This window comes from Micropterus salmoides, unplaced genomic scaffold, assembly GCF_014851395.1.
Source record: "Micropterus salmoides isolate LMB-PRFRI ecotype aquatic unplaced genomic scaffold, ASM1485139v1 Ms_hic_scaffold_7, whole genome shotgun sequence".
Lineage (NCBI taxonomy): Eukaryota > Metazoa > Chordata > Actinopteri > Centrarchiformes > Centrarchidae > Micropterus > Micropterus salmoides.
This window is the reverse complement of record NW_024044459.1, coordinates 14933342-15005430: the sequence shown is the minus strand read 5'-3', so window position 1 is coordinate 15005430 and position 72089 is coordinate 14933342. Positions and strand designations below refer to the sequence as shown.

General features: G+C 39.8%; 4 protein-coding genes across 5 annotated transcripts in view; 3 read left to right on the top strand and 1 right to left on the bottom strand.

The window, feature by feature from the left end:
- The window catches only part of ptgs1 (prostaglandin-endoperoxide synthase 1), a 14088-nt gene extending 10768 nt beyond the window's left edge, over nucleotides 1–3320 (top strand). Inside the window, exons 9-11 of the mRNA XM_038704082.1 lie at nucleotides 166–452; nucleotides 1536–1683; nucleotides 2634–3320. Coding sequence (XP_038560010.1) covers nucleotides 166–452; nucleotides 1536–1683; nucleotides 2634–2998 — 800 coding nt within the window. The 3' untranslated portion in view covers nucleotides 2999–3320. The remainder of the gene's footprint in view (nucleotides 1–165; nucleotides 453–1535; nucleotides 1684–2633) is intronic.
- Nucleotides 3321–31719: 28399 nt separating this feature from the next.
- pmpca (peptidase, mitochondrial processing subunit alpha) lies at nucleotides 31720–40996 on the top strand. Its single transcript, XM_038702413.1, has 13 exons — nucleotides 31720–31766; nucleotides 32998–33200; nucleotides 33299–33378; nucleotides 33465–33547; nucleotides 33676–33770; nucleotides 35280–35380; nucleotides 36597–36860; nucleotides 37314–37406; nucleotides 37615–37733; nucleotides 37994–38084; nucleotides 39231–39293; nucleotides 39399–39543; nucleotides 39719–40996. Exons 1-13 carry the CDS (start codon nucleotides 31720–31722, stop codon nucleotides 39886–39888), a joined length of 1554 nt encoding a protein of 517 aa, XP_038558341.1. The 3' UTR covers nucleotides 39889–40996.
- Nucleotides 40997–41962: 966 nt separating this feature from the next.
- inpp5e (inositol polyphosphate-5-phosphatase E) lies at nucleotides 41963–60889 on the bottom strand. 2 transcript variants are annotated; one of them, XM_038702412.1, is made up of 11 exons: nucleotides 60235–60889; nucleotides 49482–50356; nucleotides 48586–48709; nucleotides 48368–48465; nucleotides 48124–48248; nucleotides 46006–46125; nucleotides 44808–44915; nucleotides 44516–44677; nucleotides 44290–44405; nucleotides 43968–44104; nucleotides 41963–43094 (listed from the first exon to the last, which is right to left on the bottom strand). In XM_038702412.1, the coding sequence occupies exons 2-11, from the start codon at nucleotides 50288–50290 to the stop codon at nucleotides 42962–42964; spliced, it is 1932 nt and encodes a 643-aa protein (XP_038558340.1). In that variant the 5' UTR covers nucleotides 50291–50356; nucleotides 60235–60889; the 3' UTR covers nucleotides 41963–42961. The 2 variants fall into 2 exon arrangements, with proteins under 2 accessions (XP_038558340.1, XP_038558339.1); XM_038702411.1 differs by lacking the exon at nucleotides 60235–60889 and adding an exon at nucleotides 50970–51061.
- Nucleotides 53721–60236, top strand: LOC119891707 (gamma-crystallin M2-like; the record flags this gene model as incomplete). Its single annotated transcript, XM_038703529.1, has 2 exons — nucleotides 53721–54014; nucleotides 54131–60236. Coding segments are annotated over 2 exons (573 nt in total), but the record flags the coding sequence as incomplete, so codon positions are not given.
- Nucleotides 60890–72089: the final 11200 nt, after the last annotated feature.

The window sequence follows — 72089 nt, the reverse complement described above, 5'->3', positions numbered from 1 at the left end:
AACTATATAATGTTTGGCAATTTTGCTTGAAAAGTTCAAATCAGTTCATCGTCTAATAGTTGCAATTCTAATTGTTTTAACAAATTAACAGTTTAAATTTCCATCTTCAAGCTTATATAAATGTTTTTTATTTTGATAATGTTTGACATCAAGCGATTTTTTCAGGGGAGATCATCAACATTATAATCGAAGAGTACGTCCAGCAATTGAGTGGTTACCTGCTGAAGCTGAAGTTCGATCCCTCCCTCCTCTTCAATGAGCGCTTCCAGTACAGCAACCGCATCGCTCTGGAGTTCTGCCACCTCTACCACTGGCATCCGCTGATGCCTGACAGCTTTCTCATTGATGGAGATGAAATCCCATACTCCCAGTTTATTTACAACACTTCCCTCCTCATGCATTACGGGGTGGAGAAACTGGTGGATTCCTTCTCTCGACAGCCTGCAGGGCAGGTAGATAAGTACCATACAGTGACTGTGTACAAGAATCCAATGTTAGTGGTTATTGACTCGCTACTTTTCAGATTAAGCTTTCACATAAACACACATGTTATAACCTTATAAAATGCATTGTTCAATATTTAATCACTGGTTTCCAAAAATTTTCACTTGTGGCCTCATACAAAGGAGGCAGTTGGGGCCCCTCAAACAAAAAAAAGGTAACAGAAAAGTCTCAAAAAAAATCCAGCATTGTGTAGCAGAACTTTCCTGCCCCATTAATCATCTTCCAGCCCCTCAGATTTTTCTTGTGACCCCAGAGTTTGGGACCACTGGACTAAACTGCCTAACTGTATATAAAGTAGTTAAAACTAGTTCCACCTTGACCAGCAACAAGAGTAAAGAACTATTTCTGCATTGATTCATCAGTTAGAATGTAATTCAACAATGACAACTGTAAAATGAATATTTAACACGTATTTGTAGATGAATCATATCTGTACCATAAGTTCAAAGCGACTAAAAAGGTTTTCTGACTCATCAGACAGACATTTATCACAGATACATAAGCTATGACAGGAAACGCTGTCAAGGAAGTAGAGCTTGTGCTTTTAACCTATCTTTGACTTTTGTCTGAAAAAAATCTAGTATCTGTAGCTGTAGCAGGACTGTAAAAAGCATGGCCAAGCATTTCATTAGGGAAATAGGTTTTGAGGGAGGCCTGAAGGGAGGGGGTGGGATTTTTTTCAGTTGGATACTTTCAAAATCTAGCGGTTGCTAAAGTTGCCTAACCCAGCTTTAACTTGTCCTAAAGATAACAGTTAATCTGCTCAGGGTTGTATGAAACATCAGACTACTGTGGGATGATGTCTCTGCGTACCACAAGTATTGTGAAACATATTTATAACCATAAACGCAACCACTTCTTTAAGATAAGATTCTCAGGTATCTTTCAGCAGCGTGTGCATACAAAGTGTTATCTCTGCTTGCTGAAAATCAACATGCACAGTCCTGGTGGGTTATCTGGGCGTTATCTGGTATTACTGAATAGTTTATTAAAATAACTTTCAACTGTAGTAACATTTTTGTATGTTTCAGATAGGTGGAGGTCGCAACTCTCATGAAGTAGTGCTCAAAGTGGCAGAAATGGTCATCAGAGAGTCTAGAGCAGCGCGTGTGCAGCCCTTTAATGAATACAGAAAGAGGTTTAACCTCAAGCCATACACCTCTTTTTATGAATTTACTGGTAAGCAGGAATAATATTATAACTATAACTTCCTTCTGAAACTTTCTTGGATTCTCCCCCATTTCCTTTCTTTCACATGTGTATATCGTAAAATGGTATTTGCACTTTTGACTTTGAGCTTATTTTAACTGGTATATACACATTTATAGGCTACCATAACTGGTATTTTCTGGGTCCTGCATCAACAAAATATTTTGTCAATATTTTTTTCCTTAACCGCAGATGAACACATTCAAGTCAATGTATTATTTTTTTTCTGTGGTAACTCTTGTTAATTCTGTCAGTATATGGGTATACAGAAGCTCTCACAAACACACTGACAAGTCTGCTTTCTTTGCACTTGCCTGAATTTCTTCACTTGAGTGGAAATTTTTTTTCTCATATTGGTTCATCCTTCCATCAATTTTCTGTCCAGGTCACAGTGGCAGCAGGCTTAAGAAGGTGACATAGTGTGGATGTCCTTTTACTCAGACACTTCCTGATAACTGCAAACCTCTCTGGGGGAACTTACTAAACTGTTAAACTCTATCATATTTTTGCCATTTTGTATATTTAGATTTTGTGGTTTTGGATATCTGATATTTTTACACGTGCACTCCTAATGTTTGTACAACCTCAGGATTAATAAAGTTTAGCAGTTTACAAAATCTCATGACAAAACTGGCTCTCAGATGGCTCTCATTATTAACTTAAAAGAGCCGGCTCTTAGAGACAGACACATTACTATCATGGGGGCGCTACAAGAAAAGTCAGGGGATCACCAAAGTGAGAGGGCTTCATTTTCTGGTCACCATGAATGTCTTTAAACAATGGCAATCTATCCAGCAGTTATTGAGATGAGACATTTAATTTAATGAAAAATCCTTGTGTGACACATTATATGCAACATATTAATATTAAGGGTAACAAGCTTTGAGTTAATTAAAATGTTTTTTTTCTTTCCCAAACAGATGACATAGAAATAGCCAGAGGTTTAGAGGAACTCTATGGTGACATAGATGCTTTGGAGCTCTACCCCGGCGTCATGCTGGAGAAAGCACGTCCTAACGCCATATTTGGTGAGAGTATGGTGGAGATGGGTGCTCCCTTCTCCCTGAAAGGCCTGCTGGGAAACCCCATCTGCTCCCCTGAGTACTGGAAACCCAGCACCTTTGGGGGTGAGACAGGCTTTAATATCATCAAAACTTCTACTTTGAAGAAACTGGTGTGCCTTAATACCAAGTGGTGTCCATACGTGGACTTCCATGTTCCAAGAAAGGAAGAGGAAGCAAAACCACGAAAGGAGGAGGAAGCAAAACCATCTATTGAACTTTAATGAATATTCAATAGATGCTATGTGATTTCATTACTCATAATCAGTGTATTACTATTGCGTCATAAACTCAATCAGATTGGATTTATTGCCCTTGAAAGTGATTTCGATATGCATTTGTTAATTGAATGGATTTAATCCAGCCTGCCGTAAATGACATTTGACTGTTCATTTAAGCCTGTTTACCTTCTGAAAATACCTCTAACAAATCACATAGTTTCTGAAGATCTGGCTAAATCAATTTATTCATTACCATTTAGACCAAGAGAATTCATCTGGATGTTGTAAAAAAAAAAATATTAAATTTGCTAATGGCATAACTCAGTATGACTATTTTGTTTTGTTTTTTGACTCTTCTTTTCAGTGTGGAGGTATTGCATCACTAAGAAACACCTAACATTAATGTACAAATTACCTGTGAATTCACTGAATGTTAAATGGCCAAAAATAATAAGTAAAAAATAAGTGATGAAATACAAATAATAATGATCTGCAGACAGTTATTTCTGTTTCATATTTGTAGAAGCACACCTCATTTTGGTTAAAATCACACAAATCTTAATAATCTGTATGAAAGAAAATGTTGCAATTTGAAAATATAAGTCACTGAGCAGCTCCACTGGGGCAGTTTGGAGGTTAACTTCTTTGCTCAAGTTAGATACAGTTTTGCAACAAGGACTAGATCCCTAACACGCTAAACTAACATGATGAACATTATACTAGCTTAGCATCAGCAAGTTAGCATGTTGACATTAGCATTTAGCTCATAGCAGTTTTGTGCCTATTAGTACAGCTTCCCAGAGCAGCTAGCATGATTGTAGCCTCTTAATCTTCTGCAGTTGTGACACGAGTTTCTGCAAAATTTTAACTGAGAAAAACCTGCAACAACATTGCTAAATGACTAAATGCTAATTCTCGCACTGACCTTCTCACAGGATGCAAAGGGTGGTGTGTATCACTTCTATGAGTCAGAAGTAGTCACACACTACTGTGTTTTTGTTAAGATCAGGGTTACTTCTGTGTATGTACTCTGGGTTGAGCCTGACACCAAACGTGCTATATCTTGTCTTGTCATGGGGGATCACCCATGCTGAACATGCAGTATATTATGTACTTCTGGTACAGCAAGGAACAAAAGATAAGCTAATGTCTTATGGTTGTACTGACCTCTGTAGGTAACATTTTTCAGATTGTTGCATGTCTAACAGTGTGGTTGCCGCACTTCTTCACTTTGTAGGGCTTACTTTTGGGTTGTGAACATTCAGCTGCTAGATTGCAATAAAAACAAGATTTTCAGAATCAGAATCAGCTTTATTTGCCAGGTATGTGTCCACATACGAGGAATCAGGATTGTACATTGCTCACTCATGTGCTTACTCATACTAAAATAAAATCAGACACAGACTTCAGTGTAGACAACACAAATATACACTATGAACAAAAACTATATAGACTTATTGACAAATAGTGCAGTGAGCAAAGGATGCAGGAGTATGTACATGTCAGAGGTGGATGTGATATACAGGTACATATACATTTATACATGTACACATGTACACAGTGCAATGAAGCATAGTGCAAAGGATGCTGGAATAAATAAGTATAACTATTTTGTGCAGGAGTTATGACTTGAGGTAGGTGGATTGGTATACAGCATCTACAATATAACAATACAACAGAACAGCACTGAAATATAGAATGGTGAATAAATAATAAGTGGTAGCCAGTAAACAGGTGACTGATTAGAGACAGAGGGTTATTGCACAAGAATTGTTCCTGACACCGTGAGTCAGAAATCAGCTTTTCATCACAGTGACGCAAGCCATCACTATGATGACCAGCTGATTTCTGACTCACTTGGAAAAGACTGTTCTTGAGTCTGTTTTGGCGTACAGTGGTCTGTAGCGCCTAACAGAGGGGAGAAGCTGGAACAGGTTCTGAATGGAGGGCAGGTTGGCACCGATGATCTTTTCTGCAGTCCTGACTGTCCGTTGTTGTCTGTACTTGTCCTTTTTGGTGGCAGATCCAAAGCAGACAGTGATGGACGTGCAGAAGACAGACTGGATTATAGCTGTGTAAAAGTGGATCTGCAGGTCCTTAGGCAGGTTGAGCTTCCTGAGCTGGCGCAGGAAGTACATCCTCTGCTGGTCAGTGCAGATTTTCAGGCAGGATGGAGACACACCGTCGACGCCAGGAGCCTTGCTGATCTTCTGCCTTTGGAAGAGGTGGCTCACGTCCTCTTCACAGATCTTGAGTGCAGATGAGGGTCAGAGAGGAGGGTGGCAGTGTGTCAGAGGGGGAAGGTGACTGATTGAAGATGGTGTTGGAGTGGTGGAGAGGTGTGACTGTGGGCTTTTCAAACATACAATAAAAGCCATTCAGCTTGTCTGCCACTTGTTGAGGACCAACAGTGTTGGGGGATGGTCTCCTGTAGTTGGTGAGTGTCTGCAGGCCTCTCCACACTGACGCAGGATCGTTGGCTGCAAAGCTGTTATTTAGCTTTTCGGCGTAGCTCCTCTTTGCAGCTTTGATGTCCTTAGTCAGAGTGTTCCTGGCCTGGTTGTACGGGACTCTGTTCCCACTTCTGAAGGCAAAGATTTTTTGTGTTTCTAGGTTTTTTCAAGGAAGACGTTTTAAGAAAATCACAGCTGTAAATAACATGAATGGTGTTCTGAATTCCATTTTTCTGCTTCAGTTTCAGGTTTCTGTTATTGTGCATGCTGGCTCACTGTCACACTGCTATAGCTTACTGGGACACTTGAACAGAACAGAGCCATCATTAATGTTTTCACCTATGCTTTTCCTATGATGACAAGTCAAAATGTCTGCTGTGAAAAATCTATTACTCTTCAGTGAGGGACTCAAAACCATTAACTCTTTGACATACTATAGAGAATCAATGTTCAAAACATTAAACTAGGCAGGCTGGAAGAATTGAGACAGGATTGTCTCTTGATGCTGCATGGTGATAGCAGTCCTCATCATCCATTGTCACAGAACACTGCCAGAACAAGGCCAGAAAATTACACTTTTCATTCTGAATTAAGTATAAATGCAACTTTTTCATTCCATTTATCACATATATCCCAGTACTAACTCTCTCCTCGTTCCAGACCCTGTGATTCCTCCTGTCTTTTCCTCTTGCCACACCTGACCCTCCTTATTCCGTCAACACCGGCTCACCGGCCCTTTTTCGCCAGATGAACTGTTGCGTTCTCTCCTTAACATACCAGACCTTTCCTCAGCCTACCTGCCTGTTTTTGCCTCAGCCTGTACCTGATTTGTGTTTTTTTCCTGCTCACTTTTGGATTTGTTTCCTTCACTGACTCGAACCTGTTTATGTCTACAGATCATACTGCCTTACAACTTACCAGCCTAGTCAACACCAACAAACCAGAACTATTACAGGGGCAGCCTCAGTGCTATAAAAAAAATCAACCAACATAAAAGGCAAAATTTCACCTAGACCCTTAAAATTGAACATGTTGGTTAAGTACGCTGCACTATTTAAATTGGTAATAGGAAGTCACATGTTCATACCGACCAATTTTCTTTATATATATCTAAATATTAGTTTAGACTACACTCTGTAGTGTTTTGTAGTGTTGCGAATTAGACCTTGAACTGACACATTAATGTGTAATACTTAATGTTGTAACTGGTTGAGGTGAAGGTAATTATGCTGTGTGCTCTAATCTAATCTAATAAGTCATATTTTAGAATTAGATATGTTTTGTGTGTAAAAGCTTTAATATTAAAAGTAACTAGTTACTTTAGCTGTCAAATAAATTTAGTGCAGTAATAAAGTACAACATTTTTCTTGATGTGGAGAAGTAGATGTAAAAAGTCACATAAAAAAAACAAAAAAAAATACTTTTTATACTTTCTTTCCACCACTGCCAAACCTACTACCTAGACTGCGTTTAGGGTGAAATTAAGTTTAGGACTGCACTTGTCAAAAGGTGTCAGTACAATTGAACAAGTATGGAAATCTGAACTGGGACCAGGTCTACTACAACCTCACCCCACTCCTACTACACCAGGATTCTCCCTCAGAGGACTGTCCTTTGGCCATTGGAACTAAAGGTAAGACATTTATACCTAATAACTGTACACAGCACTACTGGATGTTCTTGTAAATTTGTAAACTGCACGATTATTGCATTGTATTAAAATGTTTCTTGTGTTTACAAACCAATTAAATTGTTTCAACATTTTGTCATCTGCTTGGTAGCATGTATAAGGCTGCTTTGAGTGTCACTATCAAAACTCCACTATTAAAAGGCATATAAAATTCTGCACCTCCCAATTTTGATGTTATACTGTATAACCAAATGTCATTTGATGTTCATGCTAAATTATTCAGAGCATTAACCTGATCTGAAAAAACAACTCTATATTCTAAACTAGATTTTAAACCACGTGTTTGCTGAGAGCCACAAGAGGTTCTTCTTCTAAGTTTGTTTTTTGTGCACCAATGTGCAGTATTTTATGTTTTTTATACAGGTAGTTATTTGTATTCTGTTATTGTGTCCATCTGCAGGGACATCAATAGGATTGAAAGACAGGGAGGGCTTAGCCGCCAGAGAATGAGTAACCTGCACTTGCAAAATCTTTGCTCTCACATCTTTTGTTACCGTATTAGAACTGACACATTCTCTTCTTCCATTTCTCCTCTGTTGAAAAGGAAACTGGGATCCACTGCTGGCACCAAGCCATGGAAGGGAGCATGTAGGTTAGCAAGTGGCAAGAGAAGGGTCTGGCAGGCCAATTTTCTGTACTGGACTGCTGGAAAAAGGCAGGATGTTGTGAATGGAGCAGTCAGCAGTGGACATTCGTCAGGCCAAACCCACAAATCCAGCCAATCAGAAACATCTATGGGGTGACACACACAGATCTTCATCTACTGAAGATTCTTTCTGTTGAAATAAAGGTTCACAGGCCACATGCTTTACAGGTTACATGTAAAAATATCACTAAGGACTTTGGCTGTTTTGTCTATATGTTTATTCTCCCTTACCCTCCTTTGGTTTCAAAAAAGGTGTTAACAGTCAAGTAGCTTGATGTATGAGAACGAGGAGGTCACCGAAACACACAGCATGTACAGTCATAAAAAATGCAATATTTTGTGACAAAGTAAAGTATCCTTGGCTGTTTCACTGAAGAAGTCAATACTGTACAACACATTTAATGAACTTGAACTATCCATCCATCCATCCATCCATCGTCAACCACTTATCCTACGTACAGGGTCGCGAGGAACTTGAACTAACCCATAACAAATAACACAACATGAATGAACAGTTCAAAATGTGATTCCTATATAAGTAATAATAAAATTAATACTACAACATCTGCATTGTCTCTTTCATGTTTCAGTAGTAAAATAAAGCAATGTAAAAAGTAAAATATGTAGAAAGCAAGACTACTAGTTGTATCAGAAGTAGCCCATACTTAAGTCAAACTGTAACATGACAGTAATAAATGTAATGTAGGTAATAAAGTGCTGTGCTAAAGCTATAAAATACATATTTACAAAGAGAGGTGGATGCTACAGAATGTTAGCCCCTTTTTTAAAGAAATACTTCAGCATTTTGGGAAACATGATTATTTGCCTACTTGCTAAGAATGAGAGGATCAATCCCACTCTCGTGTTCTTACTGGGAGTTTTGCTAGGGTTTAGGGTTAGGTATGTGTTTGAATTTCAGTTGGCCAAAAATGTATTTGCATTTCTGATGAATGTGGTTGAGGGCTACTTAATTAATTTCTCCCTTGTTCTCCTTCTTTTGATCTAACGACATATGGTGTGTATGTGGAGGCTAAAAGTCTTCTACAGCTCCTTATTGCTCTCTATATCCTACGCCACACCCTCCTTCAGAGTGATCCAATCAAACTTGAAGAATTTATTTAAATTCCCCACACCATTTCACTCAGTTTATTTTTACATACACAACATAAATCCCACTCCTCCTGTATCTTTCATAAACAATTCAAATGCACAAACTTCCCAAAACTATCCATTTAACATTTTACCACTTTATGAAGGACAATTTCCTCATCATTGCTAAAGTGGTTTAGTTACAGTAGGAAATGGTTGATCAAAGGAGGATGTCTTGGACTTGATGCCTTAATATGTAGCTACTTATGAAATCTGGCACCCGATTGGTCATTTTCCTGACTGTTAACTAATGGGGAACTGAACAGAGGTGCAGCCACTGAAGTGGAATTAGAGACTGAGTTGATATGAGTGCTAGTGCCTACTGCCAATGAAGCAGTGGCTGCTGGGTAAAAATGGACATCCACTGCAACTGTAGTGAGGCCCAAGGACACATGGTGAGAAAGAAGCAGAGGCGGGTTGCCATGTGAGATGCTAAGACTGTGGTGGATGGGTTGTACACATGCCTCAGCACTTTGCAGGGTTAGTGAGGAGCGCAGGCCCTCCTGAAGTCTGGATGGTGGAGACGGGGAAGGTGAACGGGAGGGTAAGGATGATGGAGGAGGCAAGGCATCCTGACAAGGGCTACGGTTATCTCCTCTGTTACTGGTCCAGTCATCAGCACACTGTAGCTGGATGCTGGGCTGGGACAAACTGCAGCCTTTCTCCTCCTCCAGAGAGGGATCAATCTGAAATAGTAAAGAGTGCACTCCTTAATGATAAAACTTTTTCAATAATCAGATTTCATGCAGCCATCTCTGGGACCACAAAATGCTTTTTACAACTTTTGTCACATGTAGTTATACTTCCCAAAACCTCTAAACAGATATTGATGTGTAAGATCTGTGCTGTTCTCCTTTAATCAAATCAGCAATGCTCATGCTTAACAGTTATATGTAAGCATTTGCCAAGGTTATTTTAAGCATGTTACATGCTTGCTGTAGCATGTTAGCATGCTGTATAAGCATTAAGTGCAGCTGAAGTTGATCAATTTGACTTAGTCGATATCGGTATCTTCAGTGACAAGTGGAAATTTGACCTAGAGTATCACCAAAAGTCACAGAAGATTCATAATCTAAAGACTACAATTAAAGTTGAGATATACTCAGACATTACATTTACCTTGGCATGCAAAAAAACCCTGACACATAAAAACCAACTACAGGTACACATTATGTTCAATTGGTCTCACAGGGGTTTTCCCAAGTTTCTGTGTTATCAAACCTTTGTGTCAAGAATGGGCTCAGGATAAGTCTCTACAGTGACTGAGTGGTTGTCATGAGCATGTTGTGTGTCCTCTTGAAGATCCTCAAACATTGGCTCCATCTGCACCGTGACCAGGCTTGGCCCTGGAGGTCGGGCTCGGGTGTCAGATGTGTTGGGGCTCTGCTCAATCACTGCCACACAGTCGTCATCTTCAAAAGCTCTGTGCAAGAAACACACCTCTCTTGTTTCCTGCATCTTTTACAAAGAGGCAAGAAGATCAATTGCAAGGCTGCCTTGTCTCTGTCCTATATAATAGCATATTTACCTGTTCTCGTATGTACGTCCTGCAGTTCGACGCTCAGCGTGTCTTATGGGGACACCTAGATTCCTCTGAGCTGTCAAGGACATGTAAATTGGCTCTAAAGGAATAGTTTGACATTTTGGTAAATATGCTTTATTCGTTTTCTGGTGGAGAGAAGATTGACACTACTCTCATATTTGTCTATTAAATGTGAAGCTGTCGAAAGCAGCTGGTTAGCATAGTTTAGCAAACAGACTGGAAACAAGGGGGAAACAGGACCTAAATAATCAAGAAATTATGTGTTAATTAGAGAGATTTACAGGTGCTAGTATGCAGATTTTGTATATTTAGCATAGCTTTAATATCACATTGTGGGACTCTCAATGGACAGTTTAAAAAAACTAAATCAATGCAACAGAACCAGAGATATCATCTTTTTTATTCCACACTTTATTCTTCCTTTTCAAAACCTGGCGCCTACATTACCCACAAAACAGCTCAACTGCTGTTTATTTATTATTTTATAATTTATCAGACTTTGGATTAAGACCTGTAATCAGGTGATGTGTAAAATCGGTTCTCTTTTAACAGAGAGACAAGAGAATGGTATTCATTTTCTTACATAACTCTCAACCGTAAAGCAATAAACATATTTCCAAAAATGTCCAACTATTCCTTAAAGAATAACAACTTGTCTGAAGTTTAACATGCTCAGAATGTGAAATAGACGTACTGACATTTGATGTGGCTAAGGATCTCTGACCTGCTCGGCTTGTTGGTACAGGTTCATTCTTCTGGACGACTGAATAGAAGGTGACACTGATGAAGATGAAGGCTAAAGATACACCCACTCCCACCACAATGGGGATGTCATGTTTTTCCAGCATGGGCAGCCATGATGGAGATTTCTGCGTTACTCTGGAGTGTAGAACACAAACTAAAGTGAAATCTTGCTGCTTTGCTGTGCTGCTTTTTTTAAATCAACACACTGACAATATCCATCATCTTATATTTTACCTACCTGGGATCATTGCTGGTCATAGGTGATTGGGAGGTGTTCCTCTTCAGCAACTCTGTAAGCTCTGTGTCATTGGCTGATTTAACTGACTGAACTGGGTCACGTTGCTGGCTAGTATTTAGTTGTACCTGTGTCTGATCAGGAGGATGGATGGCTGAGAGTGAAGGTTGGATTTTAACAGGGTTTCTGTGTTGGTGTGGAAAAGGTTCTGTCTGTGGTAGAGGACCTTGTGAGTGGAGCAGTTGATGTTGTGTTGGAGATGATTGTGGCTGAGGAAGTGTAGATATGGTTGAAGTTGGTTTGGGCAGTGTGGGCAAAGGTTTATCGTGAATATGGGATTGTTGAGGCTTTGTGACTGAAGCTGTTAGAGGTTGTGTGGAGGTCAGATAATGCACAGTAGATATCTCATGATGGAACTTCGGAAAAAGACTTTTGGGTGGAGTTTCAGATTGGTGCAGTTCAGCTTGTGAAGGAGAAGACTGGCTGACTGAACCAGAGTGGCTGGTCTTAGTTTGGGTTACAGGACTCTGTGTTGGAGTCGGCAGATACAAATCCAAGTTAAGTGAGCCAAAGGGCGCTGAGAGTGATTGAGACACAGACGTCTCAGTGAAGGGCTCTATGATTTGACTGGCTAGAGACACAGCACGGATGTTAGAGTCCTGAGAAACAGTCTCTATCAGCAATTTGTCACTGACTTGTTTCTGAAATTGTGTATGCAATGATGTTAATGTCAAATGCGATTGACTTTCAGTGAGTAGATACTCCAGGGTTGTACCCAAAACTTCACTAATGACTACTGATGTCTGGCTGTGCGTTATTGGTGGTTCACTATTTGAAATTAAAAGAGGATCACTAGTCGCTGGCAGTTTGGTGTGTAGATATACTGATTGGAAGTTCGGATGTGGGGGAGGTGGTAACATGGGAGGCTGCATCTGAGTGACTAACAGCTGGGTTGGATTGGTTGTTGGCTGATTCAGACTGTGCTGTAAATGCTGGCCAAGTGACCCTGGTGGCATCTTTAGCTCAGCCACTGCTCCCCTCAAAAATGTGGTAGCTCTGTGTGTTGTAGCATCACAGTGTAATAAGGAGCCTGGAAAGAGTTAAAAAAAAACAGTTAATGTTTAATTTTTTGTTCAGTAAGTGAACACTGTGTTTTGAACAATTTTTCAAAAATTGAAGCTTGTGCAAAAGTGAAACTCCAAAAATGTTCATTCCAGTGCCACTTCCTGCCAGCATTCCCACGCTGGGTTGGCCCCACTCCAGGCCTGAAACCTCCTTCTTCTCTGGTGGTCCAAAGCTCAAAGCTCTATGCAAGGATAGAGGTATAAACACTCAGCCGGTTCTCCGAGCTCCCAGTCTGAGCAGAGTCAGCTAATATCACAACTTGCTGTAAGTAAATTCACTTTAAAATGTCATTAATAAACCCTTGGTGAACATTAAGGCCATGATTGCACACTACTTTGGTAGATATAGTCTGTTAGCTGAACAACCACACTGTCGTAATAGCTCACAAAAGTTTCGTTAGCATATTAGCTTACTTAGCAGTATTTACTGGACTGCCTCCAGCTGTCTCAGTCGGTCACGTGAATCTCTTTGAAGGCCGTAGCAGCTGCTCCAGGCAGTTTGGGTGGCTATTCGCATAACTGCTCAAAATCAATTTGACTAAACGGGCGCTACGTACTGTAACCCGGATCCTATGAGTATAGGTGCAGCCCTCTAAGGCCACGCAATTGGGTTTACCCCTTCCGCACCTGCGCGGCACTGAGAATTTTAGTCTACACCCACCCACAGCATGGGCCACTCCTACGTCCACACCTTGTATATATACAACGTTGAGACCCAGCCATCGGCTCCCAAATGCCTTTTCTTCAGCACTGAGAACCAAGGTCCAGTGAGGCCTTCAACCTAGAGGGCTGCACCTATACTCATAGAATCCATTCTATTTCGTATAGGCTTCGCCCTCTAAGGCTATCGCTATTGGGTTAGAGGCGAGGCAGGATGAGTCAGTGCCTCACTGGCCCATACAGTACCACCAAGCACAACTCACCTGCCCAGAGCCATAATGAGCCACCCAGTCGGGTGGGAAAACAAAGTCCTGTCCCCGAAGCCCTCGTGACAGGATGAAATGGCAGCAGTGTAGGTTTTAACTGTACTGAACACCAGCCCCCCATCCATGAGCAACTGGAGGAATGAAAGCACCGCCGGCAGTGGACAGGTGACCGGGACCGTCCCCTGGTTCAGACACCAGCGTTGGAAAGCCAACCACTTAGAGGAGTAAGAGGACTGATCAGATCTGGCCGCCTGGCTAGACCCAACAACTGCGCCAAGCGCAACCCGCCCTGGCAGTTTATGTAGGCCGCCACGGTCTGTTTGAATACTGCCTGTTCAATAGTTTTGGATAAAAAAGGTAGAAGAGACACTGATCGATAGTTCTCAACTTAAGTTGGGTCAAGTGAGGGCTTTTTGAGCAAGGGTGTAACCCGAGCCCTTTTGAAAGTGGTTGGGAAGGTTCCTGAAGCCAGAGAAGTATTTGTCACGAGTGATTGTTGGGACCATGGTAGAAGATATGGCTTGGAGGAGATTCGTAGGAATCGGGTCCAGTGGGCATGTAGTTGGACGGCTACGGGTCAAGAGCTCTGATACTTTGCTCTCTGTGAGAGGAGTAAACGAGGAGAGTGAACAACCACTGACCTGGAAGGGTAGAGGAAAAGATGTAGTAGGACTGCTACAATGGTTGAGTTTGAGTGTTTCAAAGAATTGGCTAGTTATAGCCTCCACTTTGCCTGTAAAGAAGGCAGCAAAGGTATCAGCAGACAAGTTTGTTGGTGGTGGAGGTGGAGGAGGATTTAGTAGCGCTTTAAAAGTGGAAAATAATTTCCTTGAGTCAGTGGCACTGCTTATTCTGTCATTATAGAACGCAGTTTTGGCAGCATTGATGCTTGTTGAGAAGGAGGATAGGAGCAATTGGTAGCCCTTAAGGTCGGCGGGGTCTTTGGTTTTTCGCCGTTTTCTTTCAGCCGCTCTGAGATCAGTACGGAGCCCACAGATGGTATCAGTTAGCCAAGGGTGGGGCTGGTTTGGGCGAGCAGGCTTGGTGGATAGAGGACACAGGCTATCCAGGCACAAGCTTAGTGTAGAGCACAGAGATTGTGTGGCATCATTGGCCTCAAGTGATGTGTTGAGGGTGGGTAGAGCGGAAGCTACCACTGAGGCAAAGTGAGCGGAGACAGGTTGCGGAGGTTGCGGCAGTGTGAAACCAATGGTGTTGGAAGAACTGAATGAAATAGTGGTCAGACACATGTAGAGGTGTAACTGTTAGGCACTCTGTGGCACAGTTTTGGACAAGAATGAGGTCAAGCACCTTGCCAGCTTTGTGGGTCGGGGGGCTGAGAACCCGTGTTAGATCAAAGGCCTGAATCAGAGACAGGAAGTCTGCTGAGTTTGAATATATACAAGGTGTGGACATAGGAGAGGCCCACGCTGTTGGTTGGGCATAGACTAAAAATCTCAGTGCCGCACAGGCGCGCGGAAGGGGTGAACCCAACAGCCATAGCTTTAGAGGGCGAAGCCTATACGAAATAGAACTGCATGGTTTCACCTGTATGATTTTTGCTGTTGGTGCCCCATTGGACCTATTTTTTCAACGTGATATCATGTGGATTCACATGATTTCAACACATAGGAGGTCGACATGCATAGAATCACTTACTCGACATGCATAGAATCACACACTCCCGTGATGGTTAGGGTAAGCTTAAGGGGCTTCGGGGGGCTGTCAAGTCCTTTAACACTAATCATTAGCTAGCTAGCAAGCTAATGATTTGTGTTAAAGTTAAAGTTAAAGTTAAAGTTAGTAGCTAACGTTATGTAGCTAAGGTAGCTAATGTTAGTAACGTAGCTAACGTTAGTAAAGTTAAAGACATCATGTAACGTACCTAACTTATGGCCTACATAAGTTATGCAACTTACGTAATTTAAATAATCACTTTGTCTTTTTATTTAATTATTTTTATTTAATTTGGGAACCAAACACCAGCCTCTTGGGTCAGTGACCAACTTATTCATCCAACCACCCCACCACCACATTATTGTTGGACTTTCATGGTTATTTATATCACCAGTGTTGCCAACTCCTCAGTAAGTAAAGTAGCAGTTCCTAATGTCCTAAAAGTCACTAAATGACGTCATCTCCCAATTTGCATAAATGACTATGTGCATCTAATTGTGATGGACGCTATAGGAGAGACAAATAAAGTCGTGGGAGAGACAAAAAGTGAGTACACCCTAAATATTTTTAACTACAACCATGTAATTCTAAAAAATTTTGCCCATACACGATTCATTTGCAGTCTCGACAGGGAGGAGTGAACATGTCCTGCTCTGGCATCAGCTGGGATGGACTGCTGCGTGAAGACTGGTCGGCCAGTGAGTGCTTTGGGATGTTGGCAACACTGTCCACAGATGGTGTTTTTCTCTTTGACAGTTGGCGTAAAATGGAACGCTGTTTCTGCACAATATAAGTCAATAGCGGAAAGCAAAAAATGCGTTGGAATACCACTCGAAGTGACTTAATAAATTGGTGTGTTATTCATAAACCTTGTGATGATATCAGGCAGATTTTCAATTTTGTCACATCTGAGCAATTACTTTGACTGTTACAAGTACAAAGTTATCATAACTTAAATAATTGATGGTTGGATGAAAATCAAAGTTTTGCTTTAAGTACATACATGTGGCCTCCTTATGCTCTGCCTTTACATGTGGATGATGTGTTGTCTCAAGGTGTTCAGCCAAAGAGTCACTGGATTGGGAAACTTTGCTAGTGTTGGTGCTCTAGAAAATATCAAAACAAAGACTTAGTTTCAGGATAGACACAAAATCAAAAATGAACCAAGCCACAAAATAACAAAAAAGCAGGTAATAGGCCACAAATTTCAATGTTACAATGTTAAAAATGGAAAGTTACCACATATAAAGTAGCAAAGAGCACATACAATCAAGAATAATCCACAGCTTCTGCACAGAAACCACACATAAAGATTGAATATAGAGTCTGCACACCGATTTGGGAGCAAAACAGTGTCACCACACAAGCCACAGCAGGGATTCTTACAACGTCATTACTCACAGCAGACAAAACCAGTCTTGTCTGCTTGCCTCTATCAGCTGGATGGTGTTCAGCTTAGGACAGAGGACAGCATGAAAGACAATCAGCAAGAAAAAGAAACTTGTGCATATGGTGTCAAGGAAGCATCTTGTGGTATAACTATAGTGTGCACGCGTGTGTGTGGTTGCTTATAGTTCACTGATCATCAGCGCAACACAAGGCCTCACAAGTAGGCTATTTGCAAAACTTAAACCTCTAAATATATGTATATAATAATATAATAAAATGTTATGACTGCACACTACACAAATGCAAACACCAAATCTGAAAATACTATATAAATAAGAAAATATATGTGCATGTATGTTTTTAGTAATATGATATTTGTCACTCTGCCATTGAAGAAGAAATAACAGTGAAATGATTCGTAGATGTCAACATACCTGTGACAGTGACGATGGTACGTCGCTGATGTCGTCCTGCTCTGTTCTCAGCAGTACAGTAATATTCCCCTGCATCAGAAAACTGCACGCTGGAAATATGCAGAGCTCCATCTTCTGCTTGGGCCATGAAATAAAAAGGTCAAAATCAGAAAGAGCTGAAACACACTCGCATCCAGTTTAGATATTGGTAGATAAAAGTTTTAATGTTTGTTTCCACCTTTTACAAGGATGTTATTGAATAAAATGGCTTCCAATGAGAACCTGGTGAAAAACCTGATGAAAATAAATACAAAATGACTCCAATCCCACTTTGGACTCACCACCAATGTGTCTGGCTTTAGTGGGACTGATGGGGGATTGTGTCTCTGCTCTGCCCCTGGTCCAGGTATACGTGATGGGCAGAATCCCTACAGCTCTGCAGGGCAGGACTGCAGAAGCCCCAATTCTGCAATTGACTTGGCCTATGAAGGTCACTATGATGGGACTCACTGGGAAGAAGGAGGAAAATTGAGTCATATTCTGCATTTTATTCAAATATTTTATCCACCACAAGATGAAGAAAATTAAAATGGTGTCATTTTAATATAATTACAATGCCATTATTGTACCAATTTGCAACACTTACATACACTTTTGTGACATGTGTGGCAAGCTTTTGTGCAAGTAAATAAAATTGTGTGCCACTTGACCATTGTTTTGTGCACACAATTCACTTTTTTTTTGTCTTTTTAGGTTTGTGAGGTCCAATATCGTATAATGTGGAGAAATGCAATGTATTTTACTTATTCTGCTTGACCATAGAACAGAAGTGCTCCTCTATCAAAATAAGACTCCTTTACATTTATAACACAAAACCTGTATAATGATTGGCACAATCCCAGTTCTTGTAAGAACTTGTAGTATATGGAGTAGTGACTCTTAAAGTTACAATCTTGGATTGGTGTACAGCCCCTTTCTGCCCCCAGCATCATATCAAATCCATGTGGTCTGAGGCCAGGAAAGCAACGTGTGCACAGTTTGTATTTGAATGCAGACTGTACTGAGCAGCAAATAGCTCTACACATTAATTTTACCTTAAACAGTGACTATTCACAACAATATTAAAACTTACATCAGGTGTATGGCATTTCATACTGATGCTGAGTGCATGTTATGCACACAGTCCTGACCTGACCTGGACTCAGCGTTGATTTGAGAAGTAGTTACTACATTACATTGCAATTAAAAATTACCAGCAACTCTCAGCATTGCTGTGCTGCGGCTTTGGCCCAGTGTGCTGGAGGCCTCACACACATACACTCCCTCGTCATAGCTCCTGGCCGACTGGATGTAGAGAGTGGCATTTCTCAATCTGTACGAGGAAGATTTAAATGGTCATATACTATAAAGCAATTTTCATGGTACTTTATGTGGTTTTGCTTGTGAGCAAGACAAAAAATATTATTAACCATGTTCCCTGCTCAAAAAAATCACAACACATTAACTCACCCCAAAGCAATCTTGCCTCCAGTCTGCTTGGAGTGGCCTCTCTTCACCCAGCTGATGGAGGGTAGAGGGTGACCGGACACCTGACACTCCAGTACCACCCGAGCACCCAGAGGCACCGTCAGCACCTGGGGCCACAGTTTCACTGATGGAGGATCTGCCAGGAAGAGAAAATCCTTATTATACACGTAGATGAAGCAACAGTGCCCAGTGGCACTGTATTGTAGGTGTACTGTAAAGTCATACCCAGTACAGTTAGGGTTGCTCTTCTAGAGGTAAGAAATCTTTGAAGGTGGATATTGGAGGCCCTGCAGAAGTAGCTCCCACTGTCATACTCCTGGACACTGCAGAGAAAAATGTCACACACGCTTGTAACAGTGATGATGACAGAATTTTACTGAGCACTAATGTGATATACAATATTATTAGGGTTTGTATTTAGGTGTATGTAGTATTGTATTACAGTATTAACAAAAGTTTATTATATACTGTAGAGATTAGTTAACAAACACCCTTATTAATAGTGAGTGGTTAATGTATGCTTCTTTCTTTTATTTCTATATAACTACTAATATTACCACTATTAATTTATCAACCCATATCATTATGTGTTACCAGCAATATAAACACACATTAACTCAGAACACATGTGCATCCATATCACATATTGTCATGTTCTCAACTACAGTACTGAAAACAAAACCTACTCACTGGAGAAATTAACTTTTTAAACACTACACACACGGCATATCTATAAACACACAGTATGCATACATTAAAATACACACACCTATGAAAGAAGAGGTCTCCTCCAGGCAGCACAGTTACATGAGCTGTGGGAGTGAGAAGTTGGTTGTTTTTGAACCAGGAGACCTGAGCTGCTGGTCTGCTGTATGGAGGCCTGCAGGTGATTGTAACATTTTCTCCTCTCTTCACTGTCAGGTTTGTGGGCTGCTGGATGAAACTCCAGTCCATCTCTGGAAACAGAGCATGTTGAAAATATTATTTCATATTTAACTGGACAAAAATCCATGAATGGAGGAATTAACAAATGAATACATTAAAGAACAATATTAAGAAATAAAATCAATAAAGTTCAATAGAACATAAACTACATAATAAAAACTAAACATAATGTGTAAATCAATTTGACAATGTAGTTGTGAAATGTATGGCTGAATTTACAAATAATGTTTTCAAGGGGGAATTTGGGTAGAATTATTATTCTTTAATTGTTTCAGTTGTTTCTCTCATTTGTGAGACCGAGGTACAGACCAGTGTGAACTTCAATGCAGGTCTATCAAAAATAAAAATCACACAACCCTTCTCCAAAACACCACACTTTATTCATCAAATGTTTTCAGCTATTTTACCTATATCAGGGTGGTGCTTGATCGGTCATGTGATCGATATATCACCATAGAGACCATGTATACAAAACTATGGTGATATATTGATCATGACAGATGAATGTGTTGTATGTAAGGAACCCGAAACACCCTTAGGCACCACCCTGTAGAAAACATTTGGTGAAAAAAGCATGGTGTACTGAAGAAGAGCTGTTTTAATTTTGATAAAAATGTTACATTAAACAAGTTAGTTTTCTCCAGATGGCACACAGTACCGGCTGGAAGCAGGAAGGCTGGCTGCGACTTGATTGACTCTTTCTGGTTGGATGCTTCACAGTGATAATAGCCCTCGTCCTCTTTGGTTACATTCCTGGGAAACACAGCCAGAAATGATGTTAAATTCTGTCTGGCAGAAGTATAAAATCACTTTGGAGCTTCAGACTGTGTGCTTCACAACTTGTTACAAACTTACAACTATACTATAATTAAATATATTCCTGAACAAATTCTATTTCAAAATGATAATTTTTTATAGTGCATGATTCTACAATTACAATTTGGCAACAAAAAAAAACAATAAGCAATTAATATATTCCTAATATTCCTCATGTCCCATGCAGTGTTGGACCTGAATGTGAGCAGCTGTCCATTGTTCTGGAGGCTGAACGAGACTGAGCAGTTTGTCAGGACACAGCCGTCTTTGAACCAGTGCACCATGGGAACAGGAAAGCCACGGACAGCACACTGCATGGAGACCTCTGTTCCCATAGCAGCAGTCATGTTGTCAGGGCCCTGGATGATCTGGAGCCTCCTAGGGACCCCTGCAACATAGTGCTGACACCTGAACATACTGTATTAACCCCACTGCAAAAAAATACATGTAAATAAGTCATTTAATGTAGCACTAGGATGTGAATAAAGTATAATTAAATCTGTCAAATGTGAATGAATCATCTTTTTTGGTTCCTGCTTCAGTCAACCCCCAGTCAAAACTAATAAATAAATAAATAGATAAATTCCTCCTCCAACAATTTTTGTGTCAACCTACTAGTGAAGTGCCTAATGCTGCCCTGATTCAATACTGGCAAAAACATTGTAACAAGCTGAATTATCAAATGCAAGATGATTGCTTTCACTTCACTTAATAATAATAGAGTCTTGTAATAATAATAATAATAATAATAATAATAGCCATTGGTGTTAGAATGGTAAAGACTCAAAAGACAATTTGTGAGTATGAATTGAAAGTGTGAGAGTAAAAAACATAACTCACCCTGCACAGTTAGTTTAGCTGGTTTGCTATTCTTGCTGATGTTCAGTAAAGGACTGTGCGTGACACAAATGTATATCCCATCATCCTCTAATGTTATGTTGAAAAGATGCAGAGTGCCTGAGGTCTTCTTCTGGTTACCACCTCCATACTCACCCTGAACACAAAAACATAGTTTGAAGCAACAGTATAAAACATAATGGTCAAATGAATCAATAATGTTCCATTTTCATCTTCGCTTTTGGCCTGAATAAAGGATCAGATTGGTTTTGTTAATAGTAAGATTTTAAACTGAGACAAATTCATTGACTGGACCCAACTAGTAGCCAAAAGTCTAAGTTATTAGCTGGACCTCCAAATCCTGGAAAAGCTCACACACATGTTCACACAGGTACCTCTGGGGGACCCTGACTGATGAAGTCAGCAGTAAAGAAAGGCCCTAAAGCGTTTTTGTGATATAAACCAAAAGTCCCAACAAATGATGGAGGTGTCAATAGTCCTGCATTTTATTTCATTCGTAAGTGGTACAGATATTTCAGTTGTTCAAAGATGTATCTGAGTCACATTTGGACTCTCCTTAGGCAGGAGAAGGTGGATCTGCTTGCCTTGAAACAAAAGACTTAAAGCCTTATATTGTGTTCTCTGTCATCCAATGATGAACCACTTGGAGGTGGATCTAGTGGATTAGTTCTTTCAAATGTACCTTGAGACGTTTCATAGCACTGCCTGATCCCATCAATGGTTAGTAAGAGACAGACAGGAGGGGTCATACTGGCACCCCAGGCCATCATCCCCTAGTGCATGAAGATGACTCATGCACAAGTCTTGTAAATTACACTTGTAAGTACACTGAGGTTGACAATTTGGTCAGCGAATGACACCAGTTTTTGAAGAGCTCCTGCTGCATTTTAGCACTATTAACAACAGGGGTGAGTCATCATCAGTCTAAAGCTCTGTCAGTGCTCACCTGAATCTGTCTACCTCTTGTGACCGGTGTCCCATCTTTGAGCCAGGTGATGCTTGCGGGAGGTGAACTTTCCCCTGACACACACTGGAAGAAAACTCCCTCTCCTTCTGTGACTGTCTGGTCCTTGGGACTGAAGAAAACATCCTCCAAACCTGGACCACACAGTGTAAATAGCAAACGGATGTTAGTGACAATAAGATGACATGAAATATTTTGTCATCATTATTTTATAAATATTTAATTGAAATATCTTTATAAAGCACGTTAGCATATAGAAGACTTTGATTGGGTGTTATGTAACTAGAGACACATTTGTTGCAGTGTATCCCTCAACTACCATGAATCATTCATGATGTTTAGGCGCAGTACACATCTAGTGGTTGGACTCACCCAACTGGGATGAGACTGCCAAGCTGGACAGGATGAGTAAGCAGAGGTGGGAAGTCATCTGTGGGAGCGTCCAGATGGTGACACAGACATGCATCCTACTGCAGAGCTCCCTGGGAGGCATGAGGAAACCACCATACAGCTTCATCCATGGTGTCAGCTGAAAAAGTGTGCACACACAATCGACAGCAATCTAACAGCTCTGTAGTGTTTAGTCTTAATCAGGCAATTGACATGCTAAACATTTTACCCTAAAGCACCTGGAGCATGGCATTAACAATGCAGTTAGAGGCACTAGGTAATGAACTACCTACATTTACATTTACTCATTTGGCAGACGCTTTTATCCAAAGCGACTTACATTTGAGGAACAACATACAAGCACCAACAGAGCATCAAATACAGATCTACAACTGACAATACATACTAGTAAGAGCAGCAATAAATACTAGTAAGAGCTCATAGTACATATCACATCAATGGGGTAAATACCTAGGGAAGGAAGTAAGAGTTAACAAAAAGTGCAATCAAAACAAAAAAGTGCAATCAAGACAAGATAATTGTAGGGGATAGAAGAAGAAGAGCACAGGAAGTGTATGTTAGAGGTTAGGAGTTAGAGGTGTTATAAGAGGAAGTGTTCTCGGAAGAGATGAGTTTTCAAGAGCTTCTTGAAGTTAGAGAGGGACGCCCCTGCTCTGATGGCGTGTGGTAGCTCGTTCCACCATCGTGGTGTCACAGATGAGAACAGCCGGGACTGGGATTGCTTTTTGTGAAGGGATGGCAGAGCCAGGCGGCGTTCGTTGGAGGAGCGTAGCGGCCGAGAAGGAACGTAAGTTTGTATTATGGAGTTTAGTTACCTATTATGAACTACCTAGTTCTATGAAACCTAACATATGTTAAGGTTTCGGACAAGGAGGTAAAGAAGCAAAGCATGATGATTGTGTCACTAAAGGGTTTCATCATGTTGAGAAGGACACGTTACATTGTTTTAGTGTGTTAAAGTGGTCATATTATGCATGCTTATGCATATTTTTTTAGGGCTTGTACCACAATAGGTTTACATGGTTTGGCAGAACAGAGTTTTCTGTGGAAGATGCGAACTCCCTTTGGGCTGGACTTTGGGCTTATACATTTTGCAAACCTATTACATGCACGAAAAAGGTATATAACTCAATAAAGGGAAAGGGAAAAAGCCAAAAAGCATAATACCACCTCTTTAATGTTCAGCTGTATAGCACTGCATTTAAAACCACACACCCAGGTAAGCACACATACTCTGTAGTGAAACAATCAAAGAGATTATGATCAGACTAATTTATCACACATTAAAATATATTGGGTTAAAACATTTCCTAGTTGGGTCAATATATCACTGTTGCATACTGGGTTCAGTATAAGCACATTAGTAACAATTATTAACAAATCTTATATTGTATAAACAGTTTGCAACCATGCCATATGTTAGTTTGGGTAAACAGCACAACAGTAATCTAAAAATGAAAAATAAAATAAAAACAGTCCCATGTCATGCATTATGACATCATCAATACTCACAGCGCTGTTACCACATCCTTTACAACTGCTGTCATTTCAACCCAGCAAACAACAGTGAACCTGCCATTTTCATACATTCACTTTTGATCAATTTCTAACAAATGTATTTAGCAGATTAATTCTCTCATTCTCTCCCTCTCTTGCTCTTATTTCCCTCCCCTCTCTTGTCCCTTTGCTTCATTCCTATTTTGGTTGTGAGTCTGTGCAGTGAGCTCAGCTTTGTCCTCTTTAGTCCCTTGAATGGGCCCAGCCACTTTATAGAGCTTGCACTGTGGCTCTCCACTCAATGAAAGTGACATGAAAAGAGGCTGCGGAGCTTTGTACTATAAAGATCAGTTATTGGTCCTCTGCAAGGAAAGCTACCCTTCTGATCACATAGGCTTTCATGATCCTCAATATGTCCATGTAAGGGCTGATCCTTTATTGTTTGAACCTGCCACACATTTTTCTTATCCAATGCTGAATTTGCACAAGTAAATATTAGGGCATGTTGAAGGGAAACATGCCAACGACATAGTTTTGATCTCTCTCAAGAGGCCTATTTTTGATTGAAAGGTTTAAACTGAATGTGTATTGATGAGAGTTAAAGGGTTCAGTGTGCTTTGCAAGCATGTGAACATTGCACAGGGAGAAACATAAAGAGATGTTTTGTATCAAATGTATCATTTTAGCATTTTTGTGGGCAAAAACTGCATCAATAAAAGACATTAGTCAGATTTTCTTCCAAATGTAGTAAATCAGATTCAAATTGATGTGCGTTCCCATTCACTACCATGCACATATTAGTTGTGGTTCTAATTCTCCAGTCTAGTGCCATTAAATTATTGCAGAAGAAGAAGGCGCACGAAGATGGTGTAGTTAAAAGAGAAACCATGTTGAAAATGTGATGTATATATATATGGCTTTTATTTTTGTTTCATGATTTAATTTGAAGCATTTTTCATGCCTATTTTTTGCAATATTACATTTTTCTTTCAGAATTTCTGCTGCTTCTACTTCAGCATTAAAATGCGCACCGAAACAGGTGGGTGGAAACACGCTTACTGTGTAGAAATGTAGTTTTCAAACTATAATAAAGCTTAAATGTTACATTTTTCTTACATGTGTAAATACAGATAGATGTTACAATTCTCTGAACTTAAAATATGTCATTGAAAATATAAATGTATAAATGACAAACAATATGATTTGTACAATATGACAATATCATCTACCCCTAAATTAGTTTGGAAATGTATTATATTACCAAATACCATCGTATTATCAATATTGAGGTTTATAGTCAATAAATGATTGATTTTAAACATTAGTACATTAGTCATTACTAAATGCATAAATTTTGTTCTGCAGAGCTGGTGGCTGGTTAATATTACATGATGCTAAGAGGCTGTGGGTGTGTATTTGTTGACTCACAGGGCGCATAACAGATCATTTACACTGTTTAGCACGTCATTAAGATGTTTTTAGCCCACACACTGACTTTTATGCTCTTTCTCTCTTGTATGAAGTAACACAGTGAATGGTGACACTGAATTTAGACCCACCTTGAACTGCAATCCAGCCAAAACTTAGTGTTTGGCAAATCTTTACATTTCTCCAAATGTTGTTGTAGTCTATAAAAAAGTCAGAAATAATGCCAAATAAAATAAAATGTCACTGCTCAGTCAGATACAGTCTCATGAGTAAGCAAATCTCCATTCAGTTTTTCTTTCGGTGGAGGAAAAAAGTGACATAAAACAATTCATTGAAGGTTGTGCTTTTCATTTTGGCACTGTACTTCTTCTGCCAGTTATTTTGCAGTGGTGGAACCTATAACTAAGTACTGTACTGTACTGTACTGTACTGTAATCAAAAATTAATTATGATGTATTTTTATGGATACAGATACGTCTTTATTGTTCTCTTGATATTTACAAGCTAATTGACAGAATATATACAAAAAATCGCAAGATTAAAGTGATGGTACATTAATGCATCAATAATTATAATCTAATTTTATAATAAACATTATTGTGAAATGTATTATTCTGCATTATGAGTTATTTTACTATTTGTACTTGAAGTATATTTTAATGCTAATTATTTTGTACTATATTGTGCCCTCAGAAACTAGATAAGGGCTGCATTTACATATGAATAAACAAAGCACACTAGACTGAATGATCAGTGGAGTTTAAAGGTTAAAGTGGAATAAAATGCATATCAGACTTGTAAAACTGAATGTTAAACAACATAGATGCTCTTGAACTCAAGATGTTCATGATACAACACATCTATCCATTCCACTACCACTGAAAGACCATTGTAAAGATACTTACTCTGCATGCGTCCAAGGATTGTTTCTGTCTTGGTTTGCAATCAGCCCATTCGTCTTCTCGTTAGTCTGTGCAGAATCTCTGTTTTCCTGATGCATTTGCCGGGCTTCCAGCTGGGAGAGTACAGCAAGCAGAAGCCACACACTCCACCCCTTCACAGACCCCCCCCCCCCCCCCCACACACACACACACACACACACACACACACACACACACAGAGTATTCTCATTCAAAGCCAACAGCTGAAAAAACCTTAATTGTGTACCCATTATTTAGACCGTAAACAGATGCAAAATTGACAACACACTACACTCTCCTCACAAAACAATAAATTAAATTGTGAAGCCAAGTGTCCACTGATTGTAGTGAGTAAAGAACTATGATATTAGTTTGATTCAGTAGTGATGACTGAATGAGTAGTGAAGATACATTATGTGTGTCTTTATATAACTCTGTATATACACTACCTGGCAAAAAGTACACATAAAGATTACACCCATAAGTGACAGTTGAACATTTCTTTCTAAACCTATGGACATTAACCTATTGCTATAACAGCCTCCACATGTTCTGAGAAGGTTTTCCATGAGATTTTGAAACCTGGCTGCTGTGATTTGCTCCCATTTCTTTATGGACCTGGCTTTGTGGACCAGGAAAGAGTTTTTCCCACATGAATGCCACAACTTTGGAAGCACACTATTGTCATTATCAACATCATCACAGCTGATTGATTTACCTTTTTTTTTTGGAGTAAAGGGGTACTGATGAAGCCATGAAAAACAACCCCACAAATGAAGTATGTGGGTGCAATTGATGGACCAGGGCACATTTTGGGGGATAAAAAGTGTACATCTTTCAATCTGATTGGAATAGATCTATTCTTCTTGTGTCCCCTAACACTCCTGTGGCATTACATAATGATTGTTAGTGAATGAAGAAAGGACATGCCAGCACACAGTGATCTACATCTTAGATTGTTAATTGAATGTGTAAGTGCTGGTTGAACCGTTTCCCCTTAAATGTAGGTTAATGGGGGATAATAATGACTGCTGCACCAACACTTCATCAATCTATGTAGAGTATTTGAGGACAAGCATTTAAGATGGTGGCTCTTTATTATCTATCCTAACAGGTCATTAAACTCACATTAAAATGATTGTTTTCTTAAAGTGGGCAAAGAAATCTGCCAGTATGTGAGATAGTTTATTTATATCTAAAAGGCTGATTCCAAACAAAATATGGCTGTCAGCAAGAGCAATTCACCTTGAATATTGACAGTATCACAGTCTTCATCAGCAAATGGGATTGAAATTGAAAAAATTAAACACAAAATTATTAGCAAGTCAAGGGCCTCAAAGAAATGAGTGCTAATAATCAAATGTCTGTTAGTGAACATACCTGCATGTTAGCATTGTCATTGTGAGCACAATAGCATGCTTACGTTAGCTTTTAGCTCAAAGCACCACTGTACTTAAGTACAGTTTCACGGACTCTTAGTCTTTTTCAGCCATAAAGTGACCTCTTTCTTTCTTAAAAGGGGAGAGGGGTACATTAATAAACAGAGGTGTGCATGCAGTGGCTTCTGTCACACTTGTTCACATGCATGGCTGCAGCTAACATACTGTAGTCTTGCCACATGTCTACTAGGTCCAGATGAAGTCTTTGCAAATGTAAATTGACCATCCATTCAGCATAATCAAATGGAAATTAAAGTACAAATGCACCGATTTATAATCTATGCAGGAAGGGTCATTTTAATTAAGCAGACAAAGACTGATTTAGCAGGCGAAATGTAACATTGTTGGATTCAGGACAACATCAAACACATAAATCCACCAAAGGAGGTGAAGCATCCCAGTTCACCCAAATAATCTGTATAGATATCACCTGGGGCATCCTTGTTGTAAACACCCATTGACTTTTCTCAGTGCTAAAAGGTTCAATATAGAAGTAACTTTAGATAAACTAAGATTATTTACTTGGGGAAAATATATACAGACATATATATTTCAGGCCATAACGTTGGAGAAGAACTCCGAGGCTTTGTCTGGCACATTGTCTTCAGTGAATCCGTAGAACGGTCCTTACACTTGTCACATATATTTAAACATTTTGATCTTGAATTTTGATCCCTTAGATATTTTTCTAATCCTTATTTCTCACGTAGTTTTAACTTTGTATATACTATTGATAAATATTTAGCTAAAGTGAGAACTGTTCCCTTTCTCTCAACAAGGGTGAGGGTGTATTAAAGTTATTCAAACCTTCCTCCTCTGGTCAATCACACCAGCCAACAGCCAGTCAGTTTACCGTAAACCAATGTAAAATTAATCACACTTTACTCATTTGAGTTGTCTTCGTTTTAGTCTAGTATTCATCTGTGAAATATAATTTGGTGTGTATTGTTTTCAGCTGTAGATGCATGCAGATTGGTGAATAAGACTTTCCACAAAAATAGTAATTACTTAATTTGGTCATTCATTCGTCTTAAAATTTTTTATTGTTTTAATTTGTTGACGAAAGAGTTTCGGTCTTGTTTGAGTTGTTTTTTGTCATACTTTTAATGACAGAAGATACTGTTGCTGTTAGAAGTGTTATATTTTTTATTAATACACTTGATAAAAATGGCGGTTAACAATAAGGACATTAAAAACAAAGGAAATACAGTTCAGGGTCTTTGAATTCACACCCACACAAAAATACTATATGAGTGCTAAAAGTGTTTATTGTTACTTCACTGTTGACTCCTGACAGTGCTGTATCCTCTGTAATATTCCAGGGATTACAATTTACCAGCACACACATATAACATATGATATTTTAAAAATAAATCTATTTTCAATTTCAGTTATCGGAGTTTTGTAACAGTTGTTCATATAAGATCTTAGCAGAGATTACTTTACAAAAATTAAATTACCTTTGTGGCAGTTTAGGAAAACAGCATTTAAACCATAATGTAAGGAGAGAACATTTACAGAAGGTATCATTGAAAAGTTAAAATAATAAATTACATTTGAAATTTCCTTTTGTAAATACTGTACTCTTTTTTTGTTGCTAGTAAAAAAAATTGTACTCATTACCTCAGTTGTCTATTTTTCATGGTTATTGTCCTGCTTTTGAATGGTTAATTAAAGGATAATAATTAAATTTACAAAAAGTTTCCTAATTTGGTAATCATACAAACTCTAATATCTACTTATTAATGCTGAAAGATGTTGGTGGTTTGGAGCTGAGTCACGACAGCAGCAGGAGAATCATAGAGATGAAAGGCGAGAGGAGGATGAGAAGGAAGCCTGGAGTGATAAAGATGGGCTGGGCATCTCCGTGGAGCTCGGTTAAACAGAGGGCCTGCTCCAACATTTGGTGAGTCTCGGAACTAATGCCTGGAAAACATAGGAAGACTTGTGTACCAAAACAGCATCTGTTTGATAATGTCAAACTTCACATGGAGACCTTACCATGTTGGGACCATTCCTTCCAGGCTTGCAGAAATTCAGTGTCATGTTCCCCCCCAGAAACTGTGTTAAATGGGAAACAAACGTCTATTCAGAACTTCCATTCTGAAAATGTACTCATTTATAATCCACTAATGAGATAACTCTGCTCTTACTTTTCGAGTGTTCTGTCAGCAGATGTTTCAAATCTCGGAGAGCTCGGGTGAGGTTCTCCAGTCGGTGCTGCAGGTGGAGGTTTTCCTCTTTCAGAGTGTGGATGGTGTCCTGCAGCTCGTAGGCCGAGCTCCAGTGTGAAAGCAGAGAAATCAACCACAAAACTGTGGTGATTTGCAAGACAGATAGCATTGTAGCAGTTAATGGAAACTCAGTCAAATCTGCTGCTCACAGTCCTGTTAAATCCCTCTACAGCCCCAAAATGTTTCATACTCAGGTGGAAGTGGTAATGTTATTCAAGAGCTGGCCTCATTCTGTGTCAGAATTGATTGAGTGATGGGTAACTAAATGCACTTGGCCCGCTGACCACTCTAAACAATCGATTGTTTTTTGGATCCCAGAACCCAAATTAGAGAGACACGCACAGAGTTGTTTTGGAGTTAATAAATCTATTCTTGCAAACAGTGATTGACACTGGGTTAGAGACTCCTCCTGGCTCTGATTGGTTGTTGGTGGATTCTTGGAAATAGCATTAGCACTTGGAAGAGCCAACCGAACCTTTTTTTTCACAGATCATGTACTACTGTCAGGATGTAGAGACAGTTTTAGCAAACATGACAAAGAGTTATTTTTAAAAGAATTCCCTGCTGCAGCTTTTAACTATTATTTGTTTGTTTCATTTTGCTCTATTTGGCTTTGTTTTGGTATGGTACCACCATGGAAAGTTTAGGAATTATGTGCTGAATGGATGTAATTCTATTAAATTCTATTATACCAAGGCAAATTTCTTGTATGTGAAAATGTACCTGGCAATAAAAACTGATTCTGATTAAAGACGCATATTGATGGAACATTTATGTAGTTGTTTGTAAAAAAAAGAAAAAAAAGAAAGGAAAACATAACATTCACACATTATAATTATCTAATGTAAGTATTATCCAAGAGGGCAGTATAATAGGTTGCAGACAAAATTGACCCTTTCCTAAGCCACGCCCCCCTTAGTTACTGTTGCTAAGCCCAACAAACTGTCAGACCTGTCAGACTTTTTTCACAGCCCTGCCACTGTCTACAACTGCATACCCTGGAGAAATATTGTCTAATTTTTGGAAAAAAAGATCTCAGAAAGAAGCAGACAGTTTTGCAGTTGCATTGTGTATTTGGAGGTTGTTTCTGGCAGTCAAACTGACTCAAAGTGACCTGAAAAAATAAAAACAGAAGCTAAAGCTGAGTTATATTAACATTACATTAGAAACAATCCACAGCCTACATTATTCTGGATTTGTTTTAGGTTTTGGAAAGAGAATAAACTGTACTTCTCCTTACAACCTCTCTGGGTAGTGACTGTAACTATTACAAGTGCCCTAGGAACAACGTTTGACCATATCTTGGAAAAATACAGCAAAAAAAAAAGCTAGAAAACAACCCCTTTTGCACAGGAGTCAACGGAGCGCCGCCATGAAAGTGTCGGACCTGTACTGCGCTGTGATTGGCCAGCTGCGTAAGGTCAATAGAAGGTAGTTGTATGGTACATTTCTTGCAAAGCGAACAGAGGAGGGCAGCAATACGCCACAGATGCGTCTGCCGGAAACAAGAAGAAGAACAGTTGAAAGCGCTTGTAGGGCAATAAAACAATAAAGCAATTTAGTCGTAAGAAATAAAGCATTGCTTTGTATGTTTGTTTGTTTGTGTGTTTGTTCATTTATCAGGTATGTCGGCGTGTCTGCGGCGGAAGTGCTTTGATCATTATCCGGGTTTATTTCTGGTCACACAGGATCCAAGATGGCGACTCACATGTCGAGGTGTAGAACCTGGAGTCGTGTTCAAAGGTAGTACACGTTTAAAATAAATGCCCTTATATTGTCGCCAGACACGATTTAAAAACAGAGAAAGAACACTACAAGTTTATTCAGTATATTTCATGTCATGCCTCTCGCTGACATCTGCAGCGTCGAAACTTTTCTACGTCCTCAACACCAAGGATTAGCTCACTCTGTTAGCATAATGCTAACTGTTAGTCGTAAACTTGCTGTCAGGATGTCTTGGATAATGTCACATCCTGAGTAAATTGAGTGAATAGTACAAAGTCAGCAGTCGACTATAGTTAGATGTTGATGTGAGTATTGTAGGGGTTGCCTGTAGAGATGAAAACGTCATATTTTGAGTAAATTACAGGGGATTTACTTGGGCTTTTCCAGTTTGTTAAACTTTGAAAACCATATAAGAAACACCCCTCAGTATAACACAATCCGCCTCCAGAATGACCATCAAGTTTAACAAAAACTGAACATTATTACCATATAAACGTAGGATTTATTGTAGGATTGTTGTATCAAGACTGCATTAGTTTTAGCTGGTTAGTCCTTTGATGTTGCAATGCATAACAATGTAGATATGGGTGACAAATGTAAGGAAACACCAATTAAATGAGTGGAAAAACATAATGGAGTTTGGGGGGTGTGACAATGATGTGAATCATATGCTATGTCCTTCTCAGTTATTAGTTTCAACCTATGAGCACCTATGGGAGATTTTGGAGCAATGTGTTGCACAGTACCCTCTTCTACCATAATAAAAACATTAAGGAATGATTATTGGTGTTAATCTCTCCAGTAGAGTTCAGAGACCTAGAGAATCTGTCAAGTAGCATTGGAGCTAGTGTTTAATGTGTGTTTTTTTTTGTCCCTTTCATTTGTCACTCTTTTGTAGTTGGATTTAATACCACCAGTGCCACCTACAGTAAAACTCTGAAAAGGAACATCTTAAGAGCAACTTATTCTACTTTATCGTATATATTCCACTGCCAATAAAAATGTATACAGTTTTAATAAATACAGAATTAAACTCTGTTAGACCATTGTCTACTAGCTGAGTGGACCAGAATAACAGCTGTATGTGGTTGATGGTGGTAACCACCTCAATTTAATTTCCTGGGGAAATCCTGGCATGCTTTGTGGGTTAGCTTCTTTTGCTCAAGTTAAGGGTTTAAACTGTCTTCACAATTGGCCTAATGTTGCTCATAAGAAGTTTTAAAAAAACATTGTTTTGTCGTTCTCAAAGGTTTGGGATTGCAGCTTACAGAAAGTACAGCAGTGGCGGCAGATACCCAAATATCTCCCTCTCTGCACCACTGCCTGGGATCCCCAAGCCAGTGTTTGCGTCTGTGGATGGTCAGGAAAAATATGAGACCAAGATCACTACCCTAGAAAATGGCCTCAAAGTCGCGTCCCAAAACAAGTTTGGTCAATTCTGCACAGTTGGAAGTAAGTGACAGTGCTGGAATGAAAATTATAATATTAATATCTCTTCAAGATGTGGATGAGCTAGATTTATTGTGGATATTTTCTTTCTCGTTCTTTAGTTTTAGTAAATTCTGGATCCAGACATGAAGCAAAGTACCCAAGTGGAATAGCACACTTCGTAGAGAAACTAGCTTTTTCTGTAAGTAAAATAAAGACCACAAAATGAAAGATCAAGGAAGTTGAGGTGTGGGAAGTAATGCTGACACCAGTCGCTTTTATCTCAAGTCCACAGCTCAGTATGGAAGTAAAGATGAAATTCTCCTCACATTGGAAAAACACGGAGGGATATGTGACTGCCAAACATCAAGGTATATATGTCTTTCAGCACAATGTTTGCATATTACTAAATTCCATATGTGAACTAGGCCTTTCTTCTGTTGGAGATCATGTGCTATGGCTGTTACATGTGAAATGTATCATTAATTTTGCCGTACAGAGATACCACCATGTATGCAGTGTCTGCTGAAGTGAAGGGTCTAGACACAGTGGTCAATCTCCTCTCTGATGCTGTTCTACAGCCTCGCCTGCTGGGTAAGTATATTTGATTTTCAGTGACAAATCCATGGGAACTGTGCCAAATGTCTGTCTGTCTGAGATGACCAACTATGTTTCAGGGATGTGATTTTTGAATCATGCAGATCTGTAATAAAAAGAAAAGGGGGGGGGGGGGGTGGCAGGAGCTGGCCGAGTGAAATGGAAAGGATTTGAGGACATCTATAGGCTGACGTGTGTAAAGTTTTCTTCCTTTCCAAGTATCAACAAGGATGTTTGTTTGTGTTCAGCTCATAGGTTCAGCTGCCCATGCCACACCTGCGCTGAGTGTACCACAGTCGCTCTCGCGCATCAGTGGTACGTAAGGTATTGGGCAGTAATACTGTAATATTACTTTTCCCAGTAAAGAATAGTGTGACGGATTACTATTTCCAAAACAGTAATGTTATTAATCATATTAAGGCTGCCCTACTGAACGCACCATCCCTAACGTGAATGCGCGACCGCGCTGCAGCTCAGCGGCACCGAACCGTATAAGCTATTAGCCAAAAAGGAAGACAGGAGAACAGCGCGGAGAGGTATTTCCGACAGCTGTAATGTAAGTAACGTTGTTGCCATTACTATTATATTATGTCTAAGATGCAAAGAACATTATCGTCCGTTGTAAACTTTGTGCGACCAGCAAAAGGTTTTTAACCTCAAACAATTCTGCATTGATATAGGCTAATTGAAGCATCAGCTAAAGCAAAACAGCAACGTGAAACTCAGAAAGAAACTCCGGGCGCCACTGATGCTTGGACTCATCGGGAGAGTGTGGCGTTAGATCACCCAGTACCCAGTAATATGTATAATAATATTTCAGACGGCTTGGATCCGCGGGGTCGTTCTGCGCTCCTCATCAACAGACAGGCAAACACGCGCTCTGCGAGGTAACCATGGCAACGGCTTCTGTGTAACTGGCGCGATCCCGTGAAACTGTCGCGGTCGTTCTCGTCTCCCGCACTTGCCCGCTGCCAGAGTTGAAATGTTAAAAACTTTTTCCTACAGTTTATCAACAGACAGAGACTGATCTGGCTGTTTGATTTGAGTTTCCTGAATAATATAACTGTTTCTTTAACAGTTAGGCCACCAGATCTTAAAACAGGCAACAACCTTTGCTGTTGTCTCTTATTCATTAAAAATAATCTATTCACTTCTACTAAATTAATTTGAAAGTTAGTAGTTATATTATTTTATTATAGAATCAGTTATTCCATGCTGCATGTTGCACATTTAGCTGTTGAAGCTTGGTAAAAAATTTATACAAAATAAATAGAGAGGAGGTGAATACGCAGTGGATTAGACACTTGACTTTGATTCCCACTGCAACACATCCACCAAATAAGTTATTGTCATGGGTCCTGCTTTACCATCCATATGCATTAATAGAGCCGCCGCCAGTTTTGTCAGTGTGTGTGTGTGTGTGTGTGTGTGTGTGGGCAGGGGGTCTCAGTATATTTTCCTGCTTTTTTGCCCTTTGCCAATCACATGCCTGATGTTTACATGCAGATGATGAGATTGAGATGACCAGAATGGCGGTGCGCTTTGAGCTAGAAGATCTCAACATGAGGCCAGACCCTGAACCCTTACTCACTGAGATGATTCATGCTGTGAGTAACATCATTTCTTTGGAAAAAAGTGATTTAGTTATTCCATTACCTTTAAGCATCAAGGCTGTTATTAATACGTAGTGCTATTGTAGTTGGTCAGTTAATTAATAAGTCCGTTTTTTGATTAGTTGTTTATACTACCAGTATAGGATTTAGTGGCATCTAGCGGTGAGGTTGCATGTAGCATCCAACTGAATTCCCCTCACCCTCCCCTTCAAAGTGTGTAAGAGAAACTACAGTAGCCATGAAAGGTCCTCTCTAGAGTCAGTATTTGGTTTGTCCGTTCTGGGCTACTGTAGAAACATGGCAGTGCAACATAGCAGACTCCATGGAAGAGGACCTGATCCCTCTGTAGATATAAAGAGTTCATTCTAAGGTAACAAAAACACAATAATTCTTATTTCCAAGTGATTACACAGTTATAAAAACATACTTAATATTTTTTCATTTCTGCTATATTTTAATAGCTCCAACTAAATATTACACACTAGTCCTTTATTGTTGTACATGTGATTCTAATCTAATACATGCATTTTTATCAAATTCAGCAAATCTCTCTCTCCTCTGGCTGTCTGTTCTGTGTTTGCACACCGATCCACACAACACTATTATAGCCGTGATGTGTGCGTCAGGTAGCGTTAAATGACTTGCCCACGGACATTCAGCTTACTTTCTAGTTTACAAAGGCATGCTGTTGTTGTGATGTTAGCTATAGTTGCAGCAGAGTTGATGTGCTGACTCTAGGACTCTAGCAGGTTAGCTACATGCTAGCTTCGCAGCAGCAACTGGAGCGACGGTTTGCTAATCCACAACTTTGCAAATGTTAGTTACATTTCTTGCTGTGTGGTTGTTCACTCGCTTGCCCCACCTTTAATCGTTTAGTATGTTTAATGTCAAAAATAATGATAAATAATAAATACCCATCATTATATTGACAGTACATACATCACCTTTTCAGTTGAAACATTGGCATTTTTTGGGGTAATTTAATAAAATGGTGAATGAATTTCCAAAACTTTAATCATTTCAGCCCTCCTTTAAATAGCCAAATCCATAGCTACATCATTGACATTTTGTTCTCTCTGATAGGATTACAGATCAACCATCAACCCCGAAAGACAAGCAAAACTAAAACCCCAATTGCATAATTGTACCAGATTACTGTAGCTTTATTTTTCCATTAACATTATTGTCGACTGTTCATTTTTGTTTACAGGCCGCATATCGAGGCAACACAGTTGGACTTCCTCGCTTTTGTCCTGTAGACAATGTGGACAAAATTGACAAGAAGGTGCTTCACAGCTACTTGCGTAACTACTTCTGTCCTGAGCGGATGGTGTTGGCTGGAGTGGGCATCGAGCATGAGCAGCTGGTCGAATGTGCCAGGAAATACCTGCTGGATGTGAAACCAGTGTGGGGAACGAGTGCTGTGGCCGATGTGGACCTCTCTGTAGCACAGTACACTGGTGGCATCGTCAAGGTGATTTATAGTATTTACAAGTCATCTTTGTACCATGTTTGGCCCTAAATGTTTCTTCGGGTAGCATTTATCTGAGGGATTCTCCAATTGTAGAATTTCATTATCATTGGGTTTAATAACATAAGTGTTTTTAATGCATTTAGCCATTAACTGGAAATCATTTAAAGTAATATCTTTGAATTGTCTTCTGTAGGTCAGCAAATTGTTTGGCTGCAGTTACAGAGGAGAAACAACCTTTTATTTGATTTTGTTTGAATTAATTTGATATTTGACCAAATGGAACCAGCTCTTGGCTGAGGAGTGATATTAGACGTGAAACAGCAGTTGAAAGTTGAAAAAGTTGTGTGAATAAATGTATGTAACATTTCGGAGATAAAAGAGAAAATACTCCCAGAAGCATTGCTGCAATTAGTCTTGAAGGTAGGGTAATAACACGTTCTTGAAATCTGTTAGATGGAGAAGGACATGTCAGATGTGAGCCTTGGCCCCACCCCAATCCCAGAACTCACCCACATCATGATCGGCCTGGAGAGCTGCTCCTTCCTGGTAAGTGTTTGACTTCACTTTTGTTGCCAGCGGTTTAGACATTAATGGCTGTGTGATGTGTTATTTTGAGGGGACAGCAAATTTACACTGTTATACAAGCTGTACACTCACTACTTTACATTGTAGCAAAGTCTCATTTCTTCAGTGTTGTCACATGAAAAGATATAATCAAATATTTTTAAAAAAAGTCTATTTTCACCTTTTATAGGAGGACGACTTCATCCCATTCGCGGTGCTCAACATGATGATGGGTGGAGGTGGTTCCTTTTCTGCAGGAGGACCTGGGAAAGGCATGTTCACCCGTCTGTACCTGAATGTGCTCAACAGGTGAACGTCTCACAAACCTCAGTAGTAATAACCAATAGTAATAGAGAAGTTGTCCACTTATCAGAAAGTCAGTGGTTTGATCCCTGGCGCCCCCACCCAATGCTTTTCCAATGGCATAGCGTTCACATAGTGTGTGAATGTGTATTTCTGTGAATGTGATGTTGTGTAAAAGCGTGTTGAATGGTCAGAAAGACTAGAAAGGCGCTATACAAGTACAGACCATTTACTAATTGTCTTCTGGTTTTTCTTGTCTGTTACAGGCATCATTGGATGTACAATGCCACCTCCTATCATCATAGCTACGAGGACAGCGGTCTGCTATGTATCCATGCCAGTGCAGACCCCAGACAGGTTGGTGCAAGCTCAGGACAAACATCTTATTCTACCTTTGTGTGCAAATAGCAATATTGTTTTAACAATAATAGCTTTGCAGAGGAATGTTCAGATTGTCAGACAGCATCTGTCTCCTCTAGGGCTGGACGACATGGCCAAAAATGTTATCACGATAAAAAGTTCATATCTTTCGATATCGATAATTATCACGATAAGTATCAAATCATTATTTCTTTCGAGTTTAAATAGGACTGGGCTGTATATCAGTATAATGAGATATACGGATATAATTTCAAAAGAGTCTGCACACAGCCGTCTACTCTCAAACTCTCAACAACATGGAGAGAGACAAAGTGCTGAAGACCTGGTTTGTAAAAAAAAAGGAAAAAAAAACAACGGTTCAGTTAGTGTTTACTACACATTCACTTTACTTTGGCGGGCCGCCCAGGTTATGCGACACATTGTAGCATTAGAGTTATTACGTTACAAGTAGTGAGACAGTGTATATTTTGCAAGGACAGACCAGGTAAAGCGACAGTGAACACACCAGTCAGATGTCATTTGTTAGCTACCACGTTGGTTTTGTTTTGTCTAAAAGACAAGTTTTTTTTTCGGCGACTTTATACAATGTAGCCTACTACTGATGGAGAAAGTCACCGGATCAGACATATAGGGAGAAAGAGACGGAAAGAAGTGGGGCACGCTGACGTGTTTGCAGCAGACAAAGTTAGGTCTGTGAGTGTGAAGAGAACCGAAGGAGGCAGATTCAATAAGCGAGTGACACTTAAGATGGAAAATCAAGTATAATTAAAATGGTGAAATAAAAAACAAGCTAAGTTACTAAGAAATAGTAAAAACATGGCCCTAAAACAGTTTGTTTATGATTCAAGTAAAGAAAATCAAACATTTATTGAATATTTATTGAACATTTGTTATATTGTTATTGAAAAAAATATATTGCGATAATTATTGTTATTGTTTTATTGTCCAGCCCTAATCTCCTCTGTACCGTTTGTCCTACAACTTCAGATTGAGTTACATAGTCATGTTCTGTTTTCAAATGTTGCATAAGTCTTTCTTGGCTCGTTATTTGGTTTATTTATTTATTTTGGTCTTTGTTGATATTTATGCAGAGTTCTTATCATTACATGCGTTCATTTCCAGGTGCGGGAAATGGTGGAGATAATAACCAGAGAGTTCATTCAGATGGCTGGCAGCGCAGGAGAGGTAATGGATGTGATTCACTATCAGGGCAATACGCCAAGACTTTTTAGCAAATTCGAGTAAAAGCAAAAGTGATGTTGTTTTTTATTTTCTCTCTTGTATATCCAGATGGAGCTGGAAAGGGCCAAGACTCAGCTTAAGTCCATGTTGATGATGAACCTTGAGTCGCGGCCAGTTATTTTTGAAGATGTTGGTCGCCAGGTTCTCTCCACAGGAAAGAGAAAACTGCCACATGAACTGTGCGATTTGATAAGTGAGTATTGAACAAACTGTTGTGGTGTTTGTTAGTGATTCAAACTAACTTGTGGGAAAATGGCCTAGAAAATGTCAGGAAATGCCTGCGTTAAGAGGAAAAGTTAATAACTATATAAAGTATTTTCACCTCACTTATTTATTTAGATTTTGACTTGTCAACAAATCATTTCCAGGCAACGTGACAGCCAGCGACATTAAGAGAGTAACCACAAAGATGCTGCGCAGTAAGCCCGCAGTTGCAGCTCTGGGAGACCTGACGGAGCTGCCCTCGTACGAACACATCCAGGCTGCCCTGTCCAGCAAGGACGGGCGTCTGCCCCGCATGTATCGCCTCTTTCGATAGACCCCTTCACTGGCAAACATCACTGTAAATAAACTGAACTTATACTAGTGTTCCCTCCCACCACAGAACTCGACAGTTCACTCTGGGAGGGGACTAATACTCTCCACTGAACCTCTAAAAGAGGGATTTTAAAGAAAAGTTACATTTGACTCGACAGTAACCTTAGTCTACATACAGTTGGAGTATCTGTATTTATTGTTTGTGGGCAGGAAGCCATATTTCATTATTTACTGGGATGGTTTGCAGTTGTTTGGTTTTAACGGGAACCAAACAATTCCCCCCAAAACCAAAATTACAGTGTTTAATGTCTCATTTAAAAACCCAAATACCAAACTGTTACTTTTAAGTTTATGGATGAAGGATGGAGGAAATCTGAATATAAGCAAGAGAAGGGGGCAGCTAACCCCAGCAGTGTCTGCACAGTTTTATTATTTTGTTGAGCTATTACTTTTCTGTCAGCTGTCTAAAATCCACAGAGCTCTACCTCGAGCCATCTCTTTTTCCAGAGTGGATGGATGAAGAAACACAGCTGAAAATTTTACTATTTATACAACAGCACTTCATAGTCTCCCTTTACAGGCACAGGAGAAACTATACACATTGATGGTAAACTAAATAACAAAGGAATACTTGGATTTTTTGGGATAAATATGACAACTGTATACAAGCAGTCATGATTTCAGTCTTCAAGACGTGGTTTCTGTCATTGTGTCTCAGATGTACTGTAAAGAGATTGAAATCTAAAGTGGTTGTTGTTTTCTGTATTTTTGTGGTTGTATTGAGGCCATTTGAAATAAATAAGAATAATTAACATGACAAATGGAAGGAATAATTAGACTTTGGGAAATATGCTTACTGTAAAACATCAATTAATAACCCAGGCTTTAATTTGCTTAAATCACTGAACTCATCCTGCCTATATTTGGGACAGGCCTTTCATTACTTTACCATATTGCTAAAGCTGAATGAATACTACACTACTTTGGTGCTTGTTGTTTCTGTAAAATGAACTGAACAATTGAATTGTGTAGTATCTAACCAATCTAAATATGTGTACCATGTCCATATTGACAAAAGAATTATATAAAATCTAAGCTGCTTAGAACTAGCTCAAGTGAGTGACCCGGTCGGCTCTGAAAGGTTTTACACAGGCAAAGAATATCTATAAAAACCAGACCGGGCTTCTGATTGAGACCTGCGTTTATTTGTCAAAATGTGTAGCCACACCACGTCTATGAAAAGGGACAGGCGTCTAATTGGGACTAGGCTTTTAATTGAAGTTTTATGGTATTTGCTTTAATGAGAACATCATACCAGGCAAGTGCTTGTCCGTTAAATGTGAAGCTACAGCCAGTCGCCTCTTAGCTTTGCTAAGCATAAAGCCTAGTAGACACAGGGGAACCGCTAGCCTGGCTCTGTCACAAAATCAGCCCACCAGCTCATTAATTAACACATTAGATCTTATTTATTTGGTGTGTATAAAAACAGCAATAAGTTAGCTGTTTCATGGGGTTTTGTGTCAGACTAGTTATTTCAGAGCAGTTGCCAGGCAACCAGGTGGGACTTGGCCAAAAAACAGTCAGGCTCAAAACCCCAAATAAAACGTCATTAAGACAAATGAGCTAGTGTATGTTAAGAATAGGTGCTGGTAAACAATTATGTTGCTGTTGGACACAGTCAGTCTTCATTGTTAATCTTCATCCAGTCTTGATTGTTAATCTAGGTACGGTCTGCTGTATGTATGTCACTGACAAATCTGAAAGTGGTGTCGATGTTCGACACATCCATAATATTCTCATCTGTGTGACGCAAATAACGTAAAGCACTTCCAAGATGTCATAACCAGTTTCTTCTGTCTGCAAGGCTTAACCTTTTTATATACCGCAGTCTACGTGCTCAACATGACATTTGTCAGATAACATTACATTTTATATGAACAGTGTTAAACTGGTATTTTATTGGCCTGTGACCATTTTAAACTTTAATATCTGTATACCAACTGCTTAATAAATATAATTACCACCACAAATAAAATTATATTTTAAGGGTCTTGCATTTGCAAGTCAACAAACAGTGTGTTTTAAAAGGTTTATTACAGATGTTTGGAGACATAAAAAACACAGATAAAGACAAGAGGTCCTGAAGAAAAGAAAACAAGACCTATAGGCACTTTTCTTAGAGCAGACTGCTCTTAATGCTGGGAATGCAAGCTCATTAATTTGGTATACACAGTACACGGAAAGTTTACAGTATGAGGTTTACAAAGTAGCAAGATGAGAGGTAAGGCATTGAGTTACAGTCTGTTATGAAGGATCACTTGGCTTAACAAGAGGAAAAGTAGTGAAAGGCGTTTACAGTATAAATAAAAAGCTCCATCTATTTTATAGGAAGTTAGTTCCTTCAATAAAAGCTGTCAGATACATTTGATGTCCCTGAAATTCAACAGTAGTGTGTAACAATTAGTAACAACCTCCTGACTGCTGCGTTCATCAAAGTCACCTTGTGACAAGAACAGCTCTTTTCTTCGGTCATATTGTATCTCTCAGCTTAGAGCAAAATTCAAGTTAAAATCGACCAATGGCAGACACCTAAACTGCACTTTCAAGTGCACCTAAATGTACCAGACTCGCAAGGCATGTGAACACCGACGTAGCATTCAGAAATATGTAACATTGTGGTTCATGATGCTTTTTAGAAAATGAATGCAGTCTTTATGGTTAGATCAGTTCACACTGGAGCATGTGACTGAAGGGTAAGCCACAACGGCAGCCCCCCTCCTTTATGTCTCAGTCATTTTTAAGTAGAGGGGAGTAAATAAAGATCAGACTGCTGTGTCCGCACACTGCTGTCTGTCTGACCTCAAGGTCCCTGCCCTCAAGTACAGCCAGACACCTCCAAATAATACCCAATAGAGGGCACACACTGCTCAGTTAACATGACCAGCACTGGGCTCTGAGTAGTTAAGACAACTCTGGTTTTCTGTTGTTCCTTTTCTACTGGCCTGGTTTTCCATTCCAGTTTCTGGCACAGTTTGATCCAGCCCAGTCTGGTCTGAAGAGTTCATTTTAAGGGCTTAGGAGATGGTGCAGATTGTGCTGTTACTCATGTTCTTCATGGCCTCCCTCCTCTTCAGCTCTCTGTTGATCCTCCTCCTGTTGCCCTCCAAGTACAAGCCTCGGTCAAACTGTCCGGCACCCAGGGGAATACTAAACAACACAAACAAACAAATGTGGAATACCAGAGGTTAAAATAAAATAAACTCATTAAATGGATGATTTAAATAGAGGGCATTAACAAAATCCAGTGTAGAGGGACAGCTTCTTGTTGCCCTAGCATTTGAAAATGACCACAACATATATGCATTAGTTTAACAAACTGTTATTTATAAACTCTTCTAACTTAAAAAGTACATTGCCAGTTGCAGAGACCATTCACTTTCTATGTGTACTTATCTATATTGGAAAAATAAATGCATTGCTCACTAAAACGGGTAGAAACCCTCTTTTGTACCTCAACCAACTGCATTTTCAGCTGCGGACAATGCAAAGAAATTGGCACTGAAATATACTTAAGAAGTGAAGGCTAATCAGCTTCATTAAGGAAACCAACATTATGTATTTTTATATATTACATCTAAATGAACTCGTCATTTACAGTGGATTACTGTACAGTAGTTGTGAAAATGCAACTTTAATTAGCTTTAAATATAATATTTTCATCTAATGGTGAAGTGAAAGGGACAACACGAGGGATATCACAATAACCACAAGACCTTGCTCTGATATCAATACTGCATATATCATGCTTTCACAGTTTATACATTTAATTAAGTTGTCCATTCCTATTACAGAAATTAGAAGATTATAACTTACTAACTTAGTATTAACTAATTTGGACAGCAATATTTGATAAAAATTGATATAAAACATTTCCTGATATAATTGCAATAAAAAAGCAAATGTCAATATACTGTATTGCTTAGACCTGCTGGTTGTTGACAGAAACCAATACATAGTTGAATGCACCTTAACATGAAGACACTATTTTAAGGAATGGTCCTGAATGGCAGTGGGACTCACTTGTCTCTGCCTGGCCGGAGTTTGACCTGGAAGACACCGATGACGGGCCGATGGTCTGAGGACTTGATGCCGGAGCAGCTGGTGTACTTGACCACTTTTATGTCATCGGCCTGCCTGTTCCTGAACACGATCCTGTCCTGTGAACACAAACAGAGAGGGATAACCCTGCTGAGAGCCACAAGATGCTGACTTGAACTTCCCTGGCCAGTTTAAACTTTAATTAAAGCAGCTGAAAAGTGTAGGAGTGGTAAAAAGTGCTTTCCACCAAAGGTTTGGCTTATTTTGGTGGCTATGTTAACGTAGCATCTGATTTTCTTCTCACCGTGTATGAAGGCGTTCTTTGTTTAGAACTAGTGTCATAGATATCACAGCCGATGTCAAATTTGTATGTGGGGAGGAAGTGTATTGGTGCCTCTTGGAAGCCTTTAAAGATTGAACCTGGACGGGAAAACAGCACATTTGCAGGGTGAGAATCAATCAAGCACAAGAACCTACTTCTATGAAGACTTTGAAAGTTTTAACAGAGATTTAGCCTCCAACATGCATACCATCCTTCATTTCCTTAGAGAGCTGGTCGTGCTCCAACAGAGGTCCCATATCACCGTCTACACTGCGGTTTATGATGGTCTCCACGTCGACCCGGTCCTTACCCAGGCGAAAGTTAAAATCTCCAAACCAGAAGACCTGGTCGAATCTTGTGGTGACGTCAGCTACAATTATATATGACATCCTCTGATTATCAAAGATCGCTGGCCATTATATCTTTTTAGATTAGATTATTCCAGATAACTGTTTAGATCTTTCACATCCTGCACACAAAGGAACTTGAAAGAGTCTTACATGGCGTGGAGCGGTAAGGGTTGGTGTCTGGAAGGCCTTTTGGAAGAGCTAGAGCCTCGACAATCTTGTTGTAATCTAGTATTCTCTCATAAACTTTGGCATCTCCGGCTGGAAGAAGAACATAATAACACACATTAGAAACATGTGAGACCCCCTAGCTGTCAATGCTGCAAAGCTTAAATGCAAATATGTAAAACTAAGTGCAGATGTAAAAGCAGTAAGGGTGAGTGTAATAGCTAATACATTCACCTCATAGAATGTGTGGTAATATGTCCATTGGACCTGTCAGTGTGCTTTAAACAGTGTTGGGAGTAACACGTTACAAAAGTAACGGAAATACAGTAATGTATTGGTTTTTTTTCTGTAAGGTAGTAATATAACGCATTACTAAAAAAAAAAAAAAATCGGTAATATTATATCCATTACAATCTCAGTAACAACGCATTTAAACCTGAAATTAAGTGTTTAGTTTTTTAAATAATTCACCAACACTGAGAAAAATTTTGGCACCGAAAAAACAAATCCATGGGTAAAAGAGTAACGTTATTTCCTGTCGCTGGAATCCGATGGTCCAGATTGTAGGCAGGGTGCAAACTACCGGGGAGCTCGGCTCCTCTTAACAAGACAGTAGCTCCCCTGATGGATCATGCATAAATTCTATGTGTTTGTGCTTTAACGAATTACTTTCATGATTAGAGAGGCTGTCGGAGTGTCGGGAGAGTCATGGCGTGCGTAAATGCACACACCATCTTTCTAAATGGGGAGACGATTCACCCTATTTCACCCCCCCCCCATCCACAATTAATCAGAACGTTAATTTTATAGACCCACCCGATCCGTGGACATAATTCTGCACATCACTAGAACCCTCCTATGCCTCACATCTCACTATCAGAATAATGCGCCCATTAAATAGAAGTAAAAGTAACTCAAACGTAATGCTAGTTAAGTAATGTAAAGCAATTCAGAGACAGTAATATTGTAATATAACTAATTATTCTCAAATGGCAGTAACTAGTAATCTATAATGCATTACATTTTGGAAGTAACTTACCTAGCACTAGCTACAAAAAGTAAAAACAATTAGTGTTTCTTCTCCAACCAGTCCTATTTGCAGACATCCTGATAATAGTCTCTTCCTATGATAAATCCCTGCTTCAGTCTGCAGCCTCCCTGACCTGGAGAACTTCATACTCACAGGTAAAATGGGACGTGATGAAGAGAAAAGAAGTGCCAAAAAAGGTAAAAGCGATTCCCACAGCCCCTTTGGTCTTGATCTGAGAGATGATCCTGGTTGTGACTGTGGCATGCTCCACCTCTGTGTGGGTCGACAGAGCAAATGTTGTGATGGTTAGTGTCAGAACTGTAACGGTGTAATCAGTTAGTTACCACCAAACTCCTTTAGCCAGCAACGATGAACTAGCATCTGATTCTAACTCACACGACTTCGATGATTCAAGATCATCTTCCAACAATCTGCACTACACAAGGGTTATGCACCGATCAGCCACAACATTGATCCTGACAGGTGAAGTGAAAAACAGTCTTATACTTTGACAGTTGTACAACAAACTGCAATTTTTGTGACATACATCACACATACAGTCCCCTCCCAGAGTATTGGAACGATAAGGCAAATTCCTTTGTTTTTGTTGTTCACTGAAGACATTTGGGTTTAAGATCATTAGATGAGTATGAGACAAGAGTTCAGAATTTCAGCTTTTATTTCCTGGTATTCACATCTAGATGTGTTAAACAACTCAGGACATACCACCGTTTGTATTAGACCACAGCATTCTTAGGTGTAATCTTAAAGTAAATAACATTTAATATTTGGTGGCATAACTCTTGCTTGCAATAACTGCCTCAAGCCTGCGACCCATCGACATCACCAAACTGTTGCATTCTTCATTTGTGATGCTCTTCCAGGCTTTTATCGCAGCTTCTTTCAGTTCTTGTTTGTTTCGGGCTGTTTCTCCCTTCGGTCTCCTCTTAAGGAGGTGAAATGCATGCTGGGTTAAGGTCAGGTGATTGACTTGGCCAGTCTAAAACCTTCCACTTTCCCCCCCTGATGAAGTCCTTTGTTTTGTTGGCAATGTGCTTTGGCTCATTGTCCTGCTGCATGATAAACTTCCTCCCCATTAGTTTCAAAGCATTTCTCCTTAAATTGGCAGACAAAATGTTTCTGTACACTTCTGAATTCATTCTGCTGCGACCATCATCAGTTACATCATCAATAAATATTAATAAGCCTGTTCCAGAAGCAGCCATGCTCGGACAAGCCATGACATTACCTCCACCATGCTACACAGATGAGCTTGTATGCTTCGGATCATAAGCAGTTCCTTTCTTTCTCCCCAGTTTGGCCTTTCCATCACTTTGCTAGAGATTAATCTTGGTCTCATCAGTCCATAAGATTGTGTTACTGAACTTTTGTGGCTCATCTCTGTACTTCTTCAATCTGGCCTTCTGATTCTTCCTGCTAATGAGTGGTTTGCATCTTGTGGTGTGGCTTCTATATTTCTGCTCTCTGAGTCTTCTTCCAACAGTGGATTGTGATGCCTTCACCCCTGCACCGTGGAGGTCGTTGGTGATGTCACTTCCTGATGTTTTGGGGCTTTTCTTCACAGCTCTCACGATATTTCTGTCATCAACTACTGTTGTTTTCCTTGGCCGACCTGTTGGACGTCTGTTGCTCAGTACACCAGTAGTTTCTTTCTTTTTCAGGATATTATAATATAATTGTTGTGCTTGCTATGCACAATGTTTGTCCAATGGCTCTGGTCAATTTTCCTTCTTTTCTCAGCTTGACAATGGCTTGCTCTTCTCCCATAGACAGCTCTCTGGTCTTCATGTTGGTTTATCCTCTTTAACATGAAATGCAGTCTTTATTGGTTTGAACCAAGGAGGAAAACTTTGACTAGTCATGCAGAGCTATTTAATATTTGGACAATCAACCTAAAAGGCAACACCTGGGCAACAAGAAACATCTGTCAGTCACATGTTCCAATAGTTTTGCTCACTTGAAAAATGGGTGGGTTCAAACAAAGGGCGGTGTGTCCTGAGTTGTTTAACACATCTAGATGTGAATACCAGGAAATGAGAGCTTAAATTCTCAACTCTTGTGTCATACTCATCTTTTGATCTTAAACCCAAATGTCTTCAGTGAACAACAAAAACAAAGGAATTTACCGTTGCCTTACCGTTCCAATACTTTTGCAGGGGACTGTACATCATATCTATAATTCAGTGAACAATTCAAACAGGATTAAAACATTGGTTGTCTATTCCCTGTATAATGTGATGTGTTACTGACCTGAGCAGAACCAGATGAGGTCTCGTCTGAGAAATACGGTGAGATACAAAACACCATGTGATGCTGCATAAAGCATGACATAGTAAGGTCCCAGAGTCTCCTGGAGACGGATCTCCCACTCCCTCCTGCACACACACAGAACACCGTAGTATAATCAACTTTACAGGCCAGATCGAGCAATCAATCATAATAACAAGGTATTATTCAGTGATTATGATTAAAATATAAACAACACATAACATACCTGTCAGGGCAGCCCTCCTGGATCCCAATAATATAAAAGTCTTGCGCAAATTCAGAGTCTGTTGGAAGGAGGAGATCGTCCAAGTTGGCTGGAAGCCCCTAAAAATTATCAAAACTTTACGTTACAACTCACTTGGTGCCTGAATTTGTGCAGGTAGTGATAAGACCTTAAATGGTTCTTGGTCTGCGAGAGGCTGCAGAGTCATGAGTTCCTCCTACCTTCTCCCCCTGCATGTTCCAAGTGGCTATGTAGATGCCCACTCTCCTTTCGGGGAAGTAACGGTCCAGCTCCTCGGCCCCGAGCAGAGCACCGCTTCCCAGCAGGCTGCCCTCCAGAAAGCTCCTGGAAAATACACATTACAGAGGAAGATTAACACTTCTATTGGCAGCCAACCTGACTTGCAGGATGCAGTGTAGGAAAAAGAAAAGCTGTTCTCTTACACATTACATGAATAATTTAAATGTAAAAATTTGACATTATGCATATTGAAACTATAGACTAAGACCCATTTTTGACCCTCCTCCATTCAAAAACTGTACTGAACAAGCATCTCCTCTGATCCCGTGTTAATCCTAACCCCCCACTCTGACACCTCCTTCTTGCTCTTAAAGATGTAAGCACAAAGTTTAAAAATGTCTGAAGCCGTGGTTTCAGGACAAATTTACAGTCAGTGGGTGTTGCCCACTCCTGATGGTGAACCAGATGCGTTATGCTAATCAACATCAAGCAAAGGGCACAATCAATACTAAAAGGCTTGTGGTGGATATATATATATACCATACCTAATTCTTATGCAGTGCCTGTGCATAATAACTTTCTTTTGGTATAAGGATTAGACGTTTGAAGCCTGGCCAGAGCTCAGACTGACAGTATCAACAAAGTAAGCCATATGGGCCATTACAAGAGTATTATTGCTGCAAAGGATAAAAATATGCACATCCAGTTCTACATTTGCATAGTTTTATGTATTTACACTGGCCTGCATCTAAATTAGAGACCAGCTTCTTATAGCCTTCTGACACAGAAAAGAGTAGGTGTTACAAAAGAGCCTCCACATCCAGCCTGAGGATGACTTCAGGTACATCATCTACATCGTCTGCTATGCCTACTGTACCTGTTCCTCACATCCTGCGGTCTGATGGGGCTAAGCACGCTGTAGGTGGACCTCATGGAGTTGACAGAGGCATTATCCGACCCCATGTTCTCCAGAAGCCGGCTGTCGCTCAGGTTCCTGTGGGGTCTCTCCCTGAGCTTCTCTCTGGCCAGCACAGCATAATCCAAACAATCCCGGTCAATCCTATTAGCCACCCTTAAAGTGGCTGATGCAAAGCTCTTCTCCAGAGCAGGCAGCGGCCCCGTGGGTTGCACCGGAGACAGACGCATCTTGGTGGACCTCGCCCAGTGGTCTGTGGGGTCGCTCTGCTGGCTGGGGGGCCTCCTTTCATACTCAGAGAGACTGCTCCCTCTGTCCCGGAAGACAGGGGATCCAGTCGTATCAGCAGAGACGGGTCTCACGTTAGAGTCCTGGCCATTCCTGATGGTGGCAGCACTGCCAAGAACAAACTCACCTTGAGCTGGAACTATTTGTTCCTCTTTAAGTGAGTCTGTGGAAGAGCCTGTCCCTGCCCGGTCACTCAGGCTCTCCTGGCTGTTTCTCAGCCTCCTGGTTCTCACAGTCTCATCCACTGAGCCACTTTTGCTCAACTTGGACAGCCTGGGTACGTAAGGTGGCCGAGGCTGATATGGACTGACCTCCCCAACCTCGTTTCTAGCAGTGACTTCAAGTGCATGGTTGTGTTCCTTGCAGGATTTGGCATCTCCTAAGGAGGTTTTGTGTGCCCTGCTGTCATTGACAACTGAATCTCCTTTACCAGGAGCCTCACAGCACTGATGGAGGGGGCTGTCCTCTCCATTCTCAGTCATTCTCTCGTGGTCTGGAACCAGGTGTGGTCAGGTGGATGCAGCTTTCTCATTGCTAACTGACATACACTTGAACATATGGGGCAGAAAAGGATTCAGTTACATAATGGCCTTAAAACGAGTTAGTTTAGCCACGTGAATCATAACTTACAAGGACAGTTTGTTTATTAGTTAACTATATCACCCGTTTAGCGTCAAGTAGCTCCTCTTTTAATCATTAGCAATTAATGGCACTTTTAACGCAACGTTAACTTTGAGCAACACTCGTTAAACATGCAGCATTAGTAAGAAATAGCTAATGTTAGCACTGTGACCTCTATCGGCTAGTTAAACGAATACTAGCAGCGTGAGCTAATTAATGTTAGCCAGACTGAACCCAAGACTGAATCTAAAGTGCCGTTGTTTTTCAATTTCATCGCTTAACAAAAGTGCACCGTTTTCTGTTAACTAACTAACCGAACATCCACCCAACAGTCCATATAGTGCTAACTTTGGCTAACCCTCTAGGTTAACTAGCTGATATAACCCCACAGCAGCTTCAGGTAGCAAAGTTATAAAATGTATCGTTAGCAAATGGCTAGCTGAGCTAACGTTTAGGAGATCGTATTTATAAAGAGATCATGTTTGTAGTTTCCGTCTTATGAAAATTTATTTCACTGTTATCACGCTGAAGTGAAGTTACCTCTCGTTTACTGTTGTTTGGTTTCACAGTGGCTAATTTAAAGTACCGTTAGCTCCATTACTTCCTTAGCAACGTTTGACAACAGAAGTTTGTTACCAGGACAAGAGGGTGATCACAGAGAGCAGAGCACGTGTCACAGCGCCCTCCGGTGCCGAGAAGTGAAAGTACACGGATCGTTGTCTGCCGTCGTCTTGTGTTTTCCTTGTGATGCATGATAACCTAGTCTATGATATTATCCTTTTTTTGTACAATCTATGATAATAACCAGTGTTGGGGAGTAACTAGTTACATGTATTTTAGTAATCAATATTAAGTTTAAAAATAAAGCTTTATTTTTTGATAGCTGGGTTAAAAATTGTATAGTGTTGGTGACACAATTGCTAAATTTAAAAAAATGACTTTTATTCTCTTATACAGAATTTCTCGGCAATTTTAGAATTCTAGTTACACCTAAATAATTTGCAATTGTTTTTGATGCAATACCTTCTGGTCTTTTTGAGATGAACACAATGAAGTGGCAGGTTTACTGTGCATCCACAATTCAAAGGTAACATTATGTTAAACAATATTTGATTAAAAAAAAAATTCCCACTCATTTTCTAAGGAGATATTGCCAGCAGGCCACAACTTTTCCTGCCGAGCTATTTTGGAACTCTAGATAGAGTTCCAAAATAGCTTTAGCAATATCAATAAACAGTTTTGTGTAACCAACAAAACTAGAGAAGTTTCATTTAAAATTATACATTTGATTTATACTGTGAACCAGGTGATCTCAAGGTTCAGGCATAATATTGTGGGAAAATGTGTGTTTTGTAATGGTGAGGCTGAAACCATTTGTGATTTATTTTATGATTGTATTTCTACCAAATTATTTTGGTTAGATTTAGTTTATTACTTTAAACCGTTGGCTGGTTTTATTAATTTGCAGAAAAGAGACATCGTATTTTTTATGACAAGATTCATATTGATTGTAAAAGAATATATATTTTCTTTATATCATGTGGAAAATGTTTCATTCACAAGTGCAAATGGTCTAAGAAACCACAATTACCACATTTTAAGAAATCAAACATGTTGAAACTTTATTTGGTTTAAAGAATAGTAAAGCAATCAAAACAGTTAAAATATGTAAAGATTTAAATATTGTTCTTTAATGCCTTTGTTGTTCTTTTGACAGCATGATATTATACTTAAATTATATGTACCAATACAATGTAAATTGTGACTCACTGTGTGACTGCTGTAAAAAAAAAAAAAAAAAGCATATGATGTTGTGACAATATCCTATAAACTATTGTAAGTACAACTGGATTTAATTTTCTTATTCTGTGTGGCTATGGGAAATAAAATGGCATTGACATTCTCGTCCATACGAGTCTATTACCTTATCAAAGAGTATGTCTATCTTTAACCATGTCTCTTGTATCCAACTACTGTCCTACATCACTGCTTTTCTTGACAGTCTTGTTAGGCATTAAATCTAGAGTTCACACATTAGGCATTTAGCCTATGCTAACTGTCTTGAGAGGCAGATTTCTTTATAACATTTATTATCACAGTCAAATCATTATATAGAATAATATATTTGTAATTAATACATTTGAGTAAAAGAATAGTCTTTGCTTGGTAATGTTAGGTGATGTAAGCAGCATGATAAAATTAATTCGTCTTCTTATTTTTGAAAATACATTTTCTTTTCTTTTATTCCCATGTCCCTTACATCTATCACCACCATCTGTTCATCTATACATTTTCGCTGTTTATTGTGTAATTACCATTTGGAAAAATTGTATTACTGTGCTTTTTTACATGTCGGTCTGTCACTGGGTGTTTTCATTGAACATACAAACAAAAACGTATGTACTACTACATGCTAAAGTCAATGACTTTACAAATCAGGAACAAAAAAACAGTGTAAGTCGCAATGAATAAACAATGTCCAGGTGTGACCTCCGATTGTTAACCTTTTCTGTAACCCCCTCGTTGTATACGAGAAATGGCCACTGAAAGGATCTCTGAGCACACTGGCCCCAGGAAATGTGGACAACCCCTCCATATTCTGTGTATTTCTATGGCACTGTTGCTGGCTCAGGGGGTTTAGACAAAAGGCCAGTCTGTGGGTCAGGTATAAAAGGAAAGGGTTAAACCAGGTAGGGTACAGTTTGGTGCAAGAGCAAGAGCAGCAGCAGCAGCAGCAGCAGCAGCAGCAGCAGCAGCAGCAACCCACTGACCATCAAAATGACTTCCACTGGAATGAACATGATGAGCAAAGTAAGATAGGTTTCATTTTCATAATGTTACTCAAACTGGAAGTTGACCTAGTGGCCTTTAAACAAATTAATTCTTGTGTTGTTTTTTGTCAGGAGTACTTTGAAGCTGGTATTCAACATGTTTCAAGTAATACACAATCTAATTACTTTGTGTAATATGAAAAGAGTCACTCATACTGACAAACCCACAGAGAATTATCACCCAACTCTGCGGTTCCCCTCAGCTCTACAGAGCTTTGAAGGGTCTTTGAGCTCATTGTTTCAGTTTTTGGGAACACAACTTTATTGTGTTGGTTCACTTTCACAGCTCCTGTAGTGTCATTTTTGGCCTGAGCTGACAGGTGTTTTTAGTGAAAAAGCTCTAAAAACACCACTTTTATCTTTAACAGCAACACATCCAAAGAATGTTGGATTTACCAACACTGAATATTTTCCCCATTTCTGTTTAGCTTCAAACTTGAACACATGACTCCTGTGCTGCATATGTACCTCACATGTGCTAACCAAAGTCTTTTGTTCTCGCTCCCTACAGATCACCTTCTACGAGGAGAGGAACTTCCAGGGCCGCTCCTATGAGTGCATGAGCGACTGCCCAGACATGTCCTCCTACATGAGCAGGTGCCACTCCTGCAGAGTGGAGAGAGGTTGCTTCATGGTGTACGACCGCACCAACTACATGGGCAACCAGTACTTCATGAGGAGGGGCGAGTACGCAGACTACATGAGCATGATGGGCATGAGCGATTGCATCAGGTCCTGTCGCATGATCCCCATGGTAAGATCTCACACCTGGCTAGATTTACTGTAGAAGACATCTCTGGAGCCTTTTAGAGCTCATGCTGAAAATGTGAAAGGTTCTGAGTTTAACCCACGGCCTCTTCTGCACCACAGTACAGGGGATCCTACAGGATGAGGATCTACGAGAGGGAGAACTACGGAGGTCAGATGTATGAGCTGATGGACGACTGCGACAGCACCATGGACCGTTACCGCATGTCCAACTGCATGTCCTGCAACGTCATGGACGGCCACTGGCTGATGTACGAACAGCCCCATTACAGAGGCAGGATGATGTACATGAGGCCCGGCGAGTACAGAAACTTCATGCACATGGGCGGAAGCAGCATGAGGTTCATGAGCATGAGGCGCATCACCGATTCCTGGTACTAGACTCTTTTTGCACTGAATAAAGCTGTCATAACCTGAACTGCTGATGTGTTTTAGTCATTTTTACCCACAGTCTTTCCTCACATTTACACACTTTGAGCAGGTCACCCTTTATATTGCTAGCTATAACTCACAGGGAATACAAAAAGAGAACGGTTGTAGACAAAGATAAAAAGGTTTCTAATTCAACTATTTGCTTCTTATTCTCACAATGATCAACAACTTTATGATCTCAAGTGTGCTTCACCAATCACTTGGCAAATGCATGTGGAACTGAAAACAAAAATCTACACAATCATTTAGGGGGAGTATCAGAAGTGTGAAGGTAGGTTTCCACGTGTACAATGCAATGGGATTGTTCACCATCTTTGAAGCCTTTGGATTTGCAACTGAGAAGTAGTGATACATACTGCTGGGACTGCTGCCTTCTTGTTCTAAAATAAGGCTTGTGCCTGTCTTAATAGTTGCACTGAGCTGGAGGAAGTTTAGTCTGAGTGGAATTCAAACCTTTGTGTCTTACATAGTAAACTTGGACACTGTCAGATAAATACTGGAATAGCTGGTGATTCTCTGATTATATTAGCGCTGCTCCAATTTGGCTTCAGTCACATTCAGAGTTGTTATGAGATATATAAATATTGTCTTTGGAGCGACTGGGTTTGTTTCTACTTGCCTGCATGTTTCCTTCAGTCCTGTTCTCATTAGGAACAGAGCATCCACACAGGTACATGCACAACCAGAGTCTGGTTGTTATTCACTAAAGTCACATATTACATATACATGGTAACAATATTAAAATGGAAAGAACCATAAAGGAAAGCTTTATGTTTTTTTCAAAAGAACTTTTAGCAGTGCTAGCGTCGTAGCTCTAGTGATGTCAGTGTCAGTCTGTAAAACCGTCTGTTGGTCCACCAGCTATCATGGCTTGTCTAGAACATTGATACACATATTCATGTCCACCTAAGGATAAATTGGACTTTAAATTAAACTTTGTGGATCCCTTGATTTTTCATCTAGCATCCTCACCAGTTCATTTTAAAAAAAAATCTGTCAGTATTTTGATTCTGATTAAATTCCTGCAAAAGTAATGACATTTTAATCAGCCTCAGGTGCACTTTGTGTTTTTTTAAGTTCAAGATCAACCTACTATATTTGTACCCATGGAAAAAATAGTTTTGGACTGCAGTTCCAATTTGTGCTAATTAGCAAATGCTGGCATGCTAACATGTTAAACTAATTTGGTAAACATGGTAAACTTCTTAACATAACATGTTAGCATTTCCATTGTGAACATGTTAACATCCGTGCATTAGCATTTAGTTCAAAGCATGTGGCTCTTAATATTGTTAAAGTTATGAATACATTAAAACAGAAATGCTGGCTGCAGGTTTTATCATTGTTGTCCATCTGGTGTTTGGCATGCTCTGGTTTATACTGGTTGCATTTGTTTTCCTGTGTGGGTCCATGGGGATCAGTTACTATTAAGTAGGTCCCCTTGGCTTTATGAAACTTATAACGGGTTATGGCTCATTGTTTAGCTGTCTGGCCCAGAATTTTACTGTTCTAGTTCACTCTTACCACTCTGATAGCATTGTTTTGGGCCACAGCAGACAGCTTTTGTTTTTGTTTTTTTGAGAAAATGCTCTAAACACCAACTGTACACTACCTAACCAGCACCAAACGGCAGAGTTAGCGACTAGCTGGTGAACATATTGGAGCATTAAGCTGTTTAAGAACCAGATGTTAGAAAAACAGAGCTAAAAGAAGAGTGATATTGGACTTACATTCACCATGTTGCTCTGTAGGCTATCTGTGCATGCAATTTGCTTATGAGTTCGCCATAACTTAAAAAAGGTGATCATACTGTAAATCATTGTAGTGTTCACAAACACAGGTTTAAATCTAAATAAAATATATATACATAGAAAGGATATGTGTATAAATCACTGCCTACAATATAGGTACATACACTTATACATATAGTTTTTTGTTCCATGCCTCATTGGAGGATTATAGAAGCACATGTCTCTCTATCTTTCTTTCTCTCTTTCTTTCTCTTTCCTTTCTCTTCTTCCTCCAGAGAATGGACAATCCAGCGAGTGAGTGGGGAATCGATGCCCTGATACGAGATTCAGCCTAATGAGGATCAGAAACATCTTAATAAAGACCCGTAATCCGCCACTTAATCCCTCATTACAGAATCATCTGCATTCATTGGTCCTGCTCCATGCCGCCGCAGTGACGGCACATTCAGGTCCATTGTTCTACCTTGCCTCATCTCTCACCCAGGGCTACATCTCCCTTTGTCTCCCTTCTGTGTCAGTTATATTTGATCCACTCTCATTAGACGAGATGAGTAGAAGGGCCTGAAAATAGTGCTTTTGTGTGCACTTCTATGCTATCTCTTGTCTGAAATGGAAAATGAGACATATGCTTAATGAGGAAGAGATGGACTGGGACCTGCCATCTGACACAGAGATAGGGGGTATATTGTGTGGAAAAAGCTGTGACCGATACTGTTAAAGGACACACTTTCCAGGCAACATCTATCTATGTCAGTGATTGTGACTTCTGAGGGATCGAAAATTACTCTGAAGTGGGACAGATGGATTAAGGTTTAATGCTGAGCCATGGAGAGTCTGTGTTTAAGTTTAGTGCAGCATTAACACTAAAGTTAGAGAAGTTTTACCCAAGTTTTAAAAAAAGTGAAAGTATTCTTTGTAGCCTTCAGCATATTCTTGATGGCCCAGAGATCAATGGAGAGCCTTCTGCATAACATAGTGCCAGTAATCAAGTGGACCATAGGCACACTAATACATGTTATTACTATGCTCTAATAGCGTACATTGCTGTCTCTTTCAGTGTCTTTTTTTGATGCTACCATTTGAGGATGCCAAAGATGTAAAGATTCAAATACTACACATAAATAAACAGTTGTTTTCAATTGCACCTCCCCTCAGACTGAAGTTGGGTGGAAAAATGCTGGGAATTATGTGATATCGCCAAAGTCCATGAACTGATAACAGTGTAAACTCTCCCGACCTAGCAGGTGCAGCAAAGCTAAAGGGAGCTTTCAATCAAAAGCACAGTCTGTACACTGCCACACAATCTTAAGAGGTCTAATCAGGCAACATAAGTGAAAACACCAGAGTAGGTGGACTATGGATGTTTTGGTAATTGCACAGTGGGGTTGTAACATTTGCACATAGCTATTTTTAGCATTTGTTTGCATTATTTGTTCCTGTTTCTTTCATTTCTTGAGCTTCTATTTTGTGTTCTTTCATATCAGTCAGTAATACAACATGCTGTTACCACATGAGTCCTGTGGATGGGAAAAGTGAGTCCCATCCAGACGCACTCCAATTTAGACTAACGAAGGAGGTAATATAGAATTATATGTAGAGGGAGTAGGAGAAACCTCTTTTCCTTTAGGTGAAGCTGTGAGATGATCCTCGTGAGGGCTGGATAATTAGCCCATGTAGGTGTGCAGAAGGCTGATTCTTAACCCACACTACGCCTCCCTCTACATTACTCTGTGTATTGAGGTGAGTAGGAGGTGGAGGGGGATAAAACAAAACAAATAAAACTCATTAAAGGCACCCATGTGGCTACAAATCCCCCTCTGCAGTATGTTAACGCACCGCAGACATCATTAGCTCTGGTCAAAGGAGCTATCGTTATTCTGCCTGGATATGAAAGCAGATCAAAGCCCACTATAGTTCATTGTCTTTTAACCTGAGGCAGGATTCTCAAAATCAGAGCTCCCTGTTTGGCAGGTTTCCATTTTTTCTTCCCTGATCTCGGCCAGTGGAGACCCAAAAAATCACTCTACATAGCAAGAGCAAATCTTGAGATGAAAAAAATATGAATTATTTTTCCAATGATGCACCCATGGCATTTTCTTGTTGTGCATAGAGTTAATTTTTGATGCTGCAGAATAGATGAGGGTTCTTTTGTAGTTCTATAAAATAAGTTTGCTAAATCTTAAGGGAGAGTTGTTTTCATGTACAGTGACAACTTCGCCATCAAGAGACCTGATTTTTCCCACCTTTTGTAGCCACAGTAGTGGGATGGCTGTTGGGGTGTCAAGTCTGTCCTTCGGTTGGTTGACCACTTTGGTCCAGACTGAAATATCTCAACAACTGCTAAACTAAGATGGGGAATATGGTGAACATTAAACCTGCTGCTAAAAACCTGCATGTTAGCATTGTCATTGTGAGCCTGTTGACGTTTGCATTTTGATCAAAGCACAGTTGTGCCTAAATAGAGTTGTTAGCACGGCTGTAGATATTTTCTTTCATGGGTTATCACCGTGTTTGTGTTACGGCCTCATTTTTAATTTTATATCACCAATGACTACAATAAGTCAACCAAATCATAACCCAAATATGAAATTGTTTTGAGAATATCTTGTTTATGAGGGCATTGCCAACTGCCAAAAATCACTCAAATATTGTATATTTTTTATATTTATCTTATCACAAAATTCTCCACTGTATTAAATGCTCTGGACTTCATTTAAACTGCTCAACTGGACAAGCATTTGCCAACAGTTTATCAGTTTAACGAGTGAAACAGCTAGTCACAGAGGCTGAATCCTCCCCAGAGGTAATGTCTTGTTCCAACATGTAGGGTGTAATCCACACCAATCTCCTGCCTCATTTCACACACATTTGCATCAGTGATCCTCTGGGTCCCATCCCCATGGCCCTACTGATCTCACATGTCTAATAAGGGCAGGGTAATTTGTCTCCTCAGGTATGATGGCCTTGACAAGCCCTGACAACTTGATCTCATCTGTGCAAATCACACTTCCCACATTTCCCACAGACGCACTTTTCTTTTTTTTTACCTGTTTACATTAGGCAGAAACAGAGGCAGGTGCAGGGGTTTTCTCCTAAGGGCAGCTCACAGCTGTGACGAGTGCAACTGCTATCAGACAGATAGAGAGTATGTGCCAACAAACACACAGTACAAATCACACATGATAGCATCTGCAGCCAACAGACAGCAGGCACACGTTACAGGCCTCAGGCACTCGAGCAGCGGGAATAAACATGCTCTGCCTTAATAAAAATGAGAGTTTGGGAATGGAAGTACTCAGATTATTTATGGAGGTAAAATGATGGCGAGGAGGTCGCTCAGGTCCTACCTGTTTGGCGGCACCTGGAAGTTGCTTGATGTCTTCCCGGGATCCATAATCTTATGTATTTACAGTCTGTTCCAATTTATTTTGGTCTGCTCCATCTGTACACACGACATCTATTGCATGTCGTTCTTTTGCTCTGCCTGAGGTTTCTTTAAATTTTGTGGGGAGAGTTTTGTCTTATCCGAATCGAGGGTCTAAGGACAGATTGATGGGCTGTATAAACAAGATTAACCTCAACTTAAAAGTAGCAGTGCCACAGTTTAAAAATACTCCTCTACAAGATTTTTTAATTAATGTTTTTATCAGCAAATTGTATTGAAGTTTTTAAATTACTCATTAAGCAGAAGTATGAATTATGTGATTATTACGAGTGATGAATAACCCTGTGAGGAACACTTGATTGCTTCAACTGGTTGAAGTAACTTATGTACTCCTGGGTTACTTACAGCTTATTTTCCCAGAAAATACATTGTAAAAAAGTGGACCATTAGTTAACATCCTCGTTGTATCCTCAAGTTAACCCCCCTGCCATGAAACCTGGGTTGAGAGTGAGTGTGTTTTTGGTTATTTTTTTTACCTTTTGGGTGAATGTGGCATTTTTGGTATGTTTTCATTTTCCCCTCTGCCTGTCTGTCTCTCTCTCTCTCTCTCTCTCTCAGTTGGTGACTGTGGGCATTACCTCTGACACCGTTATCATGCCAGTCAGCCTCCCTTCAAAAGCCTCGGACTCACATCCAGTGATGGGATGAAAATGATGTTGAGATGTATGTCAAAATCTAGAAAATTTGCCTTGGTCTTGCTTGCCAGCCTCAAAACTCTTGTCATCTCCGTCTTCAGATTCACCTACAACTGGATTCCTCCCTCTGCCGGTCCAGCTTTCCAGCCAGCTCACTCAACCACAATGCCTGTTGGATCACTAACAAACCCCAGCCCAACTCTCCAGCTAGCAAAGCCTGTCAGCTCACTCTGACAACACCGCTCTGGACTTCCACCCCAAAACTCGCCCCCTTTGCCAATCCAAACTATTATTAACAGTTTAAACTTAACTGCCTGTCTCCAGTTTGCTTTTGGGTTGTAGCCACAAATGCTGACACAGTGTGCAATTCTAACTTTGTTGCAACAGTTTGGAGAAGCCCTTTCCAGTTTCAACATGACAAGGCCTCAATACATTTGTATATGAAATCCTAATCTGCTGCTGTTGAATAAATTAGGGCTGCAACTAATAATTTTCTTTAAATATATATGTATATATATTTAAAGAAAAGAAATCTGCCAATTATTTTTGTCAAATAATCATTCAATTACTCATTCGGGCTATGAAATATCAGAAAGTACTGAAAGAAAATCACACTTTACTAAAGCCCCATATGTCTGCTTTTGTCCAAACAACGGTCCAAAGATATTTTAAAGTTCATTTACTAATAAGTAAATCCACTTCAATCCTACAATAAATGTAGTGGAATAAAAAGTACAATATACCTAAAAAGTGTACTTCTTTCGATCACTGGAGTTTGGTAAATGTTTTGCTCTTCTCTTGGATTTTATATCAGTGTATAACAATCAATATTGTTAACAATCTTTTCACTACAATCTTCCCCAAATACCAACGGTACGGTGTTTGCTCCAGACTGCTGCTTCCTGTGCGTCACTGAACTATCTCCTTCTCTGTTTCCAGCCATCAGTGATAATAACTTAGCTCTTTAGGAGGAATGTAGGGCTCTGGCGCTGTGTGCTTCCCTCTGTGTGTTTGTCCTCGTCGGCTTGTTTTGTGTGTTTGTTGCAGTTGGAAGCCCTGGGAAAGCAACAAACACTGGGATTCAGCCGGCTTGTAACACCAGATACCCAGGAAGTGGTGAACGGAGAGTGGATGTGAGTAATGGGAGAGAGCCGGGCCTATTGTGTCCCATTGTGTACAACCCTCCCAACCCCCACCAAATACACACACACACACACCCATGCAGTCACTGGTCAGCGGTAGTGGGGTCAGACACTGACCTCTGGCTTCTGACCTTGTAATGGCGTGGCAGGTCAAGTGAGGTTATCGGCACTAACTTGGATAACACTACTGGCTTTGACAACGTATGAGAAACTTTTCTACAGAAAGTCAAGCTGCTGTCACGCAAGGATGACATCGGTTCTCAATTTAGGTAGTTTTTAGCTGTGTTAGCTGTGTGGCTTTAGGGATGGCAAAGGGGGTGAATTCTAATGATTGTGGTGACTGCCTGACTATGATCCTCAAATATGAGTAAAATGTCTCGACAACTGTTGGTGATCCATGACTTTGCATCTACACAATCCTCAGGTCAAACTTTCATTTGTCCGGTGCTTTGGTTTATGACCAAATACCTGCAAAACTGATCACATTTTCAGCAGCCTTTGCTGTACTTTGTGTTTAGTGCTAATTAGCGATATGTTAGCATGCCAACATTCTAAACTAGATGGTGAACATCGTAAACATTAGCATTCTGCCTTGTACAAGCATTTTGCATTCTGATGTTAGCTTTTAGCTCAAAACAACGCTGTGTCTAAGCATGTTATAGTCTCAGAGCCACTAGTGTGGTTGTAGTCTTAGTCTTGTTTTCAAAGATCTATTTTATTTCAACAAACAATTTTAAGTTTGAAAGGCTGAGCTGAGTAAAGAATGTGCATAACACTCATCATGACTTAGCCTACATATTTATTGTCATGTTATCTGTCTTCTACAACACTTTATCCCCTTTTGACTTACAATGTTCAACATGCAATACTCAAATGAGAAATGAAGAAGTAGTGGGAACTCTTTATGACCTGGGAGTCTGCTTCATTGGATTAACCTCTGGCCTTTGTCACATTATCCACTTAGTGGAAAAGGTAAACAAAAAACACCAGTAGCTCACAAGTTCACTTGCTGATAAGGTGTCTCTGCTTTGAAAACATATATTTATCCAGAGTGGAACCAGAAATGTTCTTTAGTTTTACATTAATACTGCATATTTCCCACAATAGTGAGCTCAAATTAAGAGATGTTGTGTGTTTTACTATCTTGATATTCCCTTTAAAGAATATCTATAACCACTGAAGTTGCACTTTAGTAATACATAGCAGTCCTTTTATTGTGGTTTGTGTGAGGCTTTTAATTTATATGGGAAAAGCTCCACCTTAACCAATAAATCTACAGCCAAAAGCTGCTGATTCAACCTCAGGCAGTTGGTGTGAAGACGCTGATGAGGCCCTGATGACCTGCAGTGACCTCTGACCTCTGTCCTTCGCCCAGACCTTTTAATATAACCTCAGCAAATCAGTTCCATATGGTGATTCAAAGAGAAGAGCCTGGTGGAGGCCACTTCAGAGTAATTTAGTCATAACTCCCCCTATGTCTGGATCAGTGGAACATACCAAACTTTATGAAGCTGCTGCTGATGAAATGACTTGTTAACTTTACTGCAAAGTACATAGTTCATGTGTAATACGCTAATAAAGTATTTTCTTCCTTTGAAGCTTGGTTAAGGTTTCAGAGTCACTTTCTTGTAGTGTTAAAGCACAGCATGGGAAGGAAGGTTTAAACTGCTTTTTTAATACTGCAAAGGTTACATTTTATAACCTTACTGACCACAGATACAGGTCAACCAACTGAAGAGCAACAGTTTATAGTCCAAGTCTGTGCCCATTACAAACGTGTTATCCACGTTATCTCTGCTCTCTGATACTGAGAGATTATCAGTATCTGCAGAGCCTGTGGCGTGAGCCATGTTGTTGACACAGCTGCGGTCTGGGTGTAAACGAACATGTTCAGGATGCACCTCGCTGCTGCCTGCCAGCCCAGCAGCTTCACAAAAACACCAAGAATGGATGGAGTTTCTTTCACCCAACGTGTGAAACCAGTCGGAGAAATTTTTGACCTGAAAAGGAAAGTGTCTTTATGATGGGTAAAAATTACATTTTGATAGACGTGGATCCCTGTTCATATGATTTGAAAAACAAGTCTTTACTATGCAAATATATATCATATTTTCTATGCAGGATGACACTATTTCCACAGGTTTTAATATAGATATGTACAGTGAATATCATAGTTTTTGACAGCCCACTGGTGGAAAGTGCTGTACCTAAGTATAAATTTGAGATTATTGTAGAGTGTTTGAGATTTTGAATTTTAATTCTACTTCATATTCATGCTCCACTACAGTTCAGAGAAAAATATTGTACTTTTTACTCCACTACATTTATCTGACAGCTATAGTTACTACACACTGAAAAACACTAAAAACTGACCCAATGTGGGTCAATATAGCACCAACAACTGTACTTTTACTTAACAAGAATTTTGAATGCATGACTTTTACTTGTATTTGAGTATTTTTACATCGTAATATTGGTACAAGAAGGAAAGCTTCAACTTTGTGTCTAGTCAATTCAATACTTGTCGTTGCCAGAAGGGGGCAGTGGTGCTATTACTCTCACATGTCTCTCAGTTGACGTTGATATGAAATGGGATTCTCCAAATCTACAGAGCCCTCTCACAAGATCTGTTTTCAGAAAGTCAAACATCTGAAACAAAACCTGACAAGGAAGCTAAACTCTGAGGCTTTTTTGAAATCAGATCTGAGACTCAGCTGATATTTTTCTCTCTGCTCTGGTATCATAGTTTCAGTGACAGGGAATCCTTGCACTGTGGTACAGAAACTACTGCGCACAAAGATTCAGCTTTGTGTGAGTGTGGGTGTTAATGTACTCAGGCACAATGGTATCAGATGGGCACTCCATGGGGACAAGTGTTCTGAGATCTATATTAAGTTCAGAGGAGTATAGGTTTTCTGTATTGTTGTGTGTAGGTTGGGGGGGTGATGGGTAAGAGGACATCCTCTCAGTAAAGCGTAACAGGTGCTGCAGGGATGGGATTTCCCCAAGGACCAATAGGGAAGACCTGCATGGGAATAGAAAATCTGATAGAGGATGCTTCCTGACAATACACTGGATGCTATAAGGTGGTGTAAGAGCAAAAAATAGGTAACTGTCTGAAAACAGCTCCCTGATCTGTTTCAAATAGAGAATCTGTTCTGTGCTGTGTGCAAAGTTGTAAACCTGTACAGTATTGTTTTTGTTTTTCTATGTTTATTCTTATAAAATAATGGATAAACAATGAATGGATTGATCGATTAGCCAATAGTTGCCAGTAATATAGTGATTTATACATTTATTTATTTGTCAAGCAGGTGACAGTTTCCACTTCCAAGTTCAGTAGCACAATGCAAGTTCCACAAAGAGATATAAAATAATAGTAATGGTAATAATATAAAGAATAGTAAAAATAATAAAAATCAATACAAATAATAGTACTAAAAATGATAGCAATAATAACGTTGATAATAATAATAATAATAACACTAATAATTGCAGTAGCAGGAACATGGGGCATGGGGGCAGCAGGTGACCTGCAACCACAGATCCAGAACCCACAGCTCTGTAGCCAGAAACACCTGCAGAAAGCAACAGAAGGAGAGAGACCAGAAAGCACAAAACTGCGGGAGAGGAAAGAAGTCGCATTAGTAATAAGAATGCATACAGATGGAGAGAGAGAGGAGGAGAGAGGAGCTCAGTGCATCGTGGGAAGTCACCCTGCAGTCTAGGCCTATAGCTGCCTAACTAAGGGATGGTTCAGGACTCACCTGAGCCAGCCCTAACTATGAGCTTTATCAAAGAGGAAAGTCTTAAGCCTACTCTTGTGGAGACGGTCTCTGCCTCCTGAACCCAAACTGGAACCTGGTTCCACAGGAGAGGATCTTGATAGTTGAACGCTCTGGCTCCCATTCTACTTTTGGAGACTACAGGAACCACAAGTAACCCTGCATTTTGGGAGCGTAGTGGTCTGGTGGGGTAGTAAGGTACTGCGAGCTCTTTGATAGAAGATGGTGCCTGACCATTTAGAACTTTGTAGGTTAGCTCAAGGGAAGTAAAGCTAATACAGGAGAAAAATTATCTGTTTTGTGTGTTCTTGTCAGTACACATTCTGGATCAACTGGAGAGTCTTGAGGGACTTATTCGGGCAGCCTGATAATAAGGAATATCAATAATTCAGACTAGAAGTAACAAATGCATGGACTTGTTTTTCTGCACAATTTTGAGACAGAATGTGCCTGATTTTTGCAATATTACGTAGGTGAAAAAAGGCCTTGAGGTTTATTTAAGGTGAGGGTTAAAGGTTGTATCATGAAAAGTTGAACTTGAGTGTTCATTTTTTTGTGTGATGAAGTAAAATACTCCAGAACAAGTGAGTAAGTGGACCATAAATTTAGGTTATTTTGCTGTTTCTAAGATCAAGAATTAACTGTCAAACTGAACTCTCCATCGCTATAAATTCAGAAGTAATTTAGTTCTCTCGCTGATCCGTGTTACTGCAATATTATAATGGAAATCAATTTACATGTTATCTTAATCTTGATGCCAGATAAACTAACAAAGAAGATGGTAACGGTCGGCCAAGAATCTAAGATTAAATAACATGGTTGAAAATGTGTCCATCTTAGCTGGGAATAGAAATAAATGCCCTAAAATACATCCATATCCTAGAAGGAGGAAGCCTCTCAGGACGACAAGCATCCGTTTTACAGTAGATCCTTTGGCCTTTTTCACAGAGGATCTGAGGTCATTTCCTGTTTGTTATTCCCGATGCTATCATCCTGAACGGCCCACCAGCTGTTTTCCAACCATCCAGGAAGTCCTTTCTTAATTTGTTATGCTTCCATCACCTCCTCTCCTTTTTTCTAATTCTAAGAAAACTCAGCACAAAGCGAGCAGGCACTTATCAGTCAGCGGCTTTAAACATGTTTATTTACAGATCATCAGGGAGCTTGGGAGGAGGACTAAAAGAAAGCTGCCTGCCGGTCTTCAAACCCGGAGATTTGGTCCCTTGGTGCTGCAGCAGAGGCTGTGCTCTTGTTGCCAAGTTTGATGGTGTCGCAGCCGCTCGGGCGGCTTCAAAGAGTTACTTGGCGGCTGCAGATGTGTCACTGCTCACAGGTTCCTAATCTGTTCAGAGGAGCTGGGATCCAATCCGGATCTTTTTCATCCAGCCGCACAGAGACAGAGCTTTTTCCAAGAGGCCTGCTGTAATACAGTGCATTAGCGAGATAAAGGCCTCTCCTCACAGCTGTCTCATGCTGACAGACTCTTGGAAAAAGTGGCTCGGGGTTGATCTGGGAGGATCCTTCCTTCTCTACTGCTGTATCTCTTCCCCAGATTTCTTTCTTCGCAGCCTCACACTTCCTTTCAAACCCTTGAGCTTGGCCTTCATCTTTTTTATCATTGTTATGATAAGGTCTACTCTCCATAACACTGTGCTCTTCACTGCAAAGCCATTTTTCCAGTTTTTCTCAGGCACGTCAATTAACACCTCACTCCCTTAAAACATGCCAAGCACCATAACTTATAGTTTTGATTATGGCAGCCAGAGATTCCTCATTTTGTCATTTAATTTTTTTAAAAAGTGAAACATTTGGCTTTTAATTAAAAAGCCAAATGATTATAAAAAAAAAAATTATAAAAGTTTTTACTCAATAGGAAATTAATGGTATTTTAGTATAAACAAAGGAATTCAGTTTTGTAGTGAAACAGATAAGAAAAAATTTAAATGAGTAAGACTGCTGGACACTTTCGCAAGATCAATCAATTCCTCAGAGACAAGGAGACAGAATCTCTTCTAATTGGACTTGCTGTGAGGGTAATAGTCACTCGTGTCCAATGAAAATCAGTCTTGGGTCTGTTGTGTTTGTATTTATAGCGTAAGGAAGAGAGTGATGGATTGGAGTCTTCTCCTTCTCAGTAGACAGGCAGCAGACAAGCCAGGACACAGAGCGGAGGACACCAGACCAGGGAGGAAGGGAAGTAGTACAGATGAAGGGAGGGAGGCCAGGCCCCAGACGTCACATCTGCCACCACTATTTCCCAGGGGCCTACAGGGCATGGGAACCTTACTTGTCTCCACCCAACCCCCACTGTCCATGCTCCGACCAGTCCCTCCACCGGCCTGGGGCCTGCTCTGCCTGGCTGGGACCAGTTCTCCCACTCGTTTCCCTGACTCTGTCACACTATTGATGTGCTGTTGATTTTCATATTCTTTGTCTCTTCTGATTTCATTCTTTTCTTGTCTCCTTGTCTTTGTCCTCCATCTTTACATAACGTACATAATACACATGCATTTATGGCTTTTCCTAAACATCTTTCTATTCCATAACATTAGAACAGTTTTGATCTGGCTCCATAACTGACACAGTGACAGAAAGTACGACTATTTTGGTCATGAGTTTCATTCCCTTTCTTAAGTAAATCATCTAAAAGTCAAAATTCGATCAGATGGGCGATTTAGTTTAGGGGTCCTTGACATGAAAAAGTTTGATAACCACTGGTCTACGAATTTTAACCCTTCCGCCAAGTGTTAAGAAGACACCATGTGCTACAATTGTTAGAATAAATAAAATCAATTAGAGTAAATCAATTAGTTGAAGTCGGCAGAAAGTAAATGAGCAACTATTTTGACCATCAAACAAGTCAATTTTGAAGAAAAAACACAGCAAGTCAGTAAATTCACAGCTTCTACTTTCTAAAACTGCTGGTTTTCTTAGCATCTTTTTTCTGACATTTAATTTAAAGTAAACAATTAATCGAGAAAATAATCAGCAGATTAATTGATAATAAAAAGAATCGTTAGCAGCAACCCTGAACTCAATGTGCCCTTGCTTTAGTTTACATCAACATCTGATGTGTGTGTAGAAAGTGTAGCCCTTAAGTCTCCACGGTGAGTGCCATCTGCTGAGGAAGACTGTGAGATGTAATTGAGAGCTCTGGAGAGAAAAAAGGCTAGTAAGAAGTAGTTAGTTGGTAAATTAGTAGGAGCTTGATTTGGGGTGTTCTTGCACCCTACAGGTTGAAGATGTTAAACACGTGATCAAAACGTCCCCAGTTCAAGCCCGACTACATTGGTGTTTCATTTACCCCGCCCCCCTTAAAACACTCTTTGAGAATCAGTACTTGCAAAATCTACTCAATTAATTCCACAGTTATTGAAAAGAGCCACAACTATGAAAAACAAACTAGTGCTAACTTAAACCTCACTCTGTAGAGAGGCAGTCAGTGATGTTGTGCTTTTAAGAGGGCAAACTCACACCTACAAAGGTTTGTTCCTGCAATTTTTTTGTCAAAAGTAACATCTTAAGATGGTTGTTTTCTAGACAGAGATTTGGTAGGATGCCGTCCTGGAAGCTAAAAGTTTTAGGTGGAAGAGGGGTGTTCCTGTAACTTTTGCTATGCGTTACAGACTTATATGTGATCTTCCATGTAATTTACAGTAGATTCTCTAGTGTCGATACCAGATGAAAACAGATGTAGAATATAGAATTGAATGTAACCTGAATGCTGCCTCACCTTGTACCATAGAAATTTCACTTATCTTGAGACGAAGTTTGCTCTCTTTTTGTTATGCAATGCTTTTTTAACATGCTTGCAACTGCTACTGTAGCTATCAGATGCCTGCACTGTGTCATTGTCCGTAGACACATAAGAACATGTTTTTGAAGACTGTTTCCTGTACATTGTTGTGTTACGTTCACAGCTCACATTTTTAAGTCTTGGTGCCACCAGAATTCAAATGGCTTCTGTCCAAATGAACCAAACAAAATGAATAAATGCTCTTGACTTTTATACACTGCTACCAACATGCTTGGTGTGAATGTGCTCTAACACTCCTTCACAGTTACACAGGGATTACATGGTTACACAAGATTTATATATATCAATTGCAAACAAAATGGCTATTTGTGTCACATTGTTACAGTTTTTACAGTCAAGGTTACCATGCCACATTATCTCCTCTCCCTTTGCGTGTCTAGAGTAATACGGCAGTTAAACCCCTGCCAGCTGTTAACAATGGCATGCTGTGTGTGTAAAGACCTCTGTGAAGGCTCTGTGTGAGCATGTGTGCTCATACATGTGCTGCAGCTGTCAGCAGCATGTCTTCCAGCCAGAGGCTAAAAACACAGCATCCGGCTGCTCCCAATGCTCATAGCAGCACACCTGCCTTCATGTGTTTACAGCCAACTGCTGCCATTCTTTTAGACCGTGTCAATATTATTACAACAATACACGCTCCAAGCTTCACACTGTGGCAAAAATATCTGTAAATATTATTTGGTCTGGATTTGCTGAACATTTTCTTCTCCACATGCAACACTTTTAACGTGTTGTTTATGTTTTAGAGTGGGTTCATCATGGAACAGAAAAGGAGGGTGGCATATTGCAATTATGAGAAAGAATAAGTAAACGATGATCTGTACAATGTTTGAATCTATGAATCAAACAATGCAATACAGGCAACCCTGTATGGAAATCGCTGAAAACAAGACTAAGCATCTAAAGCCATAACAGCGACTTCATGAGGCTGTACTTAAACACAGCTAAATGCTAATGTTAGCATGGTAACATGCTGACAATGCCTCCTCCGTCTTAGTTTAGTATGTTAGCATGGAGGACGAAGGGAATGTCGCAGGAATTTTATGCTGGTATTTTACACACAGAAACTTTGTCAACGTTATAACTATTCACAATTTCTGTACCAACTTTTGCCTACCTTCCCTTTTTTGGTTCCTACCTTTAACAATAGGGGTAATTACCGGCGATCTAGTGATCGCAAGTAATTAATAAAGGACAAAACCTGTAAGCAAAGTGCTGAAACATTGCATGAGACATATATATAGACATATATTAACTGAGCAAAGATAAAGTAGATTTAGCCCCTCTTAGGTAGAAAGCAGTCTACGAGGTATGTTTTGAGATATATTTCAAGTGGATAATTTATCCTATGCAGACTAGTGTGTAGCTATAGTAGCGTAAATTGTGAATTCAAGACATAGTGCATTTAATTTATTATATCTTTTTATTTTTCCTCCCTTTCCACCCAGTTCTCACAGGTTGGTCTGATATGCTGTAGAAAAAAACCCTGTTTTATTAATCATAACCTTGTGCCTTCTGTTGACTACTGGAGGGAGCTACAGTTGTCAAAATGTTTAATTCAAATGCGAACCTCAGGGTGGTGCTAGAGAAAAAATCCTTAGATTTAACGTCTGAGAGCCATTAATGTCTGTACAAAATTTCAAAAACAAATTACAAAAGTCAGTCTATCAAACAGTTGTTGGACAAAACCACCTTGCCACATTGCAACCCTGAGAATGTCTAAAAACAGGCAACCATGTCCGCAGAAATCAATAAAAAATCTTAATTGATTAACCTTCCTTTTTTTGAAAACAGTAAAGCTCCTCCTGGAAATGTAGATTGTCTTTTTTTCTGGGGCAGTTGTGTGAGCGAGCTATGGTCAACAAGTTTGAGGTGTCACACACACACACACATTGTACTGCCAGCTTGGCAGCAACAGCTGATATTTCATAAAAGTATAATGTTACTTCTTGGACCCACAACAAATTAACATCAAACAGACGGCACATACTTGTCTCTGCTTAGGTTTCACAAAGCAGCCCAGCGTCGCAGTCAAGGGAATAAACAAGCAGTGCATCACATGCCAAAGTGTGGTTTGTCACAGTCAGTCAACACATGTCTGAGTGTGTGTGTCTCCTTTGACTTGTTGTCAAACTTAAAACAGTTGCTAATAAAGCCTAGTGTTTGTTTTGACCGGTATGTGGTCTCAGATTAATGGGATTTACAACCCACAGCACAAGTGGGAGAAACTGACCAAAAGACAAATACTTTTCTGTTTTGTCTGAAAAAATGTCAGTCTAACCCATCCATTTGGCAGTTACGTTGGATAAGGTAAACCAGTGGCCTATCACTGAGTTGTCTGGATAACTGCTGAGTAAACTCCCCAAAAACTCTTGGACCTGGAGTAACAAGAAACACAATCGTTAAAGGTTGCCAATTATAAATTCAGGGTCTCAATCTGTGTGTTTTAATTGCTAAACTCTACACTACAGTGCATTAACCCTTTAGATTAGCTAATTAATGAGATGAGATGGATCTTGACAAAACAATTCAATTTGTTCTGGAGCATTCGAACATATCACACAATCTTCCTCAACAGATGGATTTATCCAATTGTGATATAAATAGATGTTCAAATTTTCATTTTTCTGAGCACTTTACAGACAATTAATGAAGGCATATACTAAAGATCCGTTTTTGACTTTGAAAACAGACAGTCCAACCTCAAGTTTTATTTAGTAGTAGTCTATTGTGGAGCTTTCAGTCATATCTGTGAGACGTGTTAAAGAACCTTACCAGTGTTTGCAAAGTTTAGCTCCTTTACTACAAATTGTGTATTCAAGTATTTCTGAATGCACAATGACTAGATTTTCAAATCAAAACTGTCATGGTGATTACTCTTCCTTGTCTCTGACCTGAAAATGTGTCACATGTAAATTCACAGCTAAGCCTTTACGTATAGCTCAACAAAATTGATCCTTCACTGAGATGTAGAAGATTCTTGAGGAAAAAGCAGTCGACCAGTCTGTGATTGACATGTGGTCTCAGGTCCTCTGGTCTGCTCTGGTATTTTCT

Coding starts and splice junctions, on each gene's coding strand:
- pmpca (XM_038702413.1), top strand. CDS start 31,720: ATGGCGACTCACATGTCGAGGTGTAGAACCTGGAGTCGTGTTCAAAG. Junction 35,381..36,596: donor TCACTGAGATGATTCATGCT/GTGAGTAACATC, acceptor TTTTGTTTACAG/GCCGCATATCGAGGCAACAC. Junction 37,407..37,614: donor TGGAGAGCTGCTCCTTCCTG/GTAAGTGTTTGA, acceptor CACCTTTTATAG/GAGGACGACTTCATCCCATT.
- inpp5e (XM_038702412.1), bottom strand. CDS start 50,290: ATGACTGAGAATGGAGAGGACAGCCCCCTCCATCAGTGCTGTGAGGCT. Junction 44,916..46,005: donor CATCACGTCCCATTTTACCT/GTGAGTATGAAG, acceptor TTCTTCTTCCAG/CCGGAGATGCCAAAGTTTAT. Junction 44,105..44,289: donor AAAGAACGCCTTCATACACG/GTGAGAAGAAAA, acceptor TTGTGTTCACAG/GACAGGATCGTGTTCAGGAA.